Source organism: Cupressus sempervirens, chromosome 5, assembly GCF_028749045.1.
Source record: "Cupressus sempervirens isolate cs-2001-9-10 chromosome 5, ASM2874904v1, whole genome shotgun sequence".
In the NCBI taxonomy this organism is placed as follows: Eukaryota; Viridiplantae; Streptophyta; class Pinopsida; order Cupressales; family Cupressaceae; genus Cupressus; species Cupressus sempervirens.
The window spans coordinates 817,049,370-817,110,317 of record NC_143122.1 but is presented as its reverse complement, the minus strand read 5'-3'; the positions used below and the strand labels follow the sequence as shown (position 1 = coordinate 817,110,317).

The 60,948-nt window shown below is 33.5% G+C and overlaps 1 pseudogene; it reads left to right on the top strand.

Annotated features, from left to right (window-relative positions):
* Window positions 1–3,054: 3,054 nt before the first annotated feature.
* LOC149558407 (carotenoid 9,10(9',10')-cleavage dioxygenase-like) lies at window positions 3,055–17,372 on the top strand (annotated as a pseudogene).
* Window positions 17,373–60,948: the final 43,576 nt, after the last annotated feature.

The window sequence follows — 60,948 nt, the reverse complement described above, 5'->3', positions numbered from 1 at the left end:
ACTTTTTGAATGAATTTTTCTTTGTTCATGCCAAATTTTTCATGCTAAACCATGATGTGACCTATTTTTTTAAATTTTTGGCATTTGAACCATCTTTCTGGATGATTTCCACACAAATTCATGATTTACTTTTACCTAAAGTTTAATTATGGAACATAACAATTGGTTATGGCAATTAATGTTCCCAAAAAGAAGCGGTGAAGCATATGAGAAATAACACAGAGTTTTGAATTTTGCATTTAGAAGGGAGAGGGAAACAGAGTAGCAGAAGTATCAAGAAATGGGAGGAGGTTTACAGAGAAAAGAGACGATCAAGCACATTTTGTTGCTCTCTGATGTAGAAGCAGTAAGAAGATTCAATGCATGCGGGTGGTTAGGTTATTGTTTGAATTTAACAACATATGATGAAGAAGCAGCTGTAGAATTCACCGGGAAATTTGATGAAGGTGAAGCTTCTGTGTGGGGTTTGACAGTAATTGCAACAAAAGAACGAATTGTAGAAGTAACAGGGTTACCTCCTATTGGAGAGCATTATCCGAGCTCACATGATGCTAGGTCAGCAAGGGCCAAGTTCACTACCTCACATGACCCTCCATTAGATGTTACAAAGCAGGGGTGCAAGAGATTGTCTTTGCCGCTTCCATACCCTGACCTAGCAATGCATGTCATCAGGTATTTTACTTGTGAAGGCAGATTTTCTCACTTACATGCACACCATTTTAAGTTGCTTAGTTGTATAAGGCACAATATTGTTGTGAATCTCCGAAATTTTCTGTATAATATGCTTTGTATTAGTGTAGAAGAGACTCAAAAAGGGAAAGATAATTTTGTCACTCACCATGCTTTGATAAAGTTGTTAATAGAAAGGTCTCTTAGGGATGTATCCCCTTTGACATGGGATGACTTTGTGAAATTTAAAACCCTACAACCCCAAGTTGACCCTAGTGAATGGCAGGGTGAGGAAAATGTAGTTTCCAATAGTGAGCCTATAGAACAAAATATTGAGGGAGCTGAAACAAAAAACACACAAGGGATTGAACCAGAATTTGCTTCCACTCAAGAAAATGTGCCTCCACCTGAACAAGACATTCTTAAACCCACTACTAGTCAAGCTAAAAAGAAACAGAAGTCACCAGAAGAAATCGTTGCTCCACAAAAGCGTAGTCCTACAATTAAGCAACAGAAGAAAACAAAGAAGGTTCCTGCAGAAACTAATCCTACAGTAGTGATACCGAAACAGAAAAGTAGGCAAAAGACAATAGTACAAGAAGAGACTCCTTTGCGGAGAAGCCCTAGAATGAGAGGGCAGATTTTAAAAAATCCTATATTGTCTAAAGCACCTGCTCCAGAGTCTCCTGTGCAGATAATTTCTGACCATTCTCCCCTTCATATTGAGATGACAGAAGCTTTTGGTAGTCCTCCTGCAGTATGTGAGCAAGAAATTAACAAAACCTTAATGAATTTACTAGGTGTTTCAAGCCATGAGAATGAAGTAGCTCCTGAAAGTCATGATTCGAATACTGCCTTAGTCTCCTATAAGTCAACATGGATCAATAGTTTGGCAGAACATCTATGGTGGGAATGGAAAAAGAAAAAGGATTATGAATAGGATAACAGTGCCGTCACCTTGCAAAAACTCCTTTTCCAATTATATGGACGGAATTTATTTGCTGAAGCACTATGGAAAGAGGAGAAGAAAAGAATGATCAAGATCATAACATCACAAAATGAGGAGATTAAAGAATTGAAAGAACAGCTAGAAAGACAGAAACAACACATGGAACATGCACTTAAATTAGTTGATCAAGCTCTTGCTTGTAGACCACCTCCTCAAGTATATGCTTTTTGTTTGGAAGAACAATATCTTTTGTTTTAGTTGATGTTAACCCTCAGAAATGTAAATGTAGAATTCAAAATTGCATAAGAGTTTTATGGGTTGTATCAAACCTTACCACCATGGTAGCAAAATCTATTGTGTGAGTTGTATATTCATAATTTTGTCATTCCTACAGAAACTGAGTGGAATCATTTGCTCTATTTAGGAGATGTGCATTTGAAAGCTTTAATGTCATGGATGTCTAATGAGGAAAATTATGATAGACAACTGGTTAATTACAGAGATGAGGAAAGAACAAAACCTTTACCCTTGAGGGTAGAAAGTAAACAACCAGAAGAAATTCTTCGAGACTGGTTTACATTAACCTATGGGAATAGTAATCCAGACATTAGAAAGAAGGTATTTGCTGCTAGAGCCAAAGTATATGTTGAATATGAAAACTTGCCCTACTTTGCGTTCCAAAGAGCTATGACCGGAGTAAGAGGTAGATGGGCATGGTTACCTGATTCTCTCAAGAAATCAGAGCCACATAGTCCTATTAATTTGGAAGCAGCACTATATAGAGTTCCAAAATATTTAGAATTGGGAAATCAACTAAGGCTAGAGCTATGGTGTCCTTTAACCATGCAACCTCCAATGCTTTTATGGCCCCTGTATGATATTGATGTTGACAAACTTGATAAGTTGCAGGAAGACCATAGGCGAGAAGTATGGGAAAGGACCAGAGGATTCTATTACACCTTCAAGAGTAGCAGAAAGGGAAAGACAGAAGTTGGGGAGCTTAGATCTTTGACAAAGAAGTGTAATGCTTGAGGACAAGCATTAGTTTAGCAGGGGGCAGATGATGAGTCTAAAAAATGCCTTTATTTTGTTATGTTTAAGATACTTTATGATACTTTGTTTATCTTTATTTTAACACTTATAAGCCTATGTTTGATAAACCTTTGATGATTTATGGGGTAGAAAAAATATGTCATCCTTTGCCTAAGTTATATCTAATATGCAGTATTTCATATAAATATCCAAATGTGCGTTCTTATGCTTGAATTTAGTTTTATGGATGTTTATTTGCAAATATGTCTTATATCATAACTAACCTGATGATAAGGATTAAAGGATGAGCGGAAGAATCTAGAAGTTGGTTGCCGATAGCATTCAAGGAGAAACGAGCATCAAGAAACAACCACAAAAAGGAAGTTATAACCACTCCAGGAAACATGGCAGCGAATAGGGAGGAGTTTTTACAAGCCATTACCTTCTCTGCATTTACATTGTAACAAGCGGATGCCGCAACTTCATTACTCCCTCCTCAATTCTGTTATCCTTCCTTTTTGCTTTCAGTTGTTCTCCTATATTCTCTCCTGCGAACTTAACTTAGGATAGTTACTTTTCTATTATGTAATAAAGAGTAGATTCTCTATATATCTCAAGATCGAGTCCTATGCGTAAAGTTTTTTAGTTTTTAGTTTTTGGTTTTGATAAGTTTTATCAAGTAAGAGAGAACACTGATTCACAGTTTGTTGTAGTTGTATTTTACAATTATGAATTATGTAATGACTGATTAATGAAATGAATTAGTTCTCTTTAGTTTCTATCTTGCATTGGTATATTAGAGAAGCCAACCAAGGGGGCCCACTTGAAAGGTGGATTAGATTAGGATAGAATAGATTTATTTTACTAAGCATTAGCAGTATTTTAAGTAAGACATAGCTAGTTAATTCCTTCCTGTAGCATCACACTTCATGAACGTTCCTGCAGCATTTGCGAGAATAGTCTAATGGATGAGTCAAGATGGAATCTTTGTTATCTTGTCATTGTGTTTTCAACATTCATAGATTCAGTAGTTTCCTTTCTATAGCAGTAGTATAGTTCCTTCCTTTGCATTTTTACTTTCCTGCAGCACAAGCATAATGACTCATCAAGGTACCTAGTGCACATACTGTGCCGACTATTTCAAGTATACGTCCCTGGGTTGATAATCTAAATGCACCTCATGGTAGGGGAAAATTAGTCCTTAGCTTGAATAGATTATTCCTAAGCCAGGCCTAGCGCATGACTATGGAACACCTATTGTGAGGCGGTTCAGGGAGGATGAAGGAGCAGAGCACCATAAAAAAGAATCCAAGATAGGGAGATGGATGATGGGATGATAAAGCTGATGCAATAGGATTTCAAAGAGCTAGATTGGCGAGAGATGGGTTTCAAAGATCCCTAGGACTAGGATTGTGAATTTTGAAAGATGAGGCTTGGTGGATTGATTTGTTCGGTGGATCCTAAGACTAGGATTGTGGATCCCTAAAGCTAAGAGTGATGATTGATTCAAAGAGATACTGATGCATAAGCTGGGGTAGGAGAGACAGATACTAAATATGGATGGGGAATAATGGAGATGAAGGGATTCCATTGAAGCATTTTGAGTGGGGGGATACTTCAAAGAGAAATACCACCATGTAGTTGAGCACTAGATTTTCTATAGGACTGTTGGTTAATTGCCAAGGTTACCAAGAACATCAAGGCCTTTTCACCAACTGTCCAGAGGACTGAAAAACTTGACTCAAAATAAACAGGCAAGGATTGCCCCAGTAGCACACATGAATCCCAAAAGAAGCAGCGTAGAACTAACACTAGGTAACCCACAAGTAGAAAAGAAAAACAAAGAAAAGACTTGATCAAAACCTTATGCTCAGATTGCCCCATTCGCAGTATACCATGATATGAAATATCGTGGCAACCTTAAGGAGGGAACAAAAAGATTGCTTGGAAAAGATATTTCAAGACCCAAAGGGAAGATTCCAATTCAAAAGAAAGAAAAAATCCAAAAGAGAACCGATTGCCAACGAGATGGGTAGGACGAGGTACTAACGGACCAAGATCAGCCATGAGGAAAGCTATATCCTACAAGGATCTATCGAAGAGCACCTAAGCTGATAGATCTGGATGAGTGATGCGTCTGGCAAGCTGAACTAAGAAGGATAACACTTTGGTGATAGGAGATATAGCTAAATGATGCATTGGAATAGCTAACTGAGGGTTGTGCAATGTGTGCAAGATGCTGATCAAGGATGAACTAACATGAAAGCTGGATAGATACAAATGGTACTAAGCTAAAGAGGATGTACAAGTTGACAGACCAAGATATGTTACAAATGTACAAGGTTGTTCATGTTTGAGTTTTGTGAGATGGAAATGTTTTAGAGTGTGTTGGATGTATAGTTGGATAATTTGATGGTTTTGTGAAAAGCTTAAGAAAAATGAGATTCTTTTTGTGCATGTGATAGGATACAAACTAGGATACAAGATTATTTACAAGCTAGAATATGGTACAAGTTTTGGACAAGATTTGGATATACAAGCTATGATACAAGGGATGATACAAGATTTACAAGGTATGATACAAGCTTTGGTACAAGATTTACAAGCTGAGGTACAAGATTTACAAGCTATACAAGAGGTATTTACAAGCTTCATTAGATGTTGGATATTTTGTTAGAACACCAAGGGAACAAGCAGTTGTTTTATGGGATGGTGAGTGGATGGATGAGGGATAGGATAGTGATAGATAATGGATTAGTCTTAGTACACAAGGGACCTAAATTACCAAATTTTCACCAAGGTACCTATCCAAGGCACTTGAATTGCCAAATTTTCACCATTGGACGCTTATTTCTCTTTACTATTTGTTTTTGTATTTTTTAAAAGCTGGGTATACCAAGGATCTTCAAGCATAGAACTTCTTGAGATGAATGATGTTAGTAGGATCATTCAAGAGTTCTCCTTCCGGTGTAGATAGCTGATAGGCTCCAGAGCCAAAGGAGGCGGTGACAACATAAGGACCAAGCCATGTAGGTTCAAACTTGCCTTTTTTTTCTCAATCGGCTTGGACTTTCATATTTTCTTTGAGGACCATGTCACCTGGCTAAAAGTGTCAGGGAAGCACTTTCTTATTAAAGTTTCTTTTGAGACAAGATTGATAGACTGTGAGGTGATCATAGGCGTGTTGTCGCTTCTCATCTAGGAGATCTAGTTGGGTGAGCTGAGCTACTCTGTATTCTTCGGCTGATAATTGCCCTCGCAAAGATATGCACAAGGAGGGAAGTTCAACCTCTATGGGTAGTACCACTTTGGCACCATAGACTAGGGAGTATGGAGTTGTTCCTGTGGATGTATCGAAGGAGGTTCGATAGGCCCATAGGGCTAGATTTATTTGTAGGTGCCAATTGCAACCGAAATCATTGACAACTTTCTTTAGGATTTTGAGGAGGGTTTTGTTAGTTGCCTCTGCCTGGCCGTTACCTTGTGAGAAATATGGGCTAGAAAAGCAATGATGGATGTGGAGGGAAGTGCATAATTCTTCCATCTTGAGATTTTCAAAGTTACCTTCGTTGTCGATGAAGATTGTGGATGGGATCTCGAAGCGGCAAACAATGTGGTACAAGATGAACTTGGAGACCTGAACTCCTATAGCTGAGACTAGGGGGACTACTTCCACCCATTTAGTGAAATAGTCTATAGCTCTTATTAGCCATTGATGACCATCATATGAGAGAGGTGTGGTAGTTCTAACTAGATCAAGGCCCCAACATGCAAAGGGCCAAGGTGGTGCAATAGGCTTTAGATCTTGTGCTGGAGCGTGCACAAGATTGGCGTGTTGTTGACATGGGAGACATTTTCTGAAAAAGTAACAGGAGTCTTCTTCAATGGTAGGCCAATAGTAGCTTGCTCTAAGGATTTGTCGCACTAGAACAATATCACTCGTGTGGGCACTAAAAAGTTCAGAGTGTACTTCTTTTAATGCCATCATGACCTTAGTTTGGTCTAAACACCTAGAGAGAGTATCGTGATAACCCCAACGATATAGGGTATTGGCTATGATGACATAGCAGGATGATTTTTGGATGAGGTTTTGGTGTTGGGTTCGTGTGAGGTGAGGGGATATGATACCATCTTTAAGGTAAGCATGGATTTCATGGTACCAAGGGGATTGAGGACCAACCAAGATGAAAACACAATTTGAATCCTCATTTGCATAGGTGGGTGTGAGGAGCTGCTTGACTAAAAACTCATATTGCATAGTTGCTTGGGGAATTTCCAAGAGTGAGCCGATAGTAGCCATAGTGTCCGCTGCTTTGTTCTGCATTCGAGGCACTTGTATAAACTAAAGCTTTGTAAAATTCTAGGTTAGCTGATCAACTAGCTCTTTGTAGGGTAATAGCTTTTCATCTTTGGTTTGATATTCATTTAGGACTTGCTTGATGATGAGCTGAGAATTGCCAAAGATTTGTAACTCAGTGATGTTCCATTCTGCGACTATCTTTAATCCTGCTATGAGAGCCTCATATTCAGCTATATTGTTGGTGCTAGGGAATTATAGCTTAAAAGCTTTTAGAATGTAATCTCCTTGAGGTGTGACCAACAATATTCCTACCCTTGATCCATGAGATGTGTATGAGCCATCAAAATAAAGTTTCCATGGGGATTGTTCTTCAATTAGACAGATATGTTCTTCTAAAAATTCTATGATCAAAGGATATGTATCTACTAGAGGTGCATCAGCTAGGTGATCTACTATAGCTTGCCCTTTGATTACCTTTCTATCCACATACTAGATGTCAAATTCGCTAAGGAGCATAACCCATTTGGCCAAACAGCCTATAAGTGTTGTTCTAGAGAGCATATACTTGAGAGGATCAATTTTGGATACTAGCTAGACAGTATGACTTAGCATGTAGTGGTGAAGCTTTTGAGTTGAGAAAACAACTGCCAAACAAGCTTTTTCCATAGGAGTGTAATTGAGTTCATAACCAACTAGGGTTCTACTAATATAGTAGATGGCTCTTTCTCTATTGTAGTCATCGTGCTATGCTAGAAGTGCCCCTAGAGCAATAGGCATTGCTGATATGTACAAGATGAAGGGATGACCAAGAACTAGTGGAACCAAGATAGGGGGATTGGTGAGATACTGCTTGAGCTAATCGAAGCTCTGTTGATATAAAGAATCCCACTCAAAGTTTTCATCTTTCTTTAGTAGATGTGCAAATGGCATACACTTATCTGCAAGATGGGAGATGAAGCGCCGGATGGATTAAAACAATCAAAAAATATTTGCATACTAATTTAACATAACTTCATGAGAGACAAAGTGAAGTCCTCAAATGAAAATATGAGCCATGGATAGGCTCTCTCAATGAGGATGATCACTTGATGTAGAGGTGTGTCTAATAGCTAAGATGGATTGATTATGTATGTATGCTCAAATGCTCAAATGGGCTTCAATGGAGGATTTTTGATAGATTTTGGTAAATGGATTTGATGTAAAAAATGGCTTCTCAAAATGGCATTATGGCTTTACTTTCTAGATTGTGTTAAAATGGTTTGGGAGAGGATTCCTTAAATAGGCAAAGGGATTGAGGGATCAAGGGCTAGGATGCAAGGATGGGAGAAAGCTTATGGAAGGTCTAGATTGAATGAAAGGAGAGCACATGGATTGTGCTTCCTTACAGCCAATTAGGAAGTGACACATGTCACAGGGTCATTGGTTAGAGCAAGAGGGGTTGAGGGGTCAACAAAGGAGGCTCAAAGCTCATAAAGAACCTCATAATGGCTTGTAAGAGAAATGAATGGGCTTGTAAGAGTCATTTATGGCTTTTGTGGGCTTCATAAAGTTATATGGTTGGGATATTTGTGAGAGAGTTGAGATATTTTGACTTGGGTTGGATTAAGAAAGTCTTAAGCTTGACTTAGGAATGTGCAAATGATAAAGGCTTGGATTAGGCTTGGGTTAAGATTCGATTAGGCTTGTTAGAGATGGGCAAGTGGATGGCATTTAATGAGGGTGGGTGAAGGAGGAGATATTTGTTATCTTTGGCTTGGGTTAGCAAGTCTTAATCCATATTTAGGGAATGTGACAAGGTTAGTGGGGGGGGGGATTAGGATTAGGATTAAAGATAAGGATTGACATTTTCTAGAAGAGTCTAGGCTTTGGATGAGGATGAAGACTTTCTAGAAGAGTCTAGAACTTCCTAGAATGAGGATAAAAATGGTTTTTTAGAAAATAAATAAAGTTTTATTTATTTCAAGGGTTTGGGTTGAGGAGATATTTATTAAAATGTTTTTAATAAACATGAGGATTAATATTTAATCTTAATTAAATATTTTGAGTTGGGATTAGGGGTAGGAAATGATGGGATTAGCCTTTAATTAAAATTAAAGAAGGATTAGAAGATTTTGGAAGAGGTTAGTGGTCTTAAGGAAATTGGCCAAGTTTTGGGCAAAAAATAAATAAATTATTTATTTTGAGATTTTTGGTCAATTTATTAATTAAATAATTAATAAATAAGGAAATAATATTTAAATAAGATTTAAACATTTTTGGGAGGGATTCCTTAATTAAATAGTTTTAATTAAGATAAAGGGATTTAATGGCATAAAAAATTAATTAATTAATTAATTAAATAATTAATTAATAAATGATGATGTCATCAGAGACTTTTTTCAGAAAATAAAAATATTTTATTTTCTAAAGGATTTTTAGGTGTCTACAACAAGCCGTGGAATCAAAAAATTATTTGATTGCATCTTTTGAGGAGAAATTTGGAAAAAATATTTTTGACATTGGCCTACTTCTCAAAAGAGCATCAAAGCATATAAAGACTGTGAGGAATCAATATAGAAGGGCTCTTAAGGATAACCCAAAGTACGACTGTCCTCCTATGATTCCACCGATGGAGTGGAATGAAATAATAGAAGATGCAAAGGAGAAAAAGCTATGTAAAAATAGAGTAAATGAAGCAACACAAGGCAAAAAAAGGTATGTCATGATAGTATTAAGTACATTGTAATCATGCACTAATTATTGATATTCGTAAATATATAATCTAAGATGTTTGAAATTGTTCATAGATTGCAGGACACATTCGTGGCTACAAAAGTGAGACTAGAAAAGTTTGGCCAACACAAACTTGGCTCTAGTGGCTATATGAATCTCTAGTCTCGACTTGTAAGTAGAAGCAATGAAATTTCATATTTATTTTTTATATAATGTTGCAAACAATTTTGTTTAATGAAACCATACATGGAAAACTAATGATATTAAGCAAAAAATATAGGGCACATAATTTAATCTGGAGCTCAAAGATGAAGATAGAAAAATTGCCTTGAAGGAAGGCTATTAAGTTGTGGCTGCACACCTACTTGAAGAATCTAAAAGCCTTGCCCAAGAATCTAGTGCACAAAATGATATTTCATAGGTAAATTGGTTAGATGAAAAGTAAATGAAATTGAATAGTTGAGAAGATTCTTTTTTGGTATTAGTTTTGAATGTAATTGACTACATAACAATGCGCATAACATTTTACTTCAGCCTTCATATCCTACCACAAAACCTACTCGTGATAAAGGCCATGATGTGCATTATAGTGGTGGAGGTATTAATTTTCTATTGGAAATTAATTATGCAATTATGAATACAATTTAACGTCTTCAATTGCAATTTGACCTGTATCCTTTTTTTGAATATTTCAAAGCATGTTGAACATCATGCTAAAGGAGTGGAGCATGTTCCAAGTGTTAAACATGTTGACATGGCAAGGGATCAAAATGTTAATGTACATGATGTCACATTGTCAAGTAAGAAAAAGGCATGTTATGTTGTACTAGTACTTAATTACAGACTTGTAACAGTTAAAAAAAGAAAAAGAGTATGCCAATTTATCCTGTTTACTTGTTCTTGCAACAGAGCCCCCTTTAGTGCAGTAGCCTCCTACTCCTCCAAAGAGAAGGAGTCATTGTAATTTGACATTACACGTGCCAAAAGAGGAGGAGAATGATGCAGATATGGATGCTCCTATGAGCACTTTTCTTAAGAGAGCTAAGACAAACAAAAAGAAGAAATGATGTTTTAAAAATACTCTTTGATAAACCTTGTTGGATAATGAAAGAGCTTTTTAAAAAGTAATTATCTATGAATGATGCATATTAATACTGATTTTTATTTTATGTTAATCAATATTGTTATGAGTTAATAAAGTCTTGATTAGCATTGTGTATTAATGAATTTTATATCATATTAATGAATTTTATGTGATTGTATTGATTGAATGTTATAGTTCATAAATGGACGTATGAATGAATGAAGTATGTAGTTAGATGATAATGGGTAATTTAGATTGATGTTAGGGGGAAGGGGGTGAGACCAAATGAGCTTCCACCTTCATGTAGTTGGCCTTATTAAGTAGAGAATATTATAGTATTCTTGAAACCAAGTGAAGCTCAAACTAAGATACCCTTCGTGAGATATCCATTCTAAGGATGGTATCTCATAATCTTAACATTGTAAGGTAAGGAACACATTATATCTCAAAGCCAACAATTCATTTGCACTTATTTAGATTGAATGCATTATTTGTCAATGTCAATAATTCCTCTATGTTTATTTACATTATGTGCATTGTTTCTCAATGACAATAATTCCTATGTATTTGTTTACATTGCATTTATCAGTCTTCTCATTGAGGCTAATTAAAGCAATTATGTAGGTTGCTTGATGTCCATCACATGAAATGCAATGATGGTAGACTCTTCGTCTGTTTGGTATTTGAATACATGGATTATGATCTTAGGAATTACATTGACAAACTATCCAAGGAAAAATACCTCATAATCTTATTAAGGTATTTTTCTATGCTAAGAAATAATGTTTCAACTTTTACATATTATAGATTGAATTTTCTCATGAGTTAAGGTAGATACCAAGTGTTGTGTTTGATTCAAATTATTTATACTTTCTTTTGTTATAAATCAATATTGGTGTATAATCTTATGTTCTAAGGTGCCTTAAGAACTAAGGAAACTCTTGAGGTGAGTTATGGTAGTTTTATTTAGATTATCTATATGAATCATTGGCTCTTTGGTCTTGTTGCTGGTATTTAATTCTATCTTTCTTTAGTCCCCAACCCCCTTCTTATTAAGAAGTTATTATGTTGCAGAGCTTCATGTACCAGTTGTTGAAGGGAGTTTCTTACTACCATGGTCATGGTGTAATGCACATGTGCTTCTATTTGTTTCATGTGCACTGTGTTGTGGGTCGATTTTGATTTTCTTTTTTGACAAATTAGTGATGAAGAAACTTCATGATGCAATTTGGGCTGATAGGATCACTTACAAAAGTACTATTGGTATGTCTCCCTTCCAATTGGTAAATGATGTAGATGCAACCATTCATTTCCTTTAGAATTCATTCCCTAAATCTGTAAAAGGCAATAAAAGAAGAAAAATTCCATTTTGGTATTGAGAAGAGAATCATGTGCTTGAATCATCTAGAATTGAAAAGAGAAACAGTGTTGGATATCATTAAAAGCATCATAAAAATGTAAAGAACATATTCAATAAGATATCTTGACAAAGATAATTTTAAATTGGAGATATGGGTTCTTTTGGGATAATTAAAGAAATCTAAAGGATTGCATAAAAAGTTTGACTCTTTGTGGAGGAGTCCTTTCAAAATAAAAAAAGGTGCTAGGTAACAATTCCTTCTTTTTGGAATACCCATATGGCACCAATCTTCCTCTTTCCCACAATCTGATTTATAGGGCTTGAAATTTGATTTAGCTGAGTAGTTGTTTTTTTATTGTATTTGTTTAGGTGGTCTTTTATGTGGGAACAATAAGTGGTCTAGGTATTTGGCAAAAAAATTTCCCATAACCAGAATGACTACCAAAAAGGACACAAAATAATGAACAAGAAAATAATCAAGTGGATGAAATGCAATCTATTCAATTCCAAATTGTTGAGTGAATTGGAGCTACTGCACATGGCCTTTTTAATTTCCCCCCCTGGTGTCTATCCTATACCATTAGAGATTCATATCCAAAGTGTTGATATAGCCAACTTTGAAGCTTTTATGCAAGCAATGACCAAGCCAACTTATGCATCAATAATTCAACATGTAAAAAAGGAGGCAAACCAGCTCTAGTGTTCGTGCCAACAAGAAAACATGCCCAGCTTACTGCCATTGATTTATTAACTTATTCAAATGTAGATGGTGGGGAAAGATCTCAATTTCTTCAATTTAATGAAGAAGATTTGAAACCTTTCATTTCCAAAGTGAAAGAACCTACATTGACCCATGCATTATCTAATGGAATAGGGTATTTACATGAAGGTCTCACTTTGGTAGAATAGGAACTTTTAGCCCATATGTTTAGTGTAGGGGCAATTCAAGTGTACGTTGCTAGTAGTTCAATGAGTTGGGGATTGTCTTTGTCAGCGCATTCAGTTGTTGTCATGGGTGCATAATATTATGATGGATAGGAAAACGCTCACACAGACTATCCTATAACTGATCTTCTCCAAATTATGGGGCATGCCAGTAGACCTCTGCTTGATAATTCTAGGAAGTGTGTAATTTTATGTCATGCACCTCGTAAAGAATATTATAAAAAAATATTAAATGAGCCATTTCCTATGGAGAGTCATCTAGATCACTTTCTCAATGATCATATCAATGTTGAAGTTGTTGTGGATACTATTGAAAGTAAGAAGGATGTTGTAGACTATCTTACTTGAACATTCTTCTACTGAAGACTCACACATAATCCAAATTACTATAATCTTCAAGGTGTTAGCCATAGGCATTTGTTAGACCACCTTTTTGAGCTTATAGAGAGTACTCTGATCAAGAAAATGTGTTTCCATAGAAGATGATATGTATCTTTCTCCTTTGAACCTGGTGATGATAGCATCTTACTTCTATATTAGCTATACCGCCATTCAAATCTTCACCTCAAAAGCTATATGGAATAATGTGGGGGGAGAAATAGAAAGAAGATTGGATGAGGCCATGTGGGAGAAACCAATCTTGGAGCACTTGAGATGGTTCACAATACTCTTGATCTACTTCCATCAATGCATGTCATTTATAATATGTACTTCTTTGAATACTGTCTCCCATTGGGGTAGTGTCTGCAACTTTATGCACTTTTTTATTGGTTTGACCCTGTGAGAGTGACCTCTTTTTGCCGCCCACCTAATGGTATTCTATTAGAGCCTATGGTAGGAGGTAATAAAACATTTATCTCACCTTTTGAACTATGGTGCACTTCATTTTGAAACATTCTAGACATGCCTACCTTCAACACTCATGAGAGAGAATTCCCACTTGAGAAATTCCATCAACTATCATTTAGTGATAACCTTTGAGGCTTCCATGGCTACTGCATTCCATCAAAGTGCATGCTACTACTAGGAAAATTTTCTCTATCCTTCATTCTTGACCCCCATCTGACTTCTACCTTCTCTAACCAAAGTCAAGGTTAACATAATATTGTCAAAGTAGAAAGATTTTGTTTGAAGAAAATATTTATAATGATTAGTCTGCATTTAATCTATAGGTTGGAGATCTTAAAGGAATATTTGGACTTTTAATGGTCCAGATACATTTTTTATGTACAAAATTTGGTGTCTTGGACATGTCATATAGAGGTGGAACAGGAAAATTCTTTAACTTAAGAACCATGTTGTGGGTGGCATTTTCTTAATGCATGGTGATATTCTTTATTTTAATATTTTATAAATGCATCATTAGTTATATATTACTTGTAGTGAGAGAAATTTGTTATGTTGGTAAGAGCCGATATTTTGGCATCTACAATCTTGGCTCCTCTTTATATTTCTTTACTCAACTAATCTGAGTTTTTCATATTATGGAACCAACACAACACTTATATATCATCATGGGAAGCTACTTGCACTTTTAGAGGTAGATAAGCCTTGTAATACTTTCTCTTTCTTCCCTCTATCGTTACAGTATTTTTGATTGGTTAAGACAAGGAATAAAACCTATTCGATTTGGTGATCGTCTGAATATAATAAAAGTGATTGAATAAACTTTTAATACCTGGTGCTATGTCTTATTACCATATAACAACTCATAAAACACACAATGGTGAAATCTTCAAAATTTGAAAGCATATATGGATATAGCTTGAAATCTATTTTTAATTCCTTAATCTCCACAACTAATGCCATTCATAGTTGCATAGAAATTTATAGCAGTATGTGAAAATCTTTCTATTTTGTTCCTATCTTTATACTAATTTAACCAAAAATAAAATATTCTAGAAAACCAGCTATACTTAAAAGCATCTTTATCACTTATAAGGATGAGATTGAAGATTAGGCCAATTGACTAGTGAAAAACTATAGGTAAGACTTATTTGGCTAAATAAAATATTTCACTTAATCACTATAGTGACGTACAAGATAGATTAAGTCCAAGTACTTCGAACTCGAACACATTCACACTAAACCTGTGCATAGGTTCTTATCTGACCTAAAACTTTAATAGTGAAGTACCAAGAAACTACTAACATGAATGGAATTCTTCATCAATAGCTTATTTGTTAGCATATTTTCTACCCTATTGATATTTTTTCTTTTTCTCATTTCACAATAGGATACAATAGATAAGAAACTATTTAGTGTTTCAAGGAAGGAAAAGTAATCCTATGTTGAACTTATTTCTTATTTTCTCCTTTGCAGATGCTCTTCAAGTCTTTGAAGATGGAGATTTGTAGACTCTTGGATTGATGGATTATGATGAGAAATTAACTCATTCATTCACTACACACCCAAAGATTGATCCAAATACAGGTAGCAGAACAAGTTATGATTTGATAGTTAAAACTTAATGTAGTTAAGAATGTTCAAGTAAGCTATAGGCTATTTTAGAACCAAAAAGAAGAATCAAATAACTATAATGCACAGCCAAAGTTCGATCCAATCACAATAGCAGAACATGTTTGAATTTTATAGTTAATGTAATTACTCGTAAAGGATGTTTGAGAAAGCTATATACTACTTTAAAATATATATTTATGTGCCTAGTCACTTTTTCCATTATGTGTAGGAGAAATGTTTACATTTGGCTACCAACATACTCCTCCCTATGCTACTTATCGAGTTGTGATGAAGGAGGGAATAATGCTTGATCCAGTTCCCATAACACTTTCAATGCCTGTCATGATGCATGACTTTGCATTAACTGATAATTATGCAATTTTCATCAATCTTCCTCTCTATTTTGCCCCAAATGTATTTTTATTTTAGAGCAGTCTTATATCATTGCCTTGCTATTTGAAGAGTATGGAGAAGTTATTGGAAACTATCTGAGCTCAAATAATTCAGCTATATGAATAATGTATTTAAAGCCTTAGAACTTTAGATCCTTTTTGTTCTTCATAAAGAAAATATAGGATAGAGGTTGTCTGTACATCTCTCCAAGAATAAATCAAATTGCTCAATTTTACTTGCTGCTATCTTAGGATATGGTGAAGGATGGATAATTCATTATTTCTTATGATACTATAGTGAAAACACATTTTGGTATATTGCCTTGATATGGCAAAAATGATCTTTAGATGAGATGGTTTGAGCTACCAAACTGCTACATCTTTCATAATGGTAATGTTAAGACACATGCATAATATTTTAGTATTGTCTTGATAAATTATATACCATTTTTCCATAAGTTTCCTTCAAGACTCATTTTTCCTTGCATTTTTTAATGTTATATTTAATAAACTTACAATTTTCTCTTTTACAACTAGTAGTGGATAAGTTCATATTACTATTGTTAGTTTTATGATTATCCTACATAGGCTGGTCAATCACTCTGAAAACAAGTTGAGATATCTCTTAGGAGTCTTATATATCTTTTCTGTTGGGCATTGTCTACCAAATATTATCCAATGCCTGGGAGGAGGGTGATGAAGTTGTCCTTTACACTTGTTGATTGGTTGACTTGGACTTGGAATTGGTTGGTGGACCCATCAAAGAAAATAAAATAAATTTTTAGAATGAATTGTATGTAAACCATTCAACTTAACTAGTTCTTTTGTGCTTCAGTTACTAACCCATGTATAAATAAAATATGAGTCATCAGGTATTATCTATTTTACTTTGGTGATTAGATATGAGATGCATTTCAATTTAAAGAGTGGGAAGGCTTCACAAAAGAAACTGTCAGAGTTTGTGGTAGATTTTCCAAGGATTAATGAAAAGTATATTTGCAAGTAAGACAATTTGAAGTGATTATATTGATACATACCCTCTTCATAGAAAACTACATCTCTAATTTTGTCTACATTTCTAGTTGATCTTATTGCCTTGGATACAAGGTTGATTGGGAAATATCTAATTCTACTTTATGATTGAAAATGCATGCCAAAAATAGCGTTATGTGTATGGTACTACACTAGATTTAGTAACTAAGGTCAAGGAACTCGTAAAGTTTGATATTCAAGTAAAACTTGAGGTAGGAAAGTTTTAGATTGAAGTTGGAGGCAATGTGCTAGGGGTTTTTGACTTTGGACCTGGAAGATTTGGTTTTGAGGCAATATTTATACCTAGGGATTCTGGGTTAGATCTAGAGGAGGACGATGGTTACTTGATTTGTTTTGTTCATGATGAGAACATTGGGTATGGTTCTAGCTTACACTTAGTTTTTTTGAGTCTCGAGTTGTCTTATATTTTTCTCTAGAGATGATAAGAAGAAACTTATATTTATGTGAATGCTATTGTCTCTCAAATACATGATGAATAGGTTGTCTAGTACATGCCACTATTTCAAGAGATATAGTCTTTAACAAAATGGCTTAGAATAATAATAATACCATAGCCAATATTGAAACTAGGATAGGGATAAATCATAGTATTTACTATTAATCACTATATTAGCAGGTGACATGTTAGGAAAGAACTAATTATGTTAGAGAAATCAGCAGTTATGAGATGATCAACCAAGAGGAAGCAGTTGAGAGCTTAGAGTGACACAATTTTTAGATGATCATATGAAATGAAATGGACATGTGAGTAGAAAGAAACTAGAAAGACATTGTGTATAGATGAAGGCATGAAATGGATGGTTTTGAAGCACTCAACATAGACACTCAACATTCAATACATATCATCATTCAAGATCAAATGGGTGTGTGGGATTATATGCATAGTGAACAATAAAAGGAGGGAAATGAACCCTTCCTAAAGTTCACACTTGTTGAGGTCCACTTCAGAAATGGCCCCTTGTGAAATTTTTGTCTAAAACCTTTCGAATGAGATAATGTGTTATGATCTCTTCATCAGTGGGATGGAACGTGAATCTAGGAGGCAGTTGTGCATCACCCATATCATGACTGTAACTAAAGTTAAGAGCCTCTATTATTGAATTCTCTTCCCTATCACCCATATTCATTTCCTTTGCTATTCATAATTCACACAATACATTTATTCTATTTATTTTGATTGTAGAAATATAGTTTATAACTATAATCAAAGTGGATTTTGTATATAGTTTAAGACATTTCTTTGAGGCATTCTATAAAACAAGTCGCATGCCTTCTCTATGTTTTGACATTTTGCATGCATCCTGCACTCTCTCATCTAACTGACAATGAATTACAGAGAGTGATCTAAAATGGTGATTCTAAAAAACACACACAATCAAATCCAAAAAAAAACTTGCATTACAAATGGATTGTGGAAATATGATATTATTAATTTTGCATGCATGTCTACTGGGACAATCACAACTTAAACATATATAATAGATCAAAAATCTGTTATATATATATGTTTAAGTTGTGATTGTCCTGATAGACTTGCATGCAAAACTAATAATATCAGATTTCCACAATCCATTTGTAATGCAAGTTCATTTTGGATTTGATTGTGTGTGTTTTTTAGCATCATCATTTCATATCACTCTCCATAATCCATCAGCCAGATAAGAGAGTGCAAGATGAATGCAAAATTTCAAATCATAGGCAAGGCATGTGCACTGTTTTATGGAATGCCTCAAAAAAAATTCAACCAAGCATTAGTCAAAATTTTGACCAATGCTTGGGGGTTTTCTACCAAGCATTGGTTGAAATTTTGACCAATGCTTGGCAGTTTTCCACCAAGGATTGGTCAAAATTTTGACCAATGATGTGCAGTTTTCTACCAACATTGGTCAAAATTTTGACCAATGCTTGGCAAAAATTGTGCCAACAATTTTGAAAGTTTTTGACCAATGTATTGGTCAAAATTTTGACCAGCTAGTAAGTTGGTCAAATTTTCAACGAGAATTTTTTTGACCAATTGTTTGGTCCAAATTTCAACCAACCTGGGTCAAAATTTTGACCAATAATGGTCAAAAAATGAGCCCAAATGTACTAGTGTAGGGACATAAGATAATTTATCATATGGGTTGAATGGGGTCATAGGATAACCTACAAGTCCCTTCAACCAATTTCATCACAACATGTGCCCCTAGGGTTCCTAGGACCCTTAGGGACATGTGTTAATCAATAACATAACTTGAATGGGGTCATAGGCTAACCTATGACCTCCTTTGACCCATTGCATCATGACATGTGTCCCTAATTGTCCTAGGACCTCTAGGTACATATGGTAATCGATGATATTTGTCAATCAGGGTCGTAGGATAACCTACAAGTCTCTTTGAGCCATTTCATCACATGATGTGTCCCTATGACCCCTAGGGTCATATAATAATCAATGAGATAGGTTGAATGAGGTTGAATGCTAACATATGACCACTTTGACCCATTGAATCACAACATATGTCCCTAGGGGTCCTAGGACCCTTAGGGACATATGGTAATCAATCATATGGATTGAGTACAGTCATAGGCTAACCTATGCCCCCCTTCAACCCATTGCATTCTGACGTGTGTCCCTAGGGACGATCGACATATGGTATTTCATCATATCAGTTGAATGTGGTCATAGGCTAACCTATAACCCCCTTTAACCAATTACATCATGACATGTGTCCTAAGTTGTTGAAGGACCCCTTGAGACATAGGGTAATCAATCATATGGGTCAAATTGGGTCATCTGCTAACCTACAACCCCCATAGATGTGTTGCATCAAGATATGTATCCATATGGGTCCTAGGAAATCTAGCAAATGGAGTGATAGGATAACCTACAACCCCCTTCAAACCATTGAATGGTGACATGTGTCCCTATGGCTCTTAGGACCCTTAGGGCCCATTTGGATCAGGAATTTGAGGTGGAATTAGAATTATGTATTCTAAAAAAATTTCAATCCATTGTTTGGGTGTGCAAAACACGAATTAGAATTTCATAAAAATGAGATTCAATATCCTCATTTATACTCCATTTTGTGGATTTTGTCTTCCATCCAAATACTTGGAATTAGTGATAAACCTATTTTAATTCTATTTTTTTATAAAATGGGCATACAATATTTATTGAAACCAATAATTTTTGGTATCCACCAGAAGCTATTTTGTTTCCCTCTCGAAAGTATCCATTGCTATTTTCTCTGTTTGCTTGACATAGGTACGTGTTTTCATTTTGTGTGCTTTCTAGGTCACAAGGGTTCATTCTACTTCTCCATTTATCCTTACCATTTGTCATTTTCTTTAGGTTCTTCAAACCCTGAGCCACCATTAAAGACCACATATACTTCAACTTCTCAGAAAGGGGAAAAACCAAGGGTGCTAGGGATGAAATGTGCATGCAGAGCCTATTTCCAGTGACTTTGATGAGATCTTTACTCAGGCTTGTTCCCAAAATCTCATCTTTTTCCTCTTGTTGAAAGGCCACCCTGTACAATCTGTCATCGACATTAGTGTGCATTCATAGAGAAAGAAGCAGCTTCATCTTTGCTAGGGCTCGATCTTGTGACCTACTAGACAAGATCACGCCCGCACATCCCTCCTAGAAAATATAATTAGTCACAAGCATGGATTTCTCATTTCCATAATATGTTTGGATTCCTGGCAATGGCATTTTAGATGGAGATCCAGGCATCAAAAAATTCTTATGTGGTCTTGACTACTTAAATTTGTCCTTGCACTACTGCTATTTGCCTCTAAATTATAGGTCCTTGTTGATTTGGTGGTTGGGATGGCTAAATCTACATTTGATTGTTTTATTCTTGTAATTTATATAGCTTTTCTTCCTCTTTCTTTTCCTCTTCTTTCTTTGTCTACTGCAAATAAATAATGATGGATGTGACTTTATCCACTTTGTTTGACCAATTAGCAATATAGTCAAACTATGTGCTCAAATTGAATTCTTGGTGAACCAAATGGGCCCAAATCGAATTCCCAAAATCGAAACCTAGATTTCAAGTTCCAAAATCCTAAATCAAGGATTCTGGATGCCAATTTTGAAATCATATTCCAACAATCAAATGGACCCTTAGGCACATATGACATTCCATCATATGGGTCGAATGGGGTCATAGGCTAACCTATGACCCCCTTTGACCTATTGCATCATGATATGTGTCCCTAGGTGTCCTAGGACACCTAGGTATATATGGTATTCCATTATATGGGTTGAATGGGGTTGTAGGCCAACCTACAAGACTTTTCTGCCCATTACATCATGACATCTATTACTAGGGGTCCTTGGACCCCTAGGGACATATAGTAATCGATCATATGGGTCGAATGGGGTCGTAGGCTAACCTACCACTCTTTTTGATCTATTTCAACATGACATGTGTTCCTAGGAGTCCTAGGACCCCTAGGGGTGTATGGTAATTGATCATATTAGTCAAATGGGATTATAGGATAACCGACGACCCCCTTCAACCCGTTACATAGCGATATGTGTCCCGAGGGGTCCTAAGACCCCTAAGGACTAATGGTATTCCATCATATGGGTTGAATGGGGTTGTAGGCTAACCTACGACCTGCTTTGACACATTGCAACACAACATGTATCCATAGGGGTCCAGGACCTCTAAGGACATATGGTATACCATCATAAGGTTCAAATGGTGTTGTAGGCTAACCTGCCCCCCCTCAACTAATTACATCACAACATGTGTCCCTAGGGGCCCTAAGACCCCTAAGGACATATGTTATTTCATCATATGAGTTGAATGGGGTCGTAATCTATCCTAAAACCCCCTTTGACCCATTACATTGCAACATGTGTCCCTAGTGTTCCTAGGACCCCTAGGGTTATATGGAAATCTATCACTTAAGTTGAATTGGGTTGTAGGCTACCCAATGACCCTCTTTGACCCATTGCATCATGAAATGTGTCCCTTATGGTCCTAGGACCCCTAGGGACATATGGTAATTGATTATATGGGTCAAGCAGGGTCATAGGCTAACCTACAAGCCCTTTTTAGCCATTTATTGCAACATGTATAGGAACGTTTGGTAATCAATCATATGTGGTGAATGGAGTTGTAGGCTAACCTATGACACCCTTCAACCCATTGTATCCCAACATGTGTCCCTAGGGCTCGTAGGACCCCTAGGGACATATTGTGTTTGATCATATGGCTCAAATGGGGTCATAGGCTAAGCTACAACCCCTATCAACCCATATCATCACGACATGTATCCCTTGGGATCCTTGAACCTAAAGGGACATATTCTAGTCCATCTTAATGGTTGAAGGGTGTTTTAGGCTAACCAATGCCCCCTAGGGGTTTCATTTCCAAATGTGTCCCTAGGGGTACATATGGTAATTGATTATATGGGTCAAATTAGGTCGTAGGCTAACCTACGACCCCCTTCGACCCATTTCATCATGACATGTGTCCCTAGGGGTCCTAGTACCCCTAGGGACATATGGAAATCCATCTTATAGGTCAAAGGTAGTTACATACTAGTCTACAACCCCTTTTAACCAATTGCATCACAACATGTATCTATAGGGGTCCTCGGAACTCTAAGACCCTGAGGGACATATGGTAATCAAACATATGGGTTGAATGGATTTGTAGGCTAGCCTACAACCCCATTCGACCCGTTGCATCACAATAGGTGTCTTTAGGGGTCCTAAGACCCATAGGGACATATGGTAATAGATCATATGGGTCAAATGGCGTAGTAGGCTAACCTAGGACCCCCTTCAACCCATTGCATCGTAAAATGTATCATATCACTTGAGTGGGTCATAGGCTAACCTATGACCCCATTCTAACCATTGCATTGTGATGTGTCTTTAGGTGTCTTAGGACTCCTAGGAACATATAATAATTGATCATATGGGTCTAATGACATTGTAGGGTAACCTAGGACCCCCTTTCAACCCACTGCATCATGAAATGTGTCCCTACGGATCCTAGGACCCTTAGGGATATATGGTAATTGATCATATGTGTGGAATGGAGTCATAGGATTACCTATAACCCCCTTTGACCCATTTTATTATGACATTTATCCCTAGGTGTCCTAGGTACACTAAGGACATATGATAATCGATCATATGGGTTGAATAGAGTTGTAGGCTAGCCTATCACCCCATTCGACTTATTTCATCATTAGATGTGTCCCTAGGGATCCTAGGACCCCTAAGGACATATGATAATCGATCAGATGGGTCAAATGGGGTTGTAGGCTAACCTATGACCCACTTCAACCCATTGCATCATGATATGTGTCACTAGGGGTCCTAGAACCCCTAGGGACGGTAATTGATCATATTATAATTAATAAACTATATAATACTATGTAATAATTTAGAAATACTATGATCAAATTTATATTATAGTAATATATGTAATGATCTATATAGATAACATTTATAACATTATAGATAATATATAATACTATTTAATAATATATAGTACTATGATAGTAATATACTATCTAATCATATTTAATATTGTATATAATATTATAATAATAAAAATTGTTTTATAATATGTAAAAATAAAAATAAAAATAATGATATTCATATATCATTATATCTTAAATGTGACAACATATTTAAATATGTCTATAAGATTTTGGGTTGAAATGTACAATTAGTTCCCAATATCTCAATTTTTAAAATTTTGTGTTTTGCTGCCACATTTCGAGTACTCGATCTAGGATCAGGTATGCAATTAGGCATCATCTTTACCAAACCTCTTTGGTTAACTCAAAAAATGTGTTTGAAACATGTTTCACTGACATTCAGATGTTAAGTCATGATTTTATAGTTTTTCATCCAAATTCAAGGAAACAAAAATGTTTTTTTGAGAATTCTCTTAAGATTCCATTGATATAATTATTGTCAAATTATGAGTTCGATAAGTATTTATTAGTTAATTTCTAATGAAGATGTCTATAAATTATTGATTTACATACTGATTGAATAGCTATAGTTTTCAAAAGGTATAACATCTTTGAAATCCAAAAGTTGCATCACATTCTATGCCTCGCCTACTATAAAAAAATTTTTTTTTTGTAAAGTTTTCAATTAGTTAACGTGGTCAGTCATGAGAGTCTTTTATTCTGAAAAAGCTATAGTAGAACATTCATATTTAATTATTTATTTGGAATTAAAATACCCAAAAACATGCATCACATCTTGGCATGAGTCTACATTTTATATCTAAAATTTTATTAAAACAATATTATTTTTTGATTTTGATTAAGGTCATTAGATATACACCTACTTTTTATTTTTGCAATGAAATATTTGTAGAAATACATTAAAATCCAAACTTTTGACCAACCAAACAAACTTTTCTCTAGATAAAGCCAAGTAATTTAGAAACTACATTCAATTTCCTACAACTTCTTTTCTTACAACTATTTGATATAAAGCACATATCTACTATTAAATTATGTGTCAAGTTAATATAACCCTATTTTTTTTGGTTTCTCACAACCACTTAAGGCCATAGTTTATTTGACCATGATCCTACACATACCCACCTTTTGCACTATACTCCTTTTAACACGTAAAACCATAACACCACAATGGAAGAAAATCTTATAAAAGGTCAATGAATGTAACTGTGTAAGAAAAAAGAACCCTTTTACATTCCAATACAAATTTAAAAATTATCTATACATCTTATCATACTTCAATTTATAAAAGTTCAAAATATTGTACTAATTGTCCCTTCCTTCAGTAGAAGATTGATGTTTTTGAGTTTATATTCACTATTAGTATATGTCTTGAAAACCTATAAATGCCAAATAATTTCCTTTACCATATTTCCTATAAATATTTTTCTACTGAATTGGAAGTTTGAAGTTTTTTTCTTTTTTCCTATCAACTCTGTTTTATTTTTCTAGTAGTATTTCCTTCTTTTTTTTTCAAAAATTAGTTCTAAAAAATATTGGTTGTTTTTTATGTGAAAAACTTCATCAAATTATTAGTAATCTATAAATGCTTCATGATGGTAGGTTTTAATTCTGACATTTTTCATATATGTGTACTAGGGTAATTGCATGTAATGTAAAAATCAGTCTTGTTTACTAACACTAGATTTAGAAAATAAATTTACATTGTAGACCAAGGTGCCTCCTACATCAAAGTGAAAAGTTTAGCAAGGGCCCTTCTATTCTATGGATAGGGGTACTAATTTTTGGGTATGGCTATTTTTAATGTTACCATTTCTTCTTTCCTTCTTGATATCCACTTCTACGGTTTTTATTTCCATGGCGCCTTTAATAAAAATTGACATCTTCAGATAAAACATCTAAATATGTTTTAGAGAGTTCAAAATATGTTTGTGGATATTGATTTAGATATGGTAGATGTATCCTCTAGGTGGTTAGTTAATTTTTAAATTTATCTTATTAATAATTTACTTTTTGCTAATGATCATGGAACGAAATGATCTTTTTTATTTATTAAAATTTAGAAAAAAAAAAATTTTGCAAATTTTTTCTTGAATAGGTGAATTCATCATTTTAATTTGTTAGATAATCTTATGAATTATCTCCAAATGATGTGAGATGTGAAATAGTTTTGACTTGGTAATATATTTAAATATTATTTTTCTATTTGGTAACTTTTTCCCAAATATCTTTAGTTTGAGAAGATTTTTTTTTATTTTTTCCTTATGCATGTTAGAATGGTTAAAATAATTGAGAGGGAGGTGGGTGAATCAGTTATGCTCAAGCCTAGATTTACTAATTTAACTTTTAACAACTTCAAACAACTTAATCAAACTATTAAATCCACTTAGCAAATATAGAAACTAATCAGTAGTCTAACTCATTTGTACTAACACAACACTCTATTTTAGTGTTAGCTAAATTGTAGAAACATATAGCAATCAATAGAATGAAACATGAAAAGTTCATTCAAACAAATATGACATAAAGATTTAATGCATAAATTCAATTTCAAAAAAACCACCAAGTAATGTGCTACCACTTTTTCACTCTAGTGAAGTAAGCTTGGTTAGGAGACAACCATGTTAAAGGTTACACACTAATAAGTCTTACCCACTTAAATGATTAAGTGACCTTTTTAGGAGTAGCATTGTTAGAGGTATTTAAAACATCTCTTCAGAATGTCACCTTAATAAAAGGATTTTATAATATGATTCTTAGGTCAACCTTGATTAGAGGATGATACTACCACAATGGTTACAAAGTAACAACCAGGTTGGTCTAATAAAATATATCTCACTTTTCCTAGATCTGTCATATGATAGTAATGAATACTTAACCTATACTAGTAGCTCAAGTAGTGAGATGAGGTCTTTAGTGCCTATGTAAATAGAAATAATAATTTAATGTATCTTATGATGATTGCTAACATTATTGTGGCTAGGAAGACCTACTTAAAATTTACCTTGGTTGGACTTAATACACAATTCCTGATACCTGTGGTAACAAATAAAATATAGATTGCTAAGATTATCTAGCTTCATAAAACAAGAAAGAACACATCCCACCATAGAAGTAGCATATAGACCTCTCTAGTGATCATATTATGCCAAGTATGGCTTATGATTCTTTTACAACAACTAAAGACGATGATGCAAAATTGACTTCATTAAATATAGATTTTCTTGAATACACATTTAATTTATGGGACATAGATAGATGATAAACATGTAGGAATTTGAGTTTAGATGCATGTAATCTCATTTCATAACTATTTCTTGGGAGGATTGGACTTGGAACTACTAGAATTTCATGGAAAACTTGTGAAGAAGATAAAACCTACAACTACTAGATTTTCACGGAAATTTTTTGATGAAGATAACACATGTAACTACTAGATGGTCATGAAAAAATTGTGATGAATATGACACATCAAACTACTAGTCTATCATGGAAAACTTGAAATGAAGATGGTACTTGCAACTACTGGACTATAATGGAAAACTTGTGATAAAGATGACACCTACAACTATTGGACTCAAAAACTTGTGATGAAGATGACACCTTCAACTAATAGATTTTAATAGAAAACTTGTGATGAAGATGAAACCTCAAACTACTTTTATATCATGGAAAACATGTGATGAATATGGCACCTACAACTACTAGATTATCATGGAAAATGTATGATGAAGTTTACACCTACAACTACTAGACTATTATGGAAATTTTTTGATGAGATAAGACATGCAACTACTAGGCTATAATGGAAAACTCGTGATGAGGATGACACCTTCAACTACTTGAATGTTATAAAAAATAATTGTATCTCTTGTTTCAAATATATATATATATATATATATATATATAGAGAGAGAGAGAGAGAGAGAGAGAGAGAGAGAGAGAGATAGAGAGAGAGAGAGAGAGAGAGAGAGAGAGAGAGAGAGAGAGAGAGATTCGGGTACCTCTAGAATTATATCCATACATTCACTAGAGATCTAATCAATATGTTTACTTATTTCAAGACATACACTATATTTGATATTAATCTCAATCATCAATTTTTCTTTCATCTTGGAAAGAGCTCCAATAATTTGTCTTCCCATTCGAGAAGAGAGATAGAGAGAGAGAGAGAGAGAGAGAGAGAGAGAGAGAGAGAGAGAGAGAGAGAGAGAGAGAGAGAGAGAGAGAGAGAGAGAGAGAGAGATTCGGGTACCTCTAGAATTATATCCATACATTCACTAGAGATCTAATCAATATGTTTACTTATTTCAAGACATACACTATATTTGATATTAATCTCAATCATCAATTTTTCTTTCATCTTGGAAAGAGCTCCAATAATTTGTCTTCCCATTCGAGAAGAATATTATTGTAGGTTTCCTTATTTTTCATGGTGATGCACCCTTTTCTTAATTTTAGACCATTCTTCCTCCTATTATTGACATAGACACAAAAACCCATTACTAAATTTTCCTACATTATATATGAAAAAGCCTTCACAACAAGTCTCTACCATTTCTACATTAGATGATTTGTCTTCTAGATCAATCACAAGAATCTCTCTCCTATATTATGACTTTACATTTAATTTTGCATTGTAATTAGGTATGTCCTTTAAGGGTCAACATTTGGATGAACAACAATTTAAATGATTCAAAGACCCATAGTTTGAGTTCCAAAAGCAAAATTTTCCTTGATAGAATTAGAATTTGCATCTTTTTTAAAACCCATTGTGTATCATCCCTTCAACACACACTTTCATTTTTATATACAATCCATTGTGCATCATCCCTAAAATCATTTATTTGATGAAATTAATCCATTTTTAGGTAGTTACTTTAGTAATTGGGTCTAATTAGTCCTATTAGGCCTATGAGGAATTGACTATACTTTTACATAGACATAACATAAATGTGTTATGTCTAGTATGACAATTTTCTCATTTGAATAATAATACAATTGTGTTTAGGCTTGGTATCAAGTCTATTTAACTACTCAAATGCTTAATTTGATGGTTTCCCTCTATTTCTCATTGGTTTAGATGTTTTTTCAACTTCTAAGATCAATTACTTTCTTTTACTTCATTAAGGTTACAAATGGTGAAGTGGGCATCTCTAAAATTACCAACATAACCTTACACTTTTCCCACCTTTCTAACCATATCAATTTTATTTTTTGGACAAGATTAGCATTGTCAAGTTTATTTTTGTATAGTAGTGTCTTTACAGTCCTCTTGGACATATGTCTACCATTTTTTTCTTAGATTTTGATAGAATTAACCAAATGAAAAATAAATTACATATTATTTTTTGACACTTAATTCTATACAGTTTTAAAAATATCTTGATTGTATATTATTTTGATGCACGTTATGCCTAGTGCATGAAGAGGTACTGGAATTTCAAGATGGATTCACTTTAAAAAATCATAGGGAAAAAATACTAGTTAGAAAATTATGAGAAAATACAAGACTTCAAGATCTCACTCTTACTTATCATCCCACCAAAGGGTTTTTCAAAATACTAGATATAAGTGTATATTTTGTTTAGTGCATAGATATAACTATGTTATGTTTTTCAAGAAAAAGGCCATAGTTTTTCGTATGCATAGGGTTTGACCCTCTTAATCTTATCCATCTTTAGAAAACCTTAGTTGCATAGAAACTAGATTTAGAGTACAACAAGTTTTGTGTTTTATACATTTTGTCATTTTGAATGCATGACCCTCAAACAAACCTTCCAAGATTAGGTTTACTTGATTTTAGAAAAAAAGGTCTCCACTTTTAACTCCCTTTTGTACACCATCCTAGTGCACCTAACATCTTACTAACATGTGAAATAAGTGAAGCTTTCTTTTTAACCTTCTTCTTTCATCACAACATAAATAATTTCTTCATCATGTTCACCACAATCACTTTTAGAAACATCTTCTTCAACAATGTAACAAGATTTCTTAACTCTTCCCTTGTAGTCTTTGTTACCTTACTTTTCTTTGTTGTCTCTCCTTCCTCAGTATTTTTTGTCTTTCCCTTCCTCCTTTTCATCTCTATTAGGAAACCTTGTAGAAATATGGTCAACTTTGTTACATATAAACTAAATTATAGGAACTTTACCTTTGTATTTGTGAAATTCCTCTTGCTATCCATCTTGCCAATAATGCTTCTAGATCATCAAGGTTGAAACTAGAAAGAAGATTCAATAGTAGAAGAATTATCAAAATTTTATAGATCAAAAATAGTGATTCTACCAATTAGTTTATCCAAAGTAAGATTATTACTAGGTATACATCTCAATGCATTTATTGCAGATGTACTCTAATGACATAAATAGGAAGTAAAGGTATTGAAACCTTGTTGTTTTTTTTCATGTATGTCTACTTCAACACCTTTAATTGCATTGACCACTTATTTTGTTCCATCACAATACTTCGAAATAGTTTCTCTGTCCTTCATTCTCATGTGATAAAACTTTCCTCTCAAATATTCATATTTAGCTCTTAACTCATTTTCGTCTCCTCCATGAACTTGTGCCAAATTATCCCATATTTTCTTTATAGTGATATAATCCTTCACATCATCAAACTCAACATGAATTAGGGAACATGTCAGATCTATCATCATTTTCTTGTGCCCCTTCTTTTATTTTATTTGATCAATTGGCATGGATCTAGCTACTCCTATGTGTTCATTTTCTAGATAGTATAATGCAAAATCTCAAACTCTAGATAGATGCAATTTTATTTTTCATTTACATGCTAGGAAGTTCTCTTTATTCAGCTTGGGAACCTCTCTCTTATATACATATTGATATTTAGATTAAGTCCCTTCAAACATTCCTTGCAAGAAAACAATATTCGATACCAATTGTTAGAATAATTAGAATAACTGAGGGCAAGATGTGGGTGTGAATCAGTTATCCTCAGGTTGAGATGTACCATTTCAATTTTTAACAATGTAAGAGAACTTTTAATCAAACTAATAAATCTGCTCAACCAATATAGAAAATCATGAGCAATCCAACTCATTCATATCAACACATAAATCTCTATTTAGTGTTAGCAAAATCACAAAAACATATAATAGTAAATAGCATGAAACACAAGAACATCATTCGAATAAATATGATAGAAGGACTTAAAATGGAAACCCAATTTAGGAAAAACCACCAAGTAACATGCTACCACTTTTTCACTATTTTAAAGTGAATATGGTTAAGAGCCAACCATGTTAATGGTTACAAACTCCACTATGAAGCATGACCCTATTAAAGGATTCAATGAACCTATTAGGAGTGCCCTTGTTATATCCCATATAAATTTTTCCTTGATTAAATTATTTTATAACATGGCTATTAGTTCAACCTTGATTGAAACATTTTATAATATGACTATTAGGTCAACCGTAATTGAAGGATTTTACTATGAAAATGGTTAAAAAGTAATAATTAGGTTGATATGATAAAATACAACTCATTTTTAATTTTTATCTCTCCATTTGTGTCATTTTTTCTTCATTGATAGGACTTCATCACATTATTTATCTCTAATCAACTTGGAAATACTTCAAGCAAACTTTCTTTTAGCAACTCTTTACTTTTCCTCTACAACTCTATTCTTCACTTTTTGTCACAAATTTTCCATCCAACAAATATGAAAAATATCTATTTTTCTCCCTTAAATAGATGGGTTTGATATTTTTTGAGTTAAAAATAACCATATATCTTAGGATTTGATTAGATGCATTGAATTTTTTCATCATTTCCTCCTTCTTTCCTTAAAACTTCTAGAAACTTCTCATCATAAATTTTCCTTAGATCACTTAAAAAAATCGATTCATGCATTAAATATGTCATCTCATCAATATTTATCTTTAATTTTCTTTGAATATTCCAATAATTCAATTGTATTAGCCTCAAATCTTGATTATTTCACAAGTTGTTAATTTGTTGACACTCAGTTATCACTATCTTCTTGAGCTTGATTACCACTAGGTAGCTTAGTTAGTATTTATTTGTTTCCATTGGATTTCACTAACTCATTTGGCTATCACTTTCCTAAGTCATAAATTTAGTTTTCCTTCAACTTTCTTGGTTATTACCATCACCTGGTTAATACTAAAGTTCCTTTATCTTCTTCTCTATAATACTTAACTACTTCATTCACCTTGTAACCTGTCACTCAATCAAAATTCATGTTTTACTTAACTTCTTGATGTATATCAATCATTTGTTCTATAATTCAACTCATCTATACTCAACCACTTTACTAAATTATCTTGATATATATTTTAGATCCTCTTTATTCAATCAAATAATATGGCACTCTACACTATTATCAAATGTCATAACAATAAGATTTCACATCACTAACATGATAAAAAATGTCCAAGTTGTATCTCCAATAATGAACTGATAAATTTAACCAAATGCTAGGAACACGGTGTTGATCCCTATAGTTTGTGGCATGTGTCAGTCATCACTACAACTAAGCCATCCCATTAAGGTTGAGCAATGTATTTAAAATGTTTCATATTTTAGTTAAGGACAAGAAATTGTTATTTTCGAGAAATTATATGGTCACTGAGTGTTCCTATATATGTTGAGTAAGGTAGAAGTCATTTTGTGTCAAAAAATACATAGTTAGTTGATTGAAAGTTATATAGTGAGTGTCAAGCATTCAGAAGTCGAGGGACAACATGAAGAACTAGTCACAACTAAGCATTAGATTATTCAAGTGCGGAGTGATCTAATTTTGATATATTAGTTTGTAATTACACAAACAATGAGGTAAATAGTTTTTCGCTGACTTATTGCATGATTTAATGTTTGAGGATTAATTTCATGAGTCGATTACATGTTATGAGTTCAATCATTAATCGCTATACAATTTATTTAATCAATTAGAAAAATGGGAGGTCTAAGTGGAAAAAGGGAGAAATCTATATTGGTTATCTTTTTCTAGAACCTCCTCTAGTTGGTTATATAAGGAGCACCCAAACCCTAATTATAGTATGTAGATTTTATGTGTGAGAAGTGATGCTTAGGTGCCTAAGAAAATTTTGAAGGTGAAACAAGGTAGAGTGACCAAGCAGGGAAGTGAAGTACAATTTTTATTATTATATCAAACCAGAGATGGATCAAACACTAGAAAGAGAATATCCATAATCAAGCATTAGAGATAATAGAAGGATCAGACACTTATATGTATTTAGCAGAGTGAATTAGGGTAAATGTCTTAACAGAGTGGTCCTAATGAGCCTATATAAATTACCTTTAGAACAAATTTCTTACTTTTTGGTAAGTTTTGAATCCTTTAATCAAGGTAGATTGAATAACTCTTGTGGGTCTCATCCCAACCCCAGGATAACTTTATTATTACATTAGTGAAGATTTTTGTATCAGAGCCAAGTTTCGTGACACTTGGGGCAATAATGGGTCCATGATAAGTGTGGGCATTTAAATTTCACTATTCGTAGCAGGGAATGAATCTATCTAATATATATGGTGCTAAAAATGAAATTAAATGGAGATAAGTATGTAGTTAGTATGTGGGATCAATCAGAGTTTGACCGACATGGTTGTTAGACCACCATCTAAAATCAATTCTAGATCCCTGTAATGTTATTCGAAGACCTAAGATCTCTCATTGTCCTTAGTGACCTTGGTATGGCCGCATTATGTCACTAATGTGAATTTTGTGAGTAATTGGATTGATTCCTTATTTGTCTGATTTCAGATATTGGTATTTCAATGTTCTTTCCTTTTTGACAAATAGTGTGATGTGGGGCTATTTAGCCAATTGTATTATTGATGGTTTGATTTTTCCTCTTGGTTATGTCTTTGCTTCTTGATTAAAATTTTACTATTGTGGCCACTCTTTATTTCTTTTATTTTCAGACTTTTGTGTTGGATGATCCATCCTTGATGTTGAATTAAAAATTTTGAGGCACATTCTTGTGAATTTTATTAGGAAAGTGACATATGATGAGCCTACCAAAGGGATTCCCGATAATTTAGTGGATGTGTAAAAATTGGGGATGGGGTTACTAGTGAGAGTATTCATGCCCCACCCTCTCCCAAGACTTCTAGAATATGGTCATGAATATTTGTTAACTGAATGAGTGATGAAATTGCACCCAAGCATACAACTAGATAAGGTTACGAGTTAACCAAATGGACTCCTAAATGGAAAGGTGCATGTGTAGTGATGGACTTGTTGAGTATCTTATCAAGATTTAGTGCATTGTGGAAACCCTAAAAAGAAAGTATTTAACCATAAGTAATAGGCAAATTGCTTGATTTGAAACCTAATTTGAGGGAGTCTCGTATAGCTATTACCCCAATGAGTGGGTGTGTGGAATATGGTATACCTTATTTTTTTATTATTATTAGAGACTTTATAAGTAATTTATAAGAGTTTAGCATGTTGTTTATATATGACCAATATGTTTTAAGGAATAATTGACCCTGGAAAATGTAACCATATCTGAGTCTTGGATTGAAATTTACTTTTAGTAATGGTAATCAAGAAAAATAGGTTATTATCCTTGTGTATGTATGTGAATTATTAATTTTTTTTGTTTATAAGAGTCAATCTTAGAATAATTCTAAACTAGGTCTAGCATAGTATGAACATTTTAGCTGTATGACTTCCAGGAGGAAGTCAAAGGCTGGTGGGGAAGGATGTGAGGTCCCTCCTCGCATGTACTTATTAAATATGTATCTTTCTACTAAAAATGTTGTAGGAGATTAGAGTGGATATGAAATAATGTTTTATGATTTAGATGTCCTAATAAGAACTAAGATCCTAATACATTCATGTCTTAAATATTTAGTGATTCGAGAACAAACTACTTTATCTCAACTATTAAAAACTTTAAAATTTCACTAATGATGATATGAGGTGTTTTCACCCAATGATGATGACGTTGATTTTGGTACCTCGATGTTCAAGGTTTTATGCTTTCGGATATTTGGTTTAGTTATTTAACACTTTATGAACATGTGTACTAAAGTAAGTAAATGCAAAATTAACACTTTGATTATGAAATTTTAATGATTGAGAATATAAGTAGAGCCTGATAAAACAATTGAATTACTTGGAAGATGAATGTTTTAATTTATGAGTTTTCCCTGATATGCTATATACATATATACATGTGATTTTTTGGAGCTACTGATGTGTGCAATGAGTGTGCAGGGTATTTTAGCCGAGAAAACCTAATGGAGAAATGAAACTGAACCCTATGTGCCATTTGTGAAAACCTATTGTTCGTATTTTATTTGTATCATGAGATGTATGAATGTATTGTTCTGTATTCAGTAAATGTTAATGTTTTGTAAACAATATTTTTATAGTGTCGCTTGACACTCGTGGATTTTATGTGCATTCCAGAATGCTAGTTAGGGTGAGCTTAGTAATCTATGGACCTAAGTTGGACTAAGTTAGTGACCTTCTTTGCTAATCTATTTTAAATCGAGTTTAGTTACCCCTAATCCGGATTAGTGCTTAATCTACATTTTGAAGTTGTTGGATACCTAGCATTTGTTTGGTCCCAAATCTATTCCTATGGCCTTAAAACATGAAATATTTATACCCAAGGGGTATGGGTATGGGTTGGGGGCATTTTCCAGCCCCCAAGCCCCTTTTGTTGACTTTTGAGGTCACTCAAAAAGTCTATTTTTGCCTTAGTGCGGAAATTGAAAGTTGTTACCATGAGATGATTAACCACAACTCCACTTAGAGGTTAACCTTAGGTTTGGTTGAGTTAGAAACTTCTAGATTTTTAGGTGAGTGGGGAAAGTTATTGCCCTTTTTGGTGGTTGAGTTTGGATCTTATTTAGAGGCCAATTTTGAGTAGTTTTGGTTGTTATCCAATCTCTAGTTTTAGAATGAAGTTTTGGAAGATTGAAGGCAAGGAAGGAAAAGATCTTCTCAACTTGTTCATTTTACCATAACCTATTTGTGAAGGTAGGAGTTCTTCATCTCCTTTTTTCATGTTGTTCATGTTGCTCATGTTGTTTCATGCTTGGTTCATGCTTATGTTATTATGTTGTTCATTGGTATGCTTGGGAAGGATTGAAACATGTTTTCTTGAATGCTTTTCCTTCATGGTTTGCTTGAATTTCATAGTTTTCTTGTATGGGTGTTTTGGCGTTACTCACCCTTGGATAGGGCAAAAGTGGCCAATTTCAGGAAAGGTATTCAATTGGACTCCAATAGCATAGAGTCTCTTCTCAGGACAAGAAGAGGGAGAGAGGGTAGGGTGTCAGCACAAACCACGTATGAGTTTTGACATGTAAGAATGGAAGAACAAAAGTTCTTGAGTTATAGCCCTAATTGGGCACCTATTTTGGTGTTGTGTCTGACATCTCCTATTGGAAAAATCCACCTTCTCCCTAATTTTTTATCTATTGTGAAAACCCAGTATGGAAATGAATTTCAGATTTTGTCTCTTTGTTAAGTTTGTTTGTCACCTGGTCAAATTTCGTTCCCTCCACAATCTCAGTGATGTATTGCAGAAAAGCATATGGATTCCTTGATAAGGGTCATGGAGGAAATTTAAATTTCTTATTGAAATTCAATTATGTTCATGATTAAAATCCTGTGTAGAAATGTATTTTAAAATTTTGTTGTAGTGGCAGTGATGTCAGGTTTTCTTCCTGCTTCTTTCCCGGTGGAGCCTTTGAATCAGGTGGTTCAATAGAAAAAGATAAATTGAGTAATATCCTTGCATATGATCTTTCTTGTGATTCAGTTTATATGCAGATGTTTATTGGTAAACGGATGCAATGGTGTTTTACCCTCCTATGGCATTCTTATAGTTCAAGTTGTATTCATTGGAATATTGTTAGTGAGACAAAATGATGATAGATTTAAATTGATGCAATTCGATACTATATTGTGTTTAGAAAATTTAATGATATGATTAATACTTCTTGGATATTTCATGATTATTAGAAAAGAAAAGAAAATAAAATGTACCTTCATTATTAAGTCAAAACAATAACCTCTAGGTTATAACTCAAAAAGATGAAATAGTCTCCTTTGTCATGAAAATATAATTTACAATCAAATTCTACACTTAAAAAGAATGGGTCTTAAGAAAAATTATCATTCTTAGAGCTAAAAAGCCCTCTGGCCTTTGTATGGGGGAGTTGATTAAATCTCTTATAACAGAGAATATTCTTTTAGATCCTATTTAAATATCTTGATACTTTTGTTTATAATAAAATCATATAATTTTCAAATCAAAAAAAATAAAAAAGAAGAAAATAAATTAAAAGAGATTTCCTATCCTAAACCATGTATATCCTAACCAACCCCATTGTCAATGCATTTATAGGAGTGATGTCATCCCTCTAACCCCAAGTAGTTCGCACCTTTTCCCTATACTGACCCACGTGGCATTTGGAAGAGGACAAGTTTTCTTGTTTAGTGTTTTTGGGCGCAAACATTTATGACCTAAAGCAGATTACACAAAGATGACTTTAGTACTTCGATGTGATTGGAGGGGAACCTATAAAAGCTGGCTAACCTACATGTCCTTTCTCCCCATGCAAATTTGCATACTCCCCACTTGAGGTCACGTCAACCAAGGTTGAAGAAAGGTTTTGTTTTATAGTCCTCCCTCCACCCAATCACCATGAAAGTTCTTAAAACAAAAGAGTTATTATGCTGCCAATTCGCATCACGTATTGCAAGATGAGACAAGTACTGCCTTGGCCAACGTATGCATGGAAGGGCATAATTCTCCTTGGGTATGTGCGCCCAGTCTTGTGTTGTGCGCCTAAGGTTTGGGGTAGGAGTGTTGGGTAGTGGCCAAGTGGCCTAGGAAGGTTAGTAGGGTTAGAGTTAGTGGGATGGGTGATAAGATGTGTAGGTTGAGGGTTTAAGTTTCATAGGATAGAGTTATTTTGAGGTTGTGTTAGGTAGTGTGTGGAGATGTTTTTTTTATGTTGTTAGTCTTATTTTGTTTTAAAGAAATTTAATTAAAGCTTTAATTGTAGTTTTAGATTTTAGTTAGATGTTGGTGTATTAAAGATATAGTTTGTGGTTAGTGTGTTAGTTTAACATGTTTGTTAGTTTTAATTTCTTTAGTGATTTAGTTAGTTTAATTTATTTTTTAGTTATTTAATTAATTTGTTAAAGTAATAGTATATTTTTAAATTATAATTATTTAAAAAAAAATTTAGCTAGTGTTAATATAGGTTTATTTAGTGTTATAATAGTAGCATGGTATATGTTAGATTAATAGAAAAAGTTATATTGTTTTATTTTATTGTTTAGTCGTATTTAGTTTAATTTATATTGTTATTATTAGAAATATTTTATTAGATTATAGTTTTAAATAAAACTGTTATTAGACTTGAGTTTAGATAAAGTTAAATTATTGATGTGATGATATATTAATTAGTAAATTCTATTTATTTCTAATGCTCCAAAATAATTGGCTCTATAATTATTAGATTGTCATCTGAATGATTTTAGAGGATTAATCCTTATTATTTTAAAAGTAGATACAAGCGGCAATTTGTTAAGTCTTTAATAAATTGAATTTGGATTTGCTTAAATTAATTATTCGATTAAACAATGAAAGTTTTAATTTTACGATTGTTGGAGTTGAGGAAAGCCAACTCCGAAGACGCCAAGATCACCTGCATGCGAAACCTGTCAAAGAGAAGCCATAGAAGGGGAGGAGCATGGAGCACGGGCAAAGCCCTAAACGGACATGAGAGACACCATGAATGCAAACACAAGAAGAAATGTATTTACAATAAGAAATGATGTGATGTTGTTGTGATATTACAATGAGAGAGAGAGCTCGAATATAAAGAGCTCATGGAAGCTTGTAGAACAAGCTGGAAGGAGGTAGAAGATAAGATTGACAACTCAGCACATATCCACAAAAAGTGGAATATGCTAAAAAAGGAGCAAACTCCCGAGTTGTCAACAACTAACCACTACATGCATTAAATACAAAAGTATTAAATAAATGCATGACCTAAGTAAACTTAAGCAATAGAATAAATAATTAGATATTAATTATTTACTCTAACACCCCCCCTTAAGTGCAACTTAGGGAAATGCCTTAAGCTCACAAAACTAAGATGAATACATAATGGGTCCCGGCAACGAGGCCATGTTAGGTACCCAAGTACAATGCAAGAAGATGCAACCTCTGAAAGCGGGGAAAGAGAGAAAACCACAAGGGAAAAACCCTCCCCCAAAAAGAGGTAAGAACCTAGTGAAGAACTGAAGAAGTCTCCCGCTAGGGAAATTGTCCCCTAAAATAGGAACAAGGAGTGATCATGAAGAAGCAGCATCACTGAAGCATGAAGAACCGCAAAACTTTGTCAAAATGCTGATCTGTAGAACCCCCATGGAAATAGAAGGCACGAACCATCAACCAAAGGAACCTCAATGGAAATAGAAGGCACGAACCATCAACCAAAGGAACCTCCATGGAAATAGAAGGCATGAACCATCAACCAAAGAAGCATAGAAAAAAAATATAACCTCCCCTTAAGGTAGGTGAGGTGACAGGCAGCTGAAAAGATGGGCCAAAAAATCTCCTACAACACAGGAGCCAAACTCATCGAGAGTGAGGTACAAACACAAATAAAGGCATGTGTCATCGACACTGCATGAGGAATTAGAGAAAGAGAGCCTATAAGCGGCAAACAACTATCCCCCCCATGGCACTTTATATAATAGTGCGAGTACAACGAATCACAATGATGAAAAGGATCCTGAATCGCAAGAGTGGCACTTTATCTCAGTGCGTTGCATAAAGATGCTTACAGTGAATATCAACAATGATAAAAAAAAACATAAGGCTAAAACAACAGAAGGTAAAGCCCAAAAAAAAGCAACTGAAGCAACAAAATCGATCTCCAGACCTGAAACAAACAGAATATCCACCAGAATGCTAAAATGCAAAAGACTGAATAGGATGTGTTTGGAATAGAATCTGGAACAACAACCAACATCACTGGAAAGAGCACAGAAAGAGCTTTCCAGCGATATAAAGAAGTCCAAAAACGGAGATCGGAAGCGCAAGATACGCCTCCCAGAGTGCAAAATAGAACATCTGACTTTGATTGCCATAATAGGCAATCAAACTGTATCAAAACTCAAAAAAAATTATACCAGTATCTTTGTCTCAGAACCAGCTTTTTGATGCTTCTTTTGGATCGGAAAAATACCTCCATATGCAAAAGTTATGGCCAAAAAACCACAAGTAGGTCTTGATTTCAATGCATTACAAACCCTCATGAAGAGCATATGTTAAAAGTGAAACTTGGGCACAATAATCAAGGAAACAAATAGCACCACTGCGATCTACTCGAAAAATCATGCACTTTCAAAATAAGAATCGCCTCGATATGAGGTCGTATGAGAAAGTTATGATCCTCCGAAGTTTCCAAAACAAGAACTGTGCACAGTCACGGCTGAGAATCTGCAATTTCTAAAGAATTCATGCATGAAAATCAAAAAATAACTCCAATAGTGGATAGAGCACAAAAAAAATATCCAAGTTCATAACAAGAATCATCAAAATCGGAGTCCGTATGAGCAAGAATGAGACATTTGAAAACTGCATTCAAATCTGCGGCTGCCAATGGAGAGGGGTATGGCTGTAGCTTTGCATGCTCGATTATAAAAAATATACAGCTTGCATGCAAAATCTAAAAGATACCCAGATGGTTTTTCGAGGCTGTGAACAAAACCCAAAAAGCATTTTTCTTGCTGATGAATAGAAGATGTTGCTGTAGTGTAAATCAGACGCCTTTAACAGAAAAAAATGGCTCCAAAAATCAGAAAACGACCCCAGCAACCAAAATTTGACATGCAAATGCTAGATCAGCTTCTCAAGTCCATCAATGGCATGCTGGAACCTGCAAAACTGATTGAAAACTCCAAATATGCAAGTTGGTTGTCAGATTTGAGATTGAAACCCCAGAGAAAAACTGTTTTTGTCAAAACTTTTCTGATTCTCAAGATCATCCAAAGATGCAAGAGAAGAGCATACTTCATTTTTCAAAAAACTAGAATAAAGTTTATTTGCCCCCCCCCCCCCCCCCCCCGAATCTCTCAAATAAGGAAACTAAAATCTACTCTTGCACATAGAAAAGCTCTGATACCATGTTGGAGTTGAGGAAAGCCAACTTTGAAGACGCCAAGATCACCTGCATGCGAAACCTGTCAAAGAGAAGCCATAGAAGGGGAGGAGCATGGAGCACGGGCAAAGCCCTAAACGAACATGAGAGACACCATGAATGCAAACACAAGAAGAAATGTATTTACAATAAGAAATGATGTGATGTTGTTGTGATATTACAATGAGAGAGAGAGCCCGAATATAAAGAGCTCATGGAAGCTTGTAGAACAATCTGGAAGGAGGTAGAAGATAAGATTGACAACTCAGCACATATCCACAAAAAGTGGAATATGCTAAAAAAGGAGCAAACTCCCGAGTTGTCAACAACTAACCACTACATGCATTAAATACAAAAGTATTAAATAAATGCATGACCTAAGTAAACTTAAGCAATAGAATAAATAATTAGATATTAATTATTTACTCTAACAACGATCTATTCACACTCATTAGTTATAAACTTAAGTGGAAATGTCAGGACACTATTAGGGGAATCGTGTTATTATCTTAACTGTTTTAAACTTATCAAACTTAGCGAACTTAATTACTATTGATTTTTAAAAAATAATTACGTGTGTTTTACCCTTTTTTTTTTTGGGCATGACATTGTGGATCTCATCCCCACCCTAGGATTACCTTCACCTTAGAGTGTTTCTAGGTAATCAAGTTTTTTTGTTATGTGTTGATCATTTACATTTATGTTTATGGTTTTTAATAGTATATTAGATCCATTTCATCATTACAATATATATTTATGTCATTTGTGATATTGATGAGATAAAGGTTAGTGGTGAAAGTTATTAGCTTTATTATTATTTAGAAGGTTAAAAGTTTTATAGATCTAGATTTGCCCCCCTTTAGTAGCACAATTTTCCAATAGATTTCCACCACAAGGAATATTTTTGATGTATACTTTGAGTGGGTAAATCGCTAATTTTCCTTCAAATTCCTAAAAAGAAGGCTTCTCAAAGGAGGCTTCTCTATTTTTTAATTTCCTATGCTCATTGTCTTGTGCTTATTTACAATTATAGATGCACATATATCCATCAAACTCTTTATATACTTGTACGTAGATTCATAAATTTTAACTAAATTTTTTGAAATTGTTGATCCTTATAAGTTTTTACCATGTGTACTTATCCCATTGAAATACATATAGATAAATTAAAACATTCAGACTTCTCGTTCATCTTTTTCCAACAACGATAGTGATGATTATGAATACAAAAGTGATGAAAATGAAATAAAGTAGACAAGGAATTAATTGAAGAGGAAGGAAAAATTAATGCCAGAACGAAGGACTAACGATATAATAAAATAGTCAATTTGTTGACCATTGTGTGCAGTTTCTTTGCAATTTCTTTTTTTAACTTTATGGGCTATGCAAATGATTAAGTTGAAACTCCGAAAATTGATAGTAATAGATTGAATTTCAAAGGGATTATGTTCAGCGATTAGAATATTAAGTCTCTATTTATGGATATCTTGTCAATAATTAATTATGATGTGAATATCAGGATTTAACAGTGTGATTTTGAGTCAAACTCATTGACCCATATATTCAAAATCACACAGTTAAATCCTGATATTCACATCACAATTTGACTTGCTATGGAAATTATATCCTACTTATCAATAATTAATTATTTTACTCACATTATGTACCTTAAATGGGGCAAACTAAAATCTAATATATAAGGGAGTTATTTTATATCGAGTGAATATTAGTAGTATGGTAAAAAATTATCTTAATTTTTCTACTCTGTGCAAATATAGATCCTTTACATCATTTCTCTATATAGTTGACTTGTCTATAGGTAATTTTGAAGATATTTGTTTGTTTTTCAAATTTATTGCATGATATTTTTCATTTTAGTATGATTAGAAAACTATGTTTATGTTTTTATTTGTATCTATATTCAAAGGAAAGGGAAGCCTTTAGTGAACACTATTTAAATCAAATATTTTTTCTAATTGAATAATGATGTTTTCCTACAATATGATTTATTTTCTGAGATTTAAGACTTAAACTTAAAGCCTTCAGTGAACACTATTTAAATCAAATATTTTTTCTAATTGAATCATGATGTTTTCCTACAATATGATTTATTTGCTGAGATTTAAGACTTAAACTTATTGTTGTACATACTAATTGTAGGACATATTAGCATTGTAGGCCAATATGTGAGACAAAATTGTAGCCTCATGCAACTTGTTAGAATGATGTAATTTTATTGTAATTTCATCTTAGTTAGGAAATAATTGTCTTAAGTGATTAATACCCAACAACTAGTCCTACCTTGAATTTACAGGCCAAAAACAATCTATATCACAATCCCCGTAGGAGCTCCCTTCTTTCGTTAGAATATCTAATTTGTTTTTCATTACATAATATCTGTTTAGTTTTTATGTCTTGAACTTTCAAGATTAAACTAGAACTTTATGGGTATTATATTTTAAAATATTTAGAGGGTAAAATAGATTAAGGATCAATGTCATAGGTTTTGGGAGGGATCTAACCCAGCTTCCATGGTATATACATTCATGCTTTGGTCTTTGATAACTCATATGATTAGGTTGATGAGTAAATTAAATACTATCAACTCACATCAACCCAAAATATGTAAACATACAACCCACAATGTCTATGGTCTATTCTTAATCTCTATGATGAAACTAATGTGATGTATAATCTTGTTGTAATGATAATTCCATTATATGTTTTATCCTAAACTCTGAACATGTCTTGTAGAATACATTCCATGTTCAAAAGGAATAGTTGAATAATTCCCTAGAAAAAATAGATCAGGGAATTATACGTAGTTTCATTTTCAAGATGTATAATACAATGATCTAGAAAGATTCATTTTCAATACAAATATAAATACAATTATAAATCTCTTCATGTAAGGGAATTTGAATGTTTCAACCACTCCTTGATACTAATATTTTTTGTTATTCCCATGCATATAGTTTCACTATTTATGGATTGAAGGAATTTCATCTCCTTTTTGCCTCTTTATATCAATGATCTTAAAAAGTGTTACTTATGGTTGATTGTGTAGCACGCCAAGGGGATTGTCATCAAATCTTGATCAAGACGTTTTTTCTATTCCTTGCATGGCTTCTTTTCTTGGAATTTAAATAAGGATGATAATGTCATTGCATGGAAGGTCTAAGTGGAACTTCCAAAATGAAAAGCTCTAACTATTTGGTTGTTGATAGTAGTGTTTTTCTTGATGCAGAATTGAACTTTATTAAATCAAGATGGAAAGTACAATGAAGTCAAACAAGTTTTTTTTATGCAATATATTTTGTGTTACTAGATAATGAGTATGTTATTATTATTTATTACATATTAAATACTTTATGGTAATATTTGAGTGAAGTGAAACATGGTAACACAATTTATCTTAAACATGGTAACTCAATTAGGGCATTGTTGAGCCATGTATCATGTCTGTATGGTGAATTCCAAATGATTCAAAACTAAGTTCAATGTGTTTTTTAATGCATTTAAAAAATTATCTTTTGGATCAAATATATGAGTATTGAAACCCTACTTGGAAAAATGCCACCATGATTCTAACTCAAAGAAGCTGTGCTATTTTTTAGTTCTTTAGTTTTAGATATAGTTTTCACTAGTTTACATTGAGTGTAATAATATCATTTTTTGTTGAGACATGTATTGTTGGGCTTTGTTGTAAACAATTTTGATGTTTTAAGAGTCTTCTTGAATAAAAAATTTCTTCATATATTTGAATGCTCAATGATGGTTTTCTTTTGGTACTACATTATTAATGAGGAACAATCTCATGATATATTATCTTCTCACAAGGTGGTTGAGATTTAGAAGGTAGGAATTAGGTATAATAGGTTAGCTATGGATCTCTACTATTGTGGAGAAAGTATCCTCAATTTATATCAACAAAAATGGGAATTTCATCTATTTATAAAATCATAGTTGTTTCATACGAAATTTCCATTGAAATTGGTTCTCAATAATAAATATTCTTGAGTGCAAGAAATAAATGCTAATTTTCATTAATATTGATTTGGAGGAACTAAGATTAAAAATATTGTGATTGAAAAAAAAAAAGGATTTTTAATTTGTATTAGCACTAGATAGTTCCTTCTTTTCCTTGGCATCAAATTAAAAATTATACTTTGAAAAATAGAACTATATTTCATGCACATATGGATGTAGAAAATATAATTTTTGGGAGTGTTTCTTGTGATAAAAAATATATTTATAATTTTTTGAAGAATGTTGGCAAAAAAACTTACATAGGTATACAATGGCATTTTCTCTTTCAGTTTCAAATCTAATTAGGTATGAATCCTCTCTACACTAACAAAGGGTTGTATAGTTCTAGAAAGTTATTGTGAATAAATGACTTTAATAAAAATAAATTTGAAATGAGTCCACTTTCTATTCAGTTTAGATAACGGAAATCAATTCAATTGGAAAGATTTGAAGAAACTCATTATTGATCCATTTTTTAGGGTGAGTTGTATAAAAAATTTCAATTCTTATAATAGTTATTATTTCAATGAACATAAATGTTTTATGTTGATATCTCTAAGTCTAGTTGTATATTAGTGTGAAACACTAAGTCACATATAAGGCAAAGTTAGATGGTCATCACTATGACCGAGCTACTCTATATAGGTCGAGTCACATAAAGACTTGTAAATAATCATGTATATGTTGAGCTCTATAGGAGCTGAGAAATTCTTTGATTGTTGAGTATTTTAGTACAAGATAAGCCTAGTGAATTTTGAGCAGACAAACCACATTGATGTCAAGTTATACGAAAGTTGTTTGCTATAGTTAAGGGAATCAACAAAAAGAAGAACAATTATGAATAAGTAAAATAAATAGTGAGTGCCAAGTAACATGAAGAGAACATAAATGTGTGAAATGACACAAAATTTGAGGTTGTTACATGTTTTGACATGGATCATCAATCCCTATGAATAATGAAAAAAAAATTAAATTGAGAGGAAAAAATGGAAGCATCTAGAAGACTCCACAAATGTCTTTAAATAGGTAGATTCAAAACTTATTTTATATACAAGTGGAATGAGCTATCATAAAAGAGATTGTGAAATGTATGAAGGAAGTTAAGGAGTTATGATTTGGATGATGCATGCATGAGAGAGTTGTAAAGAATGGAGTTTATCAACCTTAAGAAGCAATGAAGGATTGAGTAAAGACATGCCAGATTGGAGATTGGATTAGAGATTAGAAGGAGGAGATCCATAATTAGAAATTATAGTGCACACTAAAGGATAAAGTATTGAGTCAGTTCTAAAAAATTGAATCAAGAAATTTTTTATAACAAAGTGATCTTAACAGACCTTTGTAAATCTCCTAACAAAGTCGTTACATTATTGTAAGGGTAAATAGTTTAATAGCGAAATAATTAATAGTATTAAACACTCTTAGTAGGGTAGACCCCTCAAAGGGTAGATCATCAGAAGTGATCAAAATTATAACCCTAATAGGTTAACTTTGTTTCTATAGTAGTGAATATTTTAGGGTGTCATCCACACCCTGGTTTCACCTTCACCTCTGAGGGTTTTTGGGTAACCAAATCTTTTGTGTTATATTTTTACATTTCATGGATGTGATTGATAATTAGATATATTTATTAAATAATTTTATTTTACAAGTTATGCTATTTATAAATTAAATATGAGAAGGTCAATATGGTGAACGCAATCAAAAAATTGAAGCATAAAAGTTTTATAGATTTGGATTCAGTCACCCTACTTTGAGTATCTCAATTTACCAATTAAACTTCCAATTATTGGTATTAGATATTTTGTTCTCTTAAAACAAGTTGAACAACTTGTGACTTCATATATTTTAAATGGAACCTTACAAAATCGGAAATATTATTGGCAATCAAGTGATTGAAATGCATCTCATACTACAACAACTTGAAGTATCAATAGAGGAACTAGGGAAATTTTTTAGAAAGAGAAAGGACCTGGCTATTCAAAAAATTGATGCACATTATGTATAATTTGATACAAAAGGATTGTTCAACACTATAAATGTCATTGAGAATGATGTTGCCATTTAAGATCTACTAGAGAAGAATAGTGTCCTAAATAAACAAGTAAAATGATTGAAGAGAGAATGTGAAATTGATATAGTAATACTATTTAAAGTGACCAAACAAAAAAAAAAAAGATAAAGAAGAAAAGGTTCTAGTTGAAGAAGACAAAAGTCAAATAGCTATTAGACCTAAAGAAAGGTCATATGATGTATAAAAGCTTAGAATTAACACTTAGCTATACATCAAGAATCAATTGATACTTGCAAATCAAAAATTGAATAGGAAAGACATGGAGATGTAGAGAACTTGAGATCAAAATATAACTTATTGAGGAAGGATTTAAGATTAGATAAAGAACTTATGGAAAAGATGAACAAGCCTAGTGAAGCATTAAAATACTTTGAAGAACTGATGAAATCACTTAGGTCATCTAGCAACATCTCTCAATTATGACATACAAAGAAACATTCATCTATTGAAAAGGAGAATCATACAAGAGTAGATAACTAAGGAATGTAAAGTCAAAAGTAAAACCTACATGATATCATTTTGGTAAACTTGAACACACTGCAAACATTTGCAAAAGGAAGAATGCTATGTAAAATCCTAAACCTATGTTTATTAGTCATATCTTTTATTGTAAGAAGAAAGGACTTCAAATTCATTAGTGTAGAAAAAGAATGAAGAATACGTATACTTCACCTAGATTTGAAGGTTATTATTACAATTGTAAAAAAATTGGACATATAGCATACGATTGTAGATCATAGGTAAAACCTAACTAGACAAACATGAATGCACCTCATAAAGTTTTTTCTAATTGTCACAATATTGAACATGTGAATCAGAATTGCAGAACTCGAGGACCCTAGTACCAAAAAAGGAACACAACAATGATAAAGGAAAAGTGGACGTTGAACAAACAAAGGAGATGAATCAAACATGGAAGAAAAGGGTGGAAACTAAAGGAATTAGAACAAATTAAGTTAAGGTCACCCAATTCAATAGAGAAAGTGATCACACCACCTCAAATTGATCAAGAAAGGTATGTAATGAATGACATACTTAATTATTTATCTTACATTAGTTCCTAGCATAAAATGTGCTAAAGTTCATATCTCCATAAGAAAAGGATTCAATAGAAAAAATATATTGAAAGCATAATGAAAAATAATCATTTACACAATGGGTGTTGAATGCCAATAAAAATGTTTATATTGGCAGAGCATTTCAATATGGACTAAGTACCCCAATTTAAAACTTATGTATAGGCCGAGTTAGATGGCATAGACCGAGCTATATAGTAGAGACAGAGTTTAAAAGCTTAATAATGATTGAGATAGATGGATTCCACCTAATATATATATTACAACATTAATGGAGATCTTAACTTGAATAAATGAAGGTATTTTTCACACCTAGCATTCAAATTTTAAGAGCATAGAGTGATTTGAGAAATTAGCGAATCACTTTAAAAAGTGATTGAAACTTAAGAAGAAGTGAAAGAGTGATCAAGTATTGGTTTTCATTTGTGCTAAATAGTTCAAAAAGTAACATTTCAAAACCCTAACAAAAGAATATGGCATGTTCATCATCTACAATGAAGAATCAAGGAATGAAGGTAAGTAATCTATAATTAGCAATGAGTGATGCTTTTCCTCAACCTAAGCTTCATGATATTCCAAATATTTCTATGAAAGGAGATTCAATGAGTGCATTATCATCGATACCAACAAAGGTTATCATGATACATGATGCATGAAGTTGTGACATGTGTGAAATTGACAAAGTTGGAGACTGTGTTGTTTGTATCACGTATGAGAAATTATGTAATGAAGGTGTACTAACAAATGATTTTAAAATTGTTGAAAGTAAAGGGTTAACTTATTCCCTAGATCTTCCAAGGATTTTTAAGATTGAAAGGATTAAAGAGATTCTAAATATAATTCATGATATGAAGTTATGGTTAGAAAATTGACAAATCGATATTTCAAAGAAAGAGATTTGTAATGTAACTGGATATCCAATAATGGACAAGAAGAAAGACAATATATTGCCTAAGAAGATACAAAATTAAGGCTAATACTAAGGCCAGGTAGAATGGATGAGGATTTCTTATTTCAACCATTACAGATCCTATGATTCAATTTCTAATGAGGGTCATTTCTCACAAATTTTATCAGTTGAGTAGACTAAATAGCATGCCTTCTATGGTGGTTATTCAAGCATGGAAGATTATGATGAAGGATCATGAATATGATCTTACTGGGTTGTAAAGGTCATAATTAGCTAAGAACTTACCGTCGATCAGGAAGAACAAGAAATTGATGTGTAGGTTTGGATCATTAGTTATGTGCATTTTCTTCTATATTCAAAATATTTTTCCTAATATTGGAAAAAAAAATTGGGAGTAAGGAACAAATTTAAAAAGTAAGTCAATGAGTACATAATGCAGTTGGGAGTAAATTTTTAAAATCCTATGGATAAGCACTTTGAAGAAGTCAAAAAAAAGATGAGAAAAAGAATGAGGATCCTAGCATCATTACTGATGAAACATTTCAATGATGTATATTTTCTAGTAGATACATATAACACATTTATACATGGAGTTAAGCCTAGGAAAGCATGGGTTAAACCCTTTGATTATGAGATTGAAGCTGATAATGTTAGTGTAAGCATTTCTACACCACTCAAGGAGGAGATTGGTGTAAAGGTAGATCCCTTTGGAAAATTTGAACAAGTAAAGCCTAGAATCATGGTTGATATCAAGGTTACTTCTACAAATAAGAAGCAAAAAAGTATGATTGAAGACCTAGAGGGTAAACTAGGCAAACAGACAAAAGGAAAGACCCTTGGAAGTTAACTCAAGGTCTTGGAGAGGATGGAGAAGATGATAGTACTAATGAGGAAGAGGAAGAATGTGAAGAGAAAAAAGGAAAAAAATCACCAAAACAAGTGGCACCAACATAGGAAACAGGAAAGTGCTAAACACTTTGATCAAGACAAAGGTGAAAGGATAGTAAAGAAGAACCAAATTAAAGAGGAAGATGTAGAGAAGATTGAGTCTGATGAACTTGGACATCACTGAGTCACAATACCTACAAAAACAAAAATTATTGATAATGTATGTGCCAACATTAGAAGCTCTACATGATTATCAAGTTTTAGATTTTTGTAGTATGATACACTAAGAAATAATGGTAAAATTAAGGTAGAGGATGTCATGATATATATGATGGCTAATAATAAACTTCCTCCTACTAAATTGGAAAAGAAGATTCCTAGTGATTTTTATAACAGAGTAGAAAAAAGATGGGAACATGTATCTGAAGTAGAGAAACAAATAAGCGAAGGCACATTGGCCAAGATTATGCCTTATTTATCAAGTAAAAAGAAGTCAGTATTTTTGGAGAAGCATAGGAACTAATTCATTCCAAAATTTAGAACATTCATGATTTTATAGAATAAGATTGTGGCTATTGTATAGAAAAATGGATTGCTATGGAAGAATATTTTATGTTAACTACTAAATAAGTTGAACAAGAGAAAGTAGTGGACACTATGACCATTCAGGATGATCAAAGAGATGAAGAAAGCTTAGGTGCAAATATTCCTTAAGGTAACTTATCACCTATTCATGGTACCACACTTGACTCTCCCATTGTCAAATAGAAAAAGACTTCAGAAGCTGAGGAACCAGATAGGAAGAGGAATCCATCAAAGAAATCAATGTAGAAAACTTCTACTACTTTTCAAGAAGGACCGTGCATGTCTCAGGACTTGAAGATTAGGGAGATAAGGAGGCTAATAAAGAGGATGTAGTGTTGAGTGCTATAATTTTTGTTCTAAGGATTGAAGTTCAAGAAAGGATGAGTTATGACATCCCATCACCTACTCTTACTCTAGAAGTGATAAGCAACATCACTCCTAAGAAAAATAAAGGAACCAAGGTTAAGGAAAGTTCTCTAGATATTACTATTAGTCTAAACAAAGTAATTGAAAATACCAAAATAGAATCTAGGAATCTCACTCTTGAGAAAAATGGTACCTTGCAAGAAATCTTAGAAAAGAAGAATAAACAAGAAGAGATGAGGCATGCACTCCACCAAAAATTGGTATTGCATGACATCAAAAACATATTTTTTGATTCTTTTGATATTTTGACAGTTGATGAGAAATCCACCATTATCTCTCAGTTGGTACAAATTCTCAAAAAGGTCAACACTAAAGATATTGAGATAAATGATAAACTAATGGTCTAGTTTGAAAAGAAATTTGACAAGAGAGTTTTGAAGAAATATTCTACTTCCATTGTAGTTAGAAACATTGAGTTACATCCACTTGACAAAAAAGTGAAGAACTTGTAAAGAAAGTAAAAGATCTATACAACATACTTTGTGACATGCCAAGGTTCACAAGTCACTTTAAGGAAAACATATAGAGGATTCACGATGACATGAAGCAATTAGGAGAATCTATCTCTTTGTTTGTTGAGTCAACCTCAAGGCATTATAAAAAAATTGTGTTTGCACAAGGAAGGTTGAATGAGATAAATACATAAGATAGAACTAAGAAGAATGCAGTCCAAATTGATCTCTATACATTTAATGTTGATACCCCATTTGGAGATTATGCAATATCAACAAAGGCTCTAGTGCAAAAATCTCATTATCTTTTGATTGTTGAAAACTTGGTTGAATTGGAAGAAAATTTGGAGATGAAGATTCATGTTATGGAATAAAAAATAACTACATGGTATCATGTGTTTTATATGATCAACCAAATTCACAAACCATTTATTGATAAATATAGTTTGATTCCAACACCCTCACAGCCCTAGGAGTCATAACAACATACATAAGTATCAAAACCAAAGGAGAAATGATGATTAATGACTAAGGGGTAATGATGATTGATGATTGAAAGATTGATGAGATTTAGAGTTCAAAGGATGGAAAGTAGACAATGCATGACAATGTCAAAATCATACTATTTGAGTCATGTAAAGTTTATATTGTATTGTAAAGGCAAGTTTTGAAGCTCTATAGGAATTGATTCATAGGCTTAGGGGGAGTACTATTATTGTTTGTATTGTAAACTTTTAATCATGAAAAAGTGTTTTTTCCACTAATGTCAAAGGGGAAGATTGTTGACATCTCTAAGTCTTATTGTCTAATTAGTGTCAAACGCTTAGTCATACATAAGGTAGAGTTAGATGGTTATCAAGTAAATAATTTTAAATAATAATATATATATTGAGATCTATAGGAGCCAAGAAATTCTTTGTTTGCTGAGTATTTTGAATACAATCCAATCCTAGTGAATGCCAATCAGATAAAGCACATTGATGTCAAGTTATATAGAAGGTGTTGATTCTAGTTATGACCAAGCATCAAAAATAGTGTGTGTCAAGTAACATAAAGAGAAAATAAATGTCTAAAATGACACAAACTTTTAGGTAAACCCTTTCAAGGTAACATTGACATGATATTTAATGATTATAAAGTTTGTTACAGAGGTTGTTACACATTTTAACATGGATCATTGATCCCTATGAGGAATGAACTACCAATCAGATGGAGAGGTTAAAACGGAAGCATCTAGAAGACTCCATAGAAGTCATTAAATAGGAAGATAGAAACCTTATTTTATATACCAATTGAATGAGATATTGTAGAATATATTGTAAAGTATCTAAAGGAAGAGAAGGAGTTAATTTTTAGATGTTGCATGCGTGAGAGCATTGTAAAGAACATAGTTTAGTGACCGTATGAAGCAATGAAGGAATGAGTAAAGACATATCAGGTTGGAGATCAGATGAGAGATAGGAATGAGGAGATCCATAATAAGAAATTATATTGTAAACTAAAGGATCAAGTACTAAGATAGTTCTAATAGTTGAATCGAAGAAAACCTCTTAATAGAGTGGTTTTAAGAGACCTTTATAAATTTCCTAATAGAGTCATTACTTTATTGTAAGTGTAAAATCATTTAATAGGGTAAGACCTTGCAATCTTTAACACTCTTAGCAGGGAAAAGTCTTCATAGGGTAGATCATCAAAAGTGATCAAAATTGTAACCCACACAAGTTAACTTTGTTAGTACAGTAGTGAAGATTTATGGGTGTCATCCCCAACCCACTTTTACCTTCACATTCAAGGGTTTACTACTAATTAAATATTGTGTCTTATGTGTTAACATTTCATGGATTTGATTAATAGTTAGATCTCTTTACTACGTCATCTGGTTTTACAAGTTATGTTATGAATAACCTAGATATGAGATTATCAATATGGTGAATGCAGTTAAGTTTTTTTTGTTGTAGTTTCACAATGTATACCTCATTTCTCCTAGAAATGGGGACCTCATAGTAAATTTTTTGACTCCCAGACCCCGATCTAAGTATTGGGATTTTTTTGGACTCTACTTGGACTATGGGTCCTTCTTTTTCCCTCTTACTAGAAAAACCCATGTGCTAGAATGAAGAAATTTGAAGGAAAATGGTGAATTTAATGCTAAAAGGTGCACTAGCACACCTAATACATATACACACCTATCCAAGGTGTGCAAGTGTGTTATATGCACAAGTGCATTCTTTCTCCCTTTGGAGATGTGCATCTGCCCACATCCATAGGTGCACACCTCCAAAGGTTGTGCATGATCCCATCTCTATAAATACTCTAGACCCCCTCCCCTTTCCTCATTCTTCTCCTTGACACTCTTGGGACTGCACCTCCAAAGGTGCTCTAAAATCTCTGCCAACCTACACACACACATAGACAACAAAGTCATCAAAGATGTGTGTGTGTGCACCTTTATTTGTTGCTAAAAATTATTAAAAAGAAGTTAAAAAAAACCTAACAGAAGGGAAGTACACACCTTTCTCACACAAACAAAGGCATCAAAGATAATGGTGCACAGATGTGCACCTTGTTAAGGTGTGCATGCATACACCATTTTTTAGCCTAAGCACCAAAGACCTAAGTATAAGGGTGTGCACATGTGCATCCTATCAAGATGCATATGTGAAAACCCTTAAAAAGAAAAACTTAAAAACCCTTTTCACATTAGTGAATGTGCATAGTAGTGCACCTCGCACACCTACACAAGTGCACTTGCACATTACTGAAAGTGCATAGTAGTGCAACTCGCACACCTATAAAAGTGTGTAACTATGCACTAAAAATATAAATAACTACAATTAAGTGCACGTAGCACACCTTCAAGGTGCACAAGATGCACTAACTTTTATTCCAAAGTTACTAAAGTGGATTTTAAGCTAATTTTTGAGGTGTTGGTGTTTTGGGATTGATTTTTTGGCAATTAGGGTTTGTTTAGTATTTTTATTTTTTGGTTTTTTGAACTAATTATTTTATCTTGTGTGTAGATAAAATGACATCTTCATCATCTTTTCTTTCAAAAAAGATGGCTACAAAGCTCGTCGAATTCAAATTTCAAGGAGCACCCAAGAGATCATAGTTTCAAGATGGACATTCAAATATTAGAGATACTAAGGTGGGTCACATAGATTACAACACATTCCTTTTACTTTGAAATAATCCCAATTAGAAGTATACCATGATGTTAGCAATGGTAAGGTAAGGATTGGTTAATGTTGCATCTCATCTTACATTAGTTCAGTCTTCAAAACTTATTATTGCATTGGCTAAGAACTATGTGTTAGAAGAAAGAGTGGTTAAAAAGTGTTTAGGGGAAATAGTACTAGACCTTTGACTAAGGAATATTGAGAAATTCTACCATTTCCCTAGGGATGATCAATATGTGAAGAAAATTTATGATCGAGCAAAAGGACGATATAGGGAGAATGAATAGAAGGCCACAAAAATAATACAATCATCATATCTGATTGATAGAAAATAGGTGAGATGAAGAGCTATAAAGGTAGACATGACAAGGGGATATATGAAGGATGACATTGGATACGTCATTGTGCTATTAAGAAGAGTCATGGGACTACCAACAGCTGGACATCTTAACATCTGGATGTTCCATTTCATAGAGACCATTAGAATGGCAAAAATTCCAATTGATTGAGCAATAGTTCTAAGTGAGAACCTAGATGAACAACTTGTGGGAACTAAAGTTGATCCTAAGTTCCATATGACATCATATTTGGTGTACTTATTAGCGGAAAGCATAATTGACTACCCATGGTTTTACAAGAATGGAAGCCTGTAAGATGAAAATGTTTGGCCATATGCAGTATATCCTCAATTGGTAAGGAAGAAGCTCTTAGATCAGATCAAGGAGTACTAGATAGTGAATGATGCTTTCATATTTGCAATGATTTGAGCCACAGAGGGTGATTATGCTAAAAGGATGTTAGTAGAGGCAGTGGCAAGGATCGTAGAGATTGGTGCCTACTACATCCAATTCAAAACATTCACACACCTAAGGGTAGTTGGTAAACGATGACTCCAAAGAAACTCCCGAGATATTCATCGTATAGGATCATACTATTGGAGATTGATAGGTAGATCACATCTACATATGAGAAAGTGAGAAGATAGCATAAGAAGACATGGGTGTGGCCTACTACAATAGTTGCATTTGAGGTCAAGCAGATTTATTATATCATGACCTTTGACTTAGAATGGGATCAATATCCCTTGGAAGGTCATACCTCCCATCACACCTATTTTGACAAGATTAGTAGAAGTCAACATTTGGTAGGAAAGTAGTTTATGCACAAAGAGGAAATAGAGGAGCATTGGATGACTGAAATAGATGACTACAATATCTGAATAAGGGATTATTGTAGGATGACTCTATTTTTGGAGGAAAGAGCCTTGAAAATAAATATCCCATTCAAGTTTGTTCAACAAGATACTCAAGATGTCTTGGATCCCTTGTATAATCATGATACGATATATGATAGGCTAATCATGAATACATAGATGGATAGAGATGAGAATGTAAACATAAATTATAGAGAAAAGAATATATTTCAAATGACAAGAGAATTGCTCAATGAGCCCTATAAGCTCTACCTAGTTCCCCAGGTAGTTATCTTTCAAGCCAAAGCATGCCCAATCAAGGGTAAAGGTGCAAAAGTTATAGTACCAACTTTACCTACTCAATTCCCAATTAGGCTAGAAATGGTACATCAACATGATAGAGAAGTTGAGTACTCCATGTAAGAGAAAGGGAAGAAAAAAAGAAAAAGGTAAACAAAGGGGAGTGAGAAAATATATCAAGCCTAACCATCTCACCAACATCAACAAGATCTGCCAAAAGTAGAGCCAGAAGATGAGTAGGGAACTCACACCCAAGAAATTGAACAAGTTCTCCTACTAGAACAAGAATAGGAGCATGAAGAAGAAGTATAGGAAGAGCCACTTGCTGGCCCAAAGGAAGAAGCCTCACCTTTAGTTTCTAAGAAGGCTAAGGTTGGCCCTACTATGAGAAATCCAAGAATGGTGAAGTTGGAGAAGAAAGTTATCCCCATCCCTCAGGTTCCTGAAACCATCCTAGAGGTGGATGAAGAAGAAGGTAATCTCCCCTTGAGTCAAAGGACTCACCTAACTAGGGATATGGAAGAAGAGTATAGAAAGAGCTCTGCAGTGATGCTACCATCTATTCCTAAGAAACCTATTTAGGTTAAAACTCTAGAGTATGAGCTACAACAATGGAATGATGAACAAGAGAAGCAACAAACAGATGTCTTTGACATTTTTTATTTCAACTTGATCTATGTGGGTACTGAAATCATGGGTGATAAAATAAGGGATACATTGACAAACCAAACTTTGGAGGATTGAAACCAAATTCCAACTCTACCACAAGGGCCTCTAGGTATACCACAACCATTTTAGGACTTGTCTTTCTTGGACAAATGCTCAATCACTCCACTTCCTTCTGATATATAGTTTTAAGGAAAAGCATTGGAAGTGGAAGGGCATGAACATATGTCAGCTGATGAAGTATTAGAGGAGGAGTAGATACATGAATAACCTTAGCAAAATTCTCAAGATATAGAGGCTAGAAATTTGGATACAATAGATATAGGGACACCCAATGTAGATATATCTCAAAAAGAGAAGACTCAAGAAAGGAATGATAAGGGAAAAGGGCCAGCAATGCAAACCCTCCAACTAAATACATGTCTCCCATGGGCACTACACCAGCTTGGTGGAAGAGGGAGATTATGGTCCAAAAGTAGATGAGGGAATGTAGGAGTTATTCAAAGGTATCAAGAAGCCTAAGCCACCTGTGGGTGATGTGTGACCATTAGCCTTCATAATGAAGATGCAAGATCAGGACTTCCTTACCCATATTGTCATTCTCCCTCTACATGCATACCCTGAGGATTTGAATCCTACATATTATCAGATCAAGGAGGTCTTTCTAGGAAAACCCACTATAGACACTACCAAAGTATTAATTAGTAGAGGTATAAAGTAAGTGTTTAGACACCTAGATAAAGATAGGTCTAAATTAATAATCTTTAGGAAGAAAAATGAGATTATGACAGGATATTTGCAGGAAATAGTGGGCCCCAATGAAATGGATAATCCAAATATTTCTCTTGAAACAACCTTAGATAGAATAAATAAGGGGAATGTGTAGGTAGATTCATTTATGGGTGCATATCAGAAATGGTGTGATAATTTTGAGGATAAAGGTGTACAAATTATAAAGTAATTTGAACATGTTACACCATATTCACTCAAGTTTTGATAAGTTGGTCTCTATATTGAACTAGGAGTTTGGGCTTATGAATGAGGCATATACCTAGAGAAAATACCTTTGAGCACTTCAATCAATAAAGGATCAAAGGTATCGTACACTCATGGAGGTGTACTCGACAGAGGAACTTGATAACTTAGAAGATTGGGTAGAGAAGATTGTGGCTATTAATAAAGTAATAGACACATTACATGAAGGTATATAGAAGCTCAAGGATAAAATAGAAGAGCAGGTTTTGGAAGGTTTGAATATTCTTTGTTAGAAGAATATATTAGACAAGCATTTAGAACTGAAGAGGTATTGTTGGAACTAGATACTAAACTTGAGGATTTCATGATCATTCATACAAAAGTTGGACATTATTGTCTTATAGTAAAGGAAAAGTACGAAGCTTTTTATTTTCTAGATGCTACCTAAGTGATGGAGATTATAGAGAAATTCTAGAGAAAACATCTAGACATACATTTGGTATAAAGGGGAAGAAAACCCAAAAGCTAGAATTTCAGTTTTGACACTTAGGAAAAAATTTGGTCTTTTTGAACCTAAAAAAAAGGTGTGCAAGGTGTGCTAGGTGTAATTTTCATAGAGGTACACTAGAAATTTTGAAGAAATAATAGTACCTTAACAGTTAACAGCTAGTTCCAAATTTAGAGCTTTCCATGCATTGAAAATGCATTTTGATGGTAGTTCAAATCCTAGAAACAACTATAGAAGGTAAAACTTCCATTTTAAAATCTTCTAGTGACTCTTAGATCCTCTTGTAGCTTCCTTCTTCTTATCTACTTTTTCCTTCATTGTTTTAATTTGTGTAAAGGCTGCCTACATCCATTACTTGATATAAGCAAGGGTAGAGTCCTAGTTAGCACCATTTAGAGAGTTAGTTTGTATATAATTATATTTGTTTTCTTAGTTTAGAAGCATATGTTTACATTAAGATATCTCTCACTCTCAACACAAATTGAGGAGATGATTTCTTATAAATTCAAGGATGTAATATGTATTTTAGACTATTATTTTGATGCAATAATATATGTTATTGGTGCTCTCATTCTGAGTGTATTTATTCTTTCCAGAGTGTGTTATTTTTGTGAATTCTTGTTCATGAATAATAATGGAGCCAATGTTTTATTGAGTTATTTCTATTGACTGATCTTTAAGTTCTTGTTTCTGCCACGTGTTAACAAATTCTATCGACATACCAAGTTGGAGAAGAAATCACCTATTGTTCCTACATAACTTTTTGTCTCACATGAGCACACGTTCTATGGCCTTTTGATTTGATGAGAAGTGAAACATCTTTCAGTTTTTACTAAGTTCCCATTAACAATTGTATTACCTAATCTTTTCAATCATTTAACTTGTAGACATTTTGTTACTATGGTTTATGTTCGTTAGGATTTCCCTTTCAATACTCTTGTTACCCTATCTTTGTTATTTTCTTTGCTAACACTTAGTTAAAATTAGGAATTCATATAGTTGCATCATTAAATTACATTCATCATAGAAAAATAAAATACCAAAAAATATATTTCTTTTGTGGTTAATTGTGAGATAGCAAGAAGATCAAGCATATTATCCAAAATTGGTTAAAACCAACAAATGTCTCCTTGTGAGCATACACATTTATCTTCAACTGAGAAGATTTCAATAGGTCACAAGATTGTCTAAAACCTTGCAGTTGATCCTAGATTATCTTTTCAAGAGAAGAATTTGAAAGGATTCATGTCATTAAGCATCATGCAAAATGATAGCTCAATAGTTTTTAAGGATACAAGTTTTATAGATCCCGATTCATTCCCCCCCCCATCAATATCTTAGTTTCCCAATTAAACTTTGAAAATTTTTTAAATGCATCCTTATATAATGGAGTATAATTATATATCAATTCATTAAGTGTTAAGAAAAGAAAGACACGTAGTTATATTATCTTTTACCTGGAGTATTTAATTTAATGTAGAAAGTAACATCATAATTTTTCTTATGTGTATAGGTGTGTGTAATCAAAAGTTACAATTATCTATGTAAATGATCTTTGATAAACATTATAAAAGGAAGAAAATGGTCCAAGCCCTAAGTAGTTGTAGCTACTATTGTATTGACAATTTGTTGCTCAATAAAGATGATGGGTTCCAAAAAAAAAAATTCCCCTATGAGAGAACTAAAAGGTTTTGAAGTTTTCCCACTCATCACAAATATCTTATGTCTCCCTATTTTTTATATTTCTTCATTCTTCTTATATCTTGCAATTTCATTTTTTAGTTCATTTATGCAAACTACTATAAATAATATATTTGTGCATTTCATAATCTCTTTTAAGCGAATTAAAACATTGAAAACCTTCATATTCATATTCTTGTTCACCCACACCCCTCTACCCCACCACCTCCTAGAATTCCCATTACTTTCAACATGTGGTATCAAAACTTAGGGTACTTTCCTAGGTCAACCTATAGTGATTATTCTAGGATATTTGGAGGTATCAATGCCACAAGATGAAGGTACCTCTCTTACCCAAGCCCAATTATTTGATGGAATTAATTATGCATTTTTAAAGGTCATGGTGAAATTCATTATAAATTCTTTGGATGTTCATATGTGGGAAGATTTGTTTACAAAGTATAGTATATCTAAAAGCATACCTACTCATCTTGATGAAAAAAATTAAGTATGAACTTCATAAAAGAGTCAAATTTACCATTTCATGTTGTCTCATAAAATATGTGTTTGTGAAAGTCATGTACTATCAATCTGCTAATGATATATGGGTAAATTAGAAAACATTTATCAAATTGATGAAAAGGTAAAGGAATCAAAGTAAATATTTTTCAAAACTCAGTTTCATAATTTGAAAATGAATGTGGATGAAAGTACATCAGCCTAGTTCTTAAGGTTTTATGAAGTAGTGAATTCTAGAAGGGGATTAGGAGAAATAATTGAAGAACATGATATTATTTTAAAAGTAGTAATGGTTGCCTTAGTTTTTTGACACTATGTTATAGAGTCAATTGAAATCGATTTTCTGATTAAAGACTAAATACAAAATGTCTAATCCTTGAGAAAAATCAAAGAGACTAGTGTAATGAGGAGTGATGGAGGTGTGTTGGGCTAGGGCTCAATGCCTAGCCCCTGTATTTGTTGTTTTTCTTCCTTGCTGAATTTATTCACTATTCTTCTTTGGATTGATGAATACTAGGAAAAGTTAGTTTGGCTTCCAAACTTTGGAGAGCATTTGTAGACATTGTTGGATTGGGGTTTTATATTTTACACGGAAGGACCTGTTCTTTCTTTTGCATTGGTGGGGACAGATGGTTCTTCTCCAACTATGCATGCAACAAGATCTGAACAATTTTATTTAGGGGAGAGCTCCAAGCTAAAAAAAAGTTAATGGTTGTTTACCATGTAGCCATGATCACCATATTCTAGTTATTCCTCTAGTAGTTGTGATGGAGGTTATTGAATATTGGACTAAGCATGCTTTGATATGGAAATTTCTTAGAATCTAGATTTCCTTAACTTCTCTTGAGGCATGGATTCATCACTCATGGT